A 71,591-nucleotide genomic window follows, 5' to 3' on the forward strand; every position below is an offset into this window, starting at 1 on the left:
CTGTGCTCCGCAACAAGAGGCCGCGATAGGGGGAGGCCCGCGTACCGCGATGAAGAGTGGCCCCCGCTTGCCACAACTAGAGAAAGTCCTTGCACAGAAACGAAGACCCAACACAGCCAAAAATAAATAAATAAATAAATTAAAAAAAAAAAAAAGAGCTATTTTGGGAAAGTTGATGCAAGTAGAAAAATTGATTAAAGTATATTCACTGAAAGTCCTTTCATCAACATTTTTATTTAGTTTAGTAAATGCTAGAATATAAATACATAACAATATGTTCTTTCTTCTCATGGGTAGTCTTTTATATAACTAAAATTCATGGCCAACATTTTACATAACAAAACAACACAAAATAAGAAATCTGTAAATTATCAGAAATGGGACAAGGACATCAGAAAATAATACATTTTATATAAATTATAGAGGACAGTTACAATGAAAACCCATTTCTTTCCTCTCTAACTCAATTTTACAAGATAAAGTCAACACATATTCCTCTGCAGACTGCTAAGAGTGCATAAACACTGTGGCTCTTTCAGAAGACAGTGGTCAAAGACAAATGTTATCTTGATGTCACATATTGTTCTTAGTTCTTAACTGGAGTTGAGCTTCCTTTCATAGTCTTCTTTAGGTGATGGTAGTTTGGCAAGATTTTCATCAGGAAATCCAGCTGTAGTGTCTGGGGCTAAAAAGATAAGAGAATTAAGAACTGACCAGCAGAAAGCAAAGAGTATCAGGTAGAAATGATTATCACTATGTCATGGGATTACAGGTGATTTTCACTGACTTATTTTTTTTTTGGTCCTGTTGTGCAGCATGCAGGATCTTAGTTCCATGACCAGGGATCCAGGGATCGAACCTGTGCCCCCTGAAGTGGATCCCATTCACTGACTTATTTTTGCTTCTGTTTTTTCAATTTACAATGAACATACATTAAGTTTGGTAATAAGAAAAAGCCAAAAAATTTTACATATAAAAATATATGTTAATCAGTTTTCAACCTTGCTTTCGTAGATTTCACCTTGGACTCTAAGAATTGAAAAAGTTCCAATTATAGTAGACAACACAAGTAAAATACCCCGAGTACACTGCTTTCTACACGACCTACAGAGCACACAGCTGTGATACTCACCTGATCTTCACTCTTCATATACCAGCTTTGCTCAAACTTCCCTCACTGTAAATCTCACTTGGAGTACTTGTGAAAATTATGGACTTTTAGGCCCTTGCCCTAAGAACTTTGTTTCCAAAAGTCTGGGTGAATCCTTTGTAATAAGGACCTCTACATGATCCTTACGATCAGCAAGATAATGGAAAACAGTGTTGCATACATACCATTATGTATTAAACTTCAGATATTCTTGCTCATTTAATTCTAATCTCCCTTAACCCAACTCCAGCTTCATTTCTCCCTCGTCAATCGTTTTGCTGTTATGCAGAAAGATAGTGAAAAAATACTGGATTTGTTCTTATTTCCTTTTTGGTCTACAGAGGTAATACTTGCTTATAATAATAGTAATAATAATAAAAGCCAAACATTACAGAATTACAATCACCCAGAAAGAACTGGAATTTTAATTTCTGATAAAATATGGCTAAGAACCAAAAGTGCTAAATGTCTTGCAAAATACTTTCTTTGGGGAAAGGGAAGGAGGCTGGGTAATATACTGAGTGGGCCGAACAGTGAGGCTCCAAACTTCAATCAGAATGTCTTCTGTCCTAAGGAAGTCCCAGATGCCCTACCTTACTTATCTCCTGCTCTAATGTGCAACTCCAAATACATACTTCCCATTATCCTTGGTTATTATTAGGAGGGGACAATTTCTCATAAGACAGGAAAATATCTAAATACACCTGCATATTCACAAGCTGTGTTTATTGTCAAGGCATCTATGTTAGTAAACTAATAGACGAACCCAAGTTGGCTATTCAGTATAAATTTGGTAGGTTCATTCCTTACCCTCCAAGGTTGGTGTTTTTTTTTTTTTTTTTTTTTTTTTTTTTAAAGGATTTTCTTATTTATTTATTTATTTTTGGCTGTGTTGGGTCTTCGGTTCGTGCGAGGGCTTTCTCCAGTTGCGGCAAGCGGGGGCCACTCTTCATCGCGGTGCGGGGACCGCTCTTCATCGCGGTGCGCGGGCCTTTCTCTATCGCGGCCCCTCCCGTCGCGGGGCACAGGCTCCAGACGCGCAGGCTCAGCAATTGTGGCTCACGGGCCCAGCCGCTCCGCGGCATGTGGGATCTTCCCAGACCAGGGCTCGAACCCGTGTCCCCTGCATTAGCAGGCAGATTCTCAACCACTGCGCCACCAGGGAAGCCCCAAGGTTGGTGTTTTTAGGAGCAAATCCATGTAGTTTGTAAGGCTTGGTGATGCACCTCCAGTGAAAATACATAAGACTAGGAATAACATCCCTGGATTTTCTTTTCCCATAATCAATGTGTCATTGTCATCTTTGGACGTATTTCTGATATTAAGGACTCAAAAATTACAAAGAAATTATAGTTTTAGGAATGTTTCTCTCACGTTTTATTTTAATTATTTGCTTTTTAAACAGCTGACTTGCTGCCCCATTAAAACAATTATGTGGTATTTTGGGAAAATCAGCAGCCCTAGAAAAGACTCTCTTTAAAAGAGAGGGTCTAGTACCTGCGGTCGCTCAGTCTGCACCCGACGAAGGCAGCCTGTGCCATAGATCACTGTGTTCTCAGGGATGACTTCACACGTGTTCAGGCTGCAACAGGCCCCGATGATGCAACCACTTGTCAGTATTACGTTTCTGCCTACATACGCTGCAGGAAAGACACAGAGAGAACTACCAGGTAAGACACTCAAGGACTAGAACACTGTTTTTTTTCCTAAGATGATGCAAGTCTAAAAATACAAACTGCCCTTAAAAAAATATTAAGAAATCACTTTAGTCCAGAGTTTGTACAGCGCAGAGGCAGGCACCAGACTAGTATCAAGGGCCTTCAAAACAGAGCTCTGCTGCTATCTGTGCAATCTTGGGCAAGTCACTGTAAATTCTCTGAGCAAGTTCATCTATAAAATGGAGACCATCCCACTTCATAGTTTGCTGTAAGGAATAAATGAGATAGTAAATGTAAAGTGTCAAGCACAGGTGTGACACATAGTAAGTATACAATAAATAGAAAATGACAGTGGGAATCATCATCATCATAATTGGTAATCCAAATTAAATAAAAACCATTAAGCAGATTAACAAAAAGCCTAATTTTATTTTATTTTTTTAAAAAGAAAGCATTTTCTTTCATGCCAATCAAGACCAAGAAAGGAAAGGCACTATTCTAAAAAAGTCTTATCACTCCAGTTCTTTCTGGACAAGCTCTTGGAGCTGCTTCCCAGCAGTGATGGTGACTTACATGGCCCCCGCCTAGCCCCGCCTATGATAAAGTAGCTTACATTTGTTTCTGATGGGCTAGGGGAAAGCAGTCCTGAAATTCAAGAAAGCAAACTGCTAGAGAAACTAATTTTTTTTCTTTAATTCTACAATAACGTTAATCAACTAAATTACCACTGACTCTAGTTTTTTGTTTTTTTTTTTTTAAAGGAAGGAAGGAAGTTTTTTTGGCTTTTAACAATTATTTATGTATTTATTTATTTTTGGTTGCATTGGGTTTTCATTGCTGCGCGTGGGCTTTCTCTAGTTGTGGCGAGCAGGGGCTACTCTTTGCTGTGGTGCATGGGCTTCTCATTGTGGTGGCTTCTCTTGTTGTGGAGCATGGGCTCTAGGCATGCATGCTTTAGTAGTTGTAGCATGTGGGCTCAGTAGCTGTAGCTCGCAGGCTTAGTTGCTCAGCAGCATGTGGGATCTTCCCGGACCAGGGCTCGAACCTGTGTCCCCTGCGCTGGCAGGCGGATTCTTAACCATTGAGCCACCGGGGAAGTCAGACACTAGTTTTTTGGAGAAATCTTTTTCAAATCTTTCACCTGAAGTTTATGGTTTAACTCAATCCTGATTTAAATGTACATAGCTAGAATTTTAATTTAATGTATGAAACACATTACTAGATTAGGTTCCTTAAAGGCAAAGAATTTGTCTCACAGCTTTGTTAGCCCACTTCCAACCATGCCTTCCTTCCAAGCACACCACTTTGCTGTGGTCTGTACTTAGGCTGTTTTCTGGAACACCACAAAGAGAAAGGAGGTAATCAGTTTTCACAATAAAGTTCCAAACATAACTTACCTTTTGATTCAATAACATTATTATCTCCTATTTTCATGGCTTGGGAATCTGTAAGCCAGAGTTAAGTAGACATTGTGAATATGTTCATCTTTCTTCCCTACTAATTCACTCTGTCCTTATCCTGCACTGGGGCAGAGACAGAGGCATGGGACGGGCCACGCAGGCTGGCCTGGCCAGAACTCCTTGCCCAGGGCAGTCTGCAAGTAAAGTTTTAATCTTTATATAGAAATATCTTAAGTATAAATAAATGTCTTCTATATTTTTAAAGAAATGAGCACCTTATACCCCGATTTTATGAGTAACATATTTTCAGTTGTTTTAAGAAAATGAAAACTAATTATGAGTAACATATTTTCACAATTAAGAAAATGAAAACTAACACCCAATCACTTAAGGGTAGCACTGTTAATGGCTTGATATATCTTTATGTAAATATATATAATTCCCTTTATATAACTGGAAATCAAACTGTACAAAATCAAACCATATAAACGTCTGTAGCTCGCTTTATTCGGTTCACTTCCATTTGCAAGCCTTATCCCATACCATCAAAAATCTTTAAAAACATAATTGTAAATGACTGCTTGATGGTTCTAGTGGTCCATTTTATGCTTGCAGCTTAATTTACTTAAATATTTTGCTATTGTTAAACCTTTAGATTTTCTCCTTCAAGTAGTTTCTATTATAAAATAATGTTTCGCTGACATCTTGAAAAGATTTTACTATCTTTTTAGAGTATGAAATCAGCAAAGGCACTGGTGACACTTGGGGGGAAAAATGCAAAGAATGAAATATTTTCATCTCCATCCACCATTTCCTTGTATCAGACAACAACATACTGTCAACCTAAAACTATATAGGAATCAAATGGACAGAGTGTGGTTCTTAAACCAGGATTGAAGCCAAGATTACTCTGTTTCATGTCTACGGCCACTCAGTCACTGTACCTGCCAACAAGATGTAGCAACAGGAGCAAGATGGTTCCAAAAGGTGAGTATGAGTTTGTGTGTGCATGCATGCACACCTGAAAACAGCACACTTCTTTTACTCGGGTTATTCAATGGAACAGAGGGGATATTTTTTTGATATACTGTAAATAAGTCTTTTCAAAGAGCTGGATGGCCTAGTCCTAAAAACACAGTTTATATATATTTATATATACACATAATATAAATTAAATAATATATAACATACATTATATACAATTATATTATGTGTTGAAAATAATTATATATATATAATGTAAGTATTTGATAGATAAATTACAACAATTTCTACAGAGGAGATTTAGGTACCAAAAGACAGCTGGAAATGATTTAGCTTAAATTATGGCAAAGGATACAACAGCCAACTTCAAACACATTATTGGTGCCAATGATCATAGGTTTGGGCTCTGGATCTTCGGCATCAGGAGTGATATTTTCAGGGTGACTATAAAAAGAAGAGACAAAGTATCAACAAGTCAACAATGCAATAAGCTATTCTGCTGTTTTGGAATTTGGGTTCATTCTCTCAATTTTACCTCCGTCAAGCTTAATATATGTAACGATGTAAGTAATTTCTTAATCCAAGTGAATTATTTATCCTCTATGCTGCAGAAGACTTTATTCTGAGTTGAAAAAGAACTACTGAAATGTAAAGAAGTCATAGGTGTGTACAGAAGGTCAGCCTTTCTTTGTTTATTTTTTAAACTCAAAGCCCAGTGTGCCTTTCCCAGGACAAGGTAGAAAAGATGCTGGCTAGGACGTTCGGGTTGTTGAAATGGAATCAAAATCATGCCGAACTTGAAAAATTTCCTTTCTTAATAATAATTCAAGATTGTGAAATGTAAACAGATATTCACATTAAATAATCATTTTATGCTGTTAGGTGGATAGCTGAAACATTTAGAACATAAAATGTTTGTGGTCTAAGAGGAAAAAGCCATTTAAAAACAGTGCTTTATCTCTGACAGCTGAGTTACTGCAGAATCTAACTGTTGTTAATTGACTTACACTAAAGGTGCCAAAATATATTTTAAAAAGAAACTGCTTAATATAGTAAGAAACTCCCAAATCCTAAGTAAGCATTAAGAGAAATCAATCTCTTTATCACAGTTAAGTATTTTCCCAAGGTCTTTATTAAAAATTCCATACACTGTTGCTATAAATTAGGTATAAGCTTGAATTTCCTGCCAAAATTTTACCTAGAAAGCTTTACAAATGCTTATAAAAATTTCATAGGTATTATAGTCTAGTTCACTAAGATCATGTACATGTTCTAATATTTTATAAAGTTTAAAAATTGCCTCTAGGACCCCCAATTTTTCAAATATAATTCTGAGTGTTACCCCCCAAAGCATATGAAAATATACATCAGATTTAAGTTCACATGTCTAGGTATGAATAATAACATTGCAGCCAGAACCAAGACATCCAACCAAAAGACTATTTGAGGCAGTGAGCACAGCACTGGGCCATTGGGGGTGTCCTCAGGAAATGTTTGCTTAAGGAACAGAAGAGGCTGTCATACGTAAGGGGAAGATTATCAGACTGAGACTCGGAGATTCTGGTCATCCACCTACGAGCTATCTCACCTTGGACAAGTCTCTTTACCCCTCTGGTTTTTGGTTTCCTCATTTACTAATTACTTGTGTTGAAAAAGATGCTTAAGATGAATGGATAAAGAAGATGTGGCACATATATACAATGGAATATTACTCAGCCGTAAAGAGAAATGAAATTGAGTTATTTGTATTGAGGTGGATGGACATAGTCTGTCATACAGAGTGAAGTAAGTCAGAAAGAGAAAAACAAATACCGTGTGCTAACACATATATATGGAATCTAAACAAAAAAAAGGTTCTGAAGAACCTAGGGGCAAGACAGGAATAAAGACGCAGACGTAGAGAATGGACTTGAGGACACGGGGAGGGGGAAAGTAAGCTGGGAGAAGTGAGAGAGTAGCATTGACATATATACACTACCAAATGTAAAATAGATAGCTAATGGGAAGCAGCCGCATAGCACAGGGAGATCAGCTCGGTGCTCTGTGACCACCTAAAGGGGTGGGATAGGGAGGGTGGGAGGGAGACGCAAGAGGAAGGAGATATGGGGATATATGTGTATGTATAGCTGATTCACTTTGTTATAAAGCAGAAACTAACACACCACTGTAAAGCAATTATACTCCAATAAAGATGTTAAAAATGAATGAATGAATTAATTAATTAAAAAAAAAGAAAAAGATGCTTAGTGTTTCCCTAGTTCTCAAAGAGTGGGCTTTCCAGATGTCAGTTGTAAAAGGTCCCTAGAGATGGGGCTGAAATGAATGGAAACACTCTCTGTGGCACCTGATTCAGAGCATCTGTAAGAGTCTCACTCACGCATTTATGATGAGCGCCTGTTCTTCTATTAGGTTACCCTCGCCGATCACTATGGGCCCGGCTTCTGCAATGATTCGTGCTTTAGGGTGGATCACTGTCCTGGGTCCTGTTAAAAGTATGGTGAAAAGACATTACTTTCGAAGGCTGCGCTTCCAAGGAGGCTGTTGGGAGGAACGTTTCCTAAAGTAGGTGCCAGGCACCAGACTAGGCACATTACAAATGTTATCACTGCCGTTCGTGCCAAGTCTCAAGCCGAGGTGAGTGGAGACAGCACACGCTTTGGAGCTGGACAGCCCTCGCTCACCCTCTGTTCTGAAGCCTCTGTTATCTCAGCAGTGAAATGGAGGTGGTGATAATACCTGTCTTGCAGGGCTGTTTTAAGAATTAGATGAAATAATGTTTGTACACATAGTATTCTGACACGTAGCCAGCAGTAAAAATTAATTCCCTTCCTTCCTTTCCCTCATAAAGGTAAGACTCTCTTTGCTTACAATGTTGGTGCTTTCTTATGCTAGTGCATTACAGAATTAGTCCTTTTTAAAAAAATTAATTAGCTAATTAATTAATTTATTTTAATTAATTAATTTATATTTGGCTGCGTTGGGTCTTCGTTGCTGTGTGCGGGCTTTCTCTAGTTGCAGCGAGCGGGGGCTACTCTGTTGCGGTGCGCGGGCTTCTCATTGTGGTGGCTTCTCTTGTTGCGGAGCACCGCTCTAGGTGGGTGGGCTTCAGTAGTTGTGGCACGTGGGCTTCAGTAGTTGTGGCTCACAGGCTCTAGAGCACAGGCTCAGTAGTTGTGGCACATGGGCTTCAGTAATTGTGGCTCACAGGCTCTAGAGCACAGGCTCAGTAGTTGTGGCACATGGGCTTAGTTGCTCCGCGGCATGTGGGATCTTCCCGGACCAGGGCTCGAACCCGTGTCCCCTTCGTTGGCAGGCAGATTCTTAACCACTGCGCCACCAGGGAAGCCCAGAATTAGTCCCTTTATTAAGGGATTAAGAGGAAATATGGGCGAGATGAGAGCTAGAAAATATGGAGACTAACCTTAGCTTTGTTACTCCGTCACCATCCCTACTAGGATGTGATTTTAACCAGTTGAAAGGGGCAACAGCAGGCAGAGGAAGGAGCCAAGCATGGTTACTGGAGTCCTGCGACTCTGATAAAGGGAGACCTGAGGCAGTGACTCCAACCTCAAGTCGAGGGACAGGAAGGGCTCTCATCAAGCCCATTGTCGGGGTCGGGGTGGAGGAGGCACTGCACTGCCTAAACCCGGTAACATCCCCTCCCCCTGCTTTATTTACCCAAAGGCCTAGCATTTGGGTGATAATGAAACCACCCATGAGAAAACAGAATCTCTCACTGCAGCCTCTCCCTCCAACACCCGCCCCCCAACCCATACCAAGGCCATTTTTATCTGTAAACACGCAGAAAGGAAGTAACTGACTCTGAAAGTAAGAGAGGGTGGGCAGAAGTGCTGACAGAAAGTAGGAGGGGAGTCAGATAGATGGCACTGTCCATGAAATTCAGTATTCTATTGTTTTAATAAAGTACATTAATAACTTGTTAATTTATTCAGTAATCATTATCTGCTTGTGACAGGCAGGGCTGTATGTTACAGGGAAACAAAAAGGAATGTGTGCTATACTTGCCCTTTTGATCTGTTTATCTTAAAAATTGGGAATACTTAACATGCTTGCTCAAAAATGTATTAAATAAAGAGGCATTCCAGGTGCCCAGAGAATTGGAAGGAATCTCGGTGCAGCTTATTTTTTCCCCTAACAATGAAGAGCTGGGGATTGATAAAGAGGGTGGGGCCCAAGTCAAAGGATGCACAGAGAGTGGCTTTGTTATTTCTGTCACCTCTGGCTCCCCAAATTCTCAGCTGCTAAAGTACAATTTCCCTGGCGAATTCTCCTGTTCAGGATAGGAGATTTCAGAATAGAAGATGGGATCACTGAGAGCCCTGGGAAGCTTCTCAAGGCGACCATGACTGTGACCACGTGTGCCTTTTTCCTTTGTTAAACACACACACACACACACACACACACACACACACACACACACACATTTATGAAAGGAATACATACTCATTAGAAAAACCTCAATCAAAGCCAAAAGTGGGGGCTTCCCTGGTGGCTCAGTGGTTGAGAATCTGTCTGCCAATGCAGGGGACACGGGTTCGAGCCCTGGTCTGGGAAGATCCCACATGCCGCGGAGCAACTGAGCCCGTGAGCCGCAATTACTGAGCCTGCACGTCTGGAGCCTGCGCTCCGCAACAAGAGAGGCCGCGATAGTGAGAGGCCCGCGCACCGCGATGAAGAGTGGCCCCCGCTTGCCACAACTGGAGAAAGCTCTCGCACAGAAACGAAGACCCAACACAGCCATAAATAAATAAAAATAAATAAACAAATAAATTAAAAAAAAAAAAAAAAAAAAAAAAGCCAAAAGTGAAAGATCCTCTCTCCTCTTGCTAATCCCATTCCCTAGAGGTAACTATTCTTAAAAATTTGCAGTATATTATTCCAGACTTAAGTACTACAATATATTTAAAATCTGTAAATATCACTGCATATAAAATATATTTCATTAGAAAGTTAAAAAATAAAGGAGAAAAGATACGAATTACAAATACATACTTTTTCAAAAAAACAAGGAATAGTACTTATTCTGCAATCTGCTTTTTCACCTAATAAGTCACGGTGATTTTTCCATATAAGTACATCTAGCTGGTTATTCTTTTTAATGGCTGAATATTATTTCACATCATATAAATATACCATAATTTATTTAACCAATCCCTTAATAAGGGGCATTTAGAAGTTACCACTTTTGGGGAGAGGTGCTAAAACGTTACTGAAACAAACACTGGATTCCTTTGAAATGAGAAATTTCTTACAGGTCTTCCAGCCATGTGAACCAATTTAAATCTGTAGTTTGCACAATACCAGATTTACATTTTACGTCAAAATATTCTATGATAAAGGGACACGATCTTTCTATTTTAGGTTCTTTATAATTAAAGCCCCAGCTAGCACCCCGCCCCTTGTCTAGAAAGTCCAGGCTCTGGCCTTTATCACTTAAAGGCTATGTGCTTAATCTCTCAAATGCCTCAGTTTTCTCATCTATAAAAAGATGAGTATGATAACCTACCTCACTGGGCTGAAGTGTGGATTATATAAAATAATGTTTGAAAAGGAGATCACAGTTCTTCAAAATGGGAAGTTCATCACTACCTGACACTAAGAGCTAAGAACTTTATCACAGTAAATAAAATAACTCCTTCTGGTCTGAGAAACAGAAGAAAAGGGAGTGCTTTACTTCCCTGATACTCAGGTACTGGGGTAAAACCTCTTTTTAAACAGGGAGGAAAATTCTTGACCATACTGTAAGATAGTGAAAAAGATTAATAATTAATAAAATTAATAATTTTCCATTGCTAGCATTAAAAATCTGACAGGAGGAAGAGATCGCCATGACTGTGACAGAAAGCAGATCCTTTGCCACAGCTAGATAAGTAGCCAGAGGCACTAGATATTCTGCTGGTACTCAGGCTGCAGCTTTTGACAACAAGCAGCCTTGCAAGAAGCTACCTGAGAAAGGGCTAATAAGACAAAAGTACCACTGGGACCTGTGCTTCTTTAAAAGTTCCTCAAAAGTACAGCTTTGAAAACAATTGGTATTTTCATCTTTCCCTTTCAAAAATAATATAATACATGTTAATTATACAAAAGAAACCCAAAGAGATGAGCACAAATTTTTAAAAATTAAATAATCCCAAATCCCATGTCTTCTTACACAATATTTAAAAATAATGCTGGGGCTATTTTAGCCAGGTGTTTATTATTGTTATGTTTTTATCATTATTAATAAGTTTGTTAATAAGTAACTGGAAAACTGGTTATAAATCTAACGGCCTTGCCCTGGGATATAAAGCATTATATGAGACCTGTGAGCAGCTGCTGTGAGACCTGTGTTTAGGACAACACCTCCACCTGGTGGCCGCACTGCCAAACTACAAGTCTTGGAGTTCAGGGCTGAAATGACTTGAAAGGTGAAACTATCTACCTCAAGTTGTGATGTTAACAGCAAGGTCATGGGTGACAATAAACTGAATAGCTTCCCTTAACTTCCTGTAGGTCTTTTTTGGGCAGAGACTAGAGAGGTTAGTATGTGTATATGAACCGCAGGATACGTGACTGCTAAGACTTAAGTTTGGTGAACTCCTTAAAGGAACTTTCTGACTTAGGTGAGTGAGGCTTTGTCTCTGCGCAGCGCTGGGGGTCGGCACCAGACAGCCCGCAACCTGAGCACTAGTCCAAGACACTGGAATGTGAGCACAGTCTGCTCCGTACTTTTCTGCACGCAAGAGGCATTTTTACCTAGAATGGGTCTGAATTCAAACCAAGCTGAAGGGTCTTGAGGTTAAAATGCTTTAACAATAAAAATCTGTCACCATGGAAAGTTTTTTTTTTAAAAGGCTGCTGTGAACTTTCTTGGCGCTCTTTCTGGCAGGGCAGTTTGTATATTTTCTTACCAAATGTGCTGAAACCCTATTTGGCTTATCTCCTTGTTTGGATAAGTGTGTCTAGAGTTGGAGCTGCCTCACTGGCTGATGAATTATTTTTCTAAATGGTTGGCCGGGCTTGACGCAACCCAGCCAGAAAGACATTCCTTGCATCAAATTTCCATTCCCCTCATTTAGTAAAGGGCATTTTTCCTGTCTATCTTTGCCACAGAAAGCAATCTCTGTGGACATTTTCATATGTCAATAAATAGCTCCAAAAGCCACAAGGTCTCTTTTGAAAATGAAAACAATTCCTTTGACCTGTAAGCTGAAGTACCTTTAAGAACTGCTTTATATTTGATGAATTTCTCAAGTCACAGCCACTGTTCTGCTTTATTGAAAAAGATTTCCATATAATGTACATATGAAACTTACGTAATGTTATAAACCAATGTTACCTCAATTAAAAAAAAAGATTTCCACAATAAAAGGGAAGTTTATATTAAAAACTCTAATGGAAAGAACAACAGAATAAGTGGGACAAAGAGCTTCCATCACAAAGCTTTGCCACTGTACTCAGTTCCGCCTTCACATTACGATGTCCCACCAAGCCCTGTCCTAACCCCAGGAGTCTGCCTTCACCCTATAACAGGACTACAGGACTGTGCTCAGAGCTACCTTTCTGAAATGTCTTTCAGCTTTCAAAACAAAATTTTCAGGAAATAATGCATGGCCCATGAATCAAGGCAATCTAATTAAAAACAGGCTTCATACTATGAAACCTTATTTACCCAAAATATAATTAACGAGAGTGCTGTTATTTTTCCCAAGGTCTGTTTCCTAGCTGCCTCTAATGAAAGGGTCAGGCTCCTGCAGAGCCACAGCCATAGGGTTTCTGGTTAAGGACAATACTTCAAAGCTTCGGACTAGTTTCTTTGATAAACCAAATACCTGATTTTCTAGGAAAACAGAAGATCAGGTTTAATGTTCTACTAACTGAAACATAGCAAAGGAAAAAATTACTTTCCTCGGGCTTTCCTGGTGGCGCAGTGGTTGAGAATCTGCCTGATAATGCAGGGGATGCGGGTTTGAGCCCTGGTCTGGGAAGATCCCACATGCCGCGGAGCAACTGGGCCCGTGAGCCACAACTACTGAGCCTGCGCGTCTGGAGCCTGTGCTCCGCAACAAGAGAGGCTGCGATAATGAGAGACCCGTGCACCGCGATGAAGAGTGGCCCCCGCTTGCCACAACTAGAGGAAGCCCTCGCACAGAAACGAAGACCCAACACAGCCAAAATAAATAAATAAATAAATAAATAATAATTAAAAAAAAAAAAAAAGAGTGGCCGCCACTCACCGCAACTAGAGAAAGCCCGCGTGCAGCAACGAAGACCCAATGCAGGCAAAATTAATTAAATAAATTAATTTAAAAAAAAATTACCTCCTCAAATATTTCAGAATGGAATAATTTGGTAAGAGTAAAACTGATGAGGGAATGAAAAGTTATGTAAAACATCCTGAAAAATCTATTAATTAAACTACACTTAAATTTACTGCCACTTAAGCCAGAAAACAGAGCTTATTAAGTGCTCAAATCTCATACTGTAACAGAAGACTTACATTAGCTATTCTGATAGATTAAGCAAAAACAAAAACAGCCATATGTTGAAAAATAGTCCATTGACAGAGGAATGGATAAAGAAGATGTGGTATATATATATATACAATGGAATATTACTCAGCCATGAGAAAGAATAAAATAATCCCATTTGCAGCAACATGGAAGGACCTAGAGATATCATAAGTGAAGTAATTCAGACAAAGACAAATATCATATATTGCTTATACGTGGAATCTAAAAAAATGGTACAGGGCTTCCCTGGTGGCGCAGTGGTTGAGAATCTGCCTGCTAATGCAGGGGACACGGGTTCGAGCCCTGGTCTGGGAAGATCCCACATGCCACGGAGCAGCTGGGCCCGTGAGCCACAACTACTGAGCCTGCGCGTCTGCAGCCTGTGCCCCGCAACGGGAGGGGCCGCGATAGTGAAAGGCCCGCGCACCGCGATGAAGAGCGGTCCCCGCACCGCGATGAAGAGTGGCCCCCACTTGCCGTAACCAGAGAAAGCCCTTGCACGAACCGAAGACCCAACACAGCCAAAAAAATAAATAAATAAATAAAAATGTATTTAAAAAAAAAAAAAAAAAAGGTACAAATGAACTTACTTACAAAGCAGAAATAGAATCACAGATGTAGAAAACAAACTTACAGTTACCAGGGGGAAAAGGGAGGGAGAGGGATAAGCTGGGAGATCAGAACTGACATATACATACCACTATATATAAAATAGACAACTAATAAGGACCTACTGTATAGCACAGGGAGCTCTACTCAGCACTCTGTAATGACCTCTATGGGAAAAGAATCTAAAAAAGAGTGGATAGATGTATATGTATAACTGATTCACTTTGCTGTACAGCAGAAACTAACACAACATTGTAAATCAACTATACTCCAATAAAAATTATTAAAAATAAATAAGAAAATAAAAGTTTCCCTAAGAAGAAAATTCCACACCCTTCCCCCCCAAAAAAAACAAAAACCACAACACTAAAAATAATTTTTAAAAAACATGGTAGGGAGAGTGAGATTAAATCAGATAACTTATCTCTACTCTCAGCTTTGATTTAACTTTATATCTCCCAGGAGCTTTTTTAATCTGATGTATTACATCAGAAAAATGAATTAATAGTATCAAAAGATAAGAGTTAATTTTATACCAAATATAACATGACAGAAATGACTAAATACCAATACTGGAAAATTTCGATATTTATATATAAAATTAGAGATAAGAAACAGGCACAATGAAAATGAGATAAGAATTGTGTAACATAGAACACTGGGTAACTATATCACTTCTGAATCTTTTCCTTAATTTTCTTTCAAAATATTTATTTATTTATATTTTTGGGCTGCATCAGGTCTTAGCTGCGGAACATGGGCTTCTCTATAGTTTGGGCAAGGGCTCAAGAGCTGCGGCACGTGGGCCTAATTGCCCCAAGGCCTGTGGGATCCTAGTTCCCCGACCCGGGATCGAACCCGTGTCCCCAGCTCTGGAAGGCAAACTCCCAACCACTGGACTGCCAGTGAAGCCCCTTTCCTCAATTTTAAAAATTGAGATGTTTCTGTAACGTGAGCAAATTTTCTTGTTCTAAAAAACTGGGTCAAAAATAAACCCAACAAATATTAACTTAGATCCATTCTATGATAAACTTCAAATCACTAGTTTTTAAAAAATTACCATTTCTTATGCTACAGTCTGTCACTGAAAATCTGTGTTGAACAATCATTTTATATTTTAACCATCAAAGTTGTGCATGATCAGATGGTAATCAGCTTACATGGAAAGTAGATTTAAATACTGTATTTCTTTACATAATTTCAACATTTACAGAAGGCAGGAGGATGAAAGGGATAAACAAAGGGGAGAAGCACAAAGAAATGAAAGACAGAGGGAGAACAGAAAAGCGAGCGCTGATTCCTGAAACCCCCAGGCCCCAGTCCTATGTAGTGGTCCAGCTCTCCGTTTCACAGGATAAAGCCTTTACTGCTATTCTAGGGATGCTTTGCAAGGACAGGACCTGTTATTTCAAATCTGAAACACACACACACACAAACATATATGTATACCTGTGTGTACATTTATGCCTGTAGAGACATTCATACCATCTATATATCTACTACACAGTAGATACTGAACACTTATTGTTTAAAGTGAGGAAGAAGTAGAAATGAAAGGGAAAGTAATTATTCTTATTTTCCTTCTAATTATAGAATACCTTGTGGGATACTATTAGATGTTATTCCTCGAATCATGAAGAAAACCATAAAAATACTAGAATAAAAATGCAGAGGAGGGACTTCCCTAGGAATATTTTGATAAACATGTGACTATAATAACTTCTCCTCATAAAAAATTTGCAAGTGGTTTAAGAGTTAACAAAGAGTTAATATAGCACTGAAAAGAAAAAGCCACCATCTAAACTTTGAAATTCTGTCAATTTAAAATATCATAATTAAATAAATCCAACCTGGCAAATTCCTAATGATGTTCCATAATACTGGCACAATCTTTTTTTTTTTTTTTTAGTAATTTAATGCTGTATTTCCTTTATTTATTTATTTATTTGGTTATGCCGGGTCTTAGTTGCAGCAGGCGGGCTCCTTAGTTGCGGCTTGCCGGCTCCTTAGTTGTGGCATGCATGTGGGATCTAATTCCCTGACCAGGGATCGAACCCAGGCCCCCTGCATTGGGAGCGCAGAGTCTTAACCACTGGGCCACCAGGGAAGTCCCCAATACAGGCACAGTCTTAAGACATGGTTTTAATAAGACATGATGCCTGAAGTGGCTGGAGGCTTCGACTTACTAAAATTAAAAAAATTTTTTTTCTTTTACAGATATTGTTAGTATAAGGGAACAAGGCATATCTTCTCTCTGAAAGTGTACTTAGTTCCCTGAAAGCTCTACTCCAGCAACACACAGTGGCTAGTAAGGATGGGCTCATGTTAGTAAAGCTACCAGGGCACCATGTCCAGTGAAAACACATGTAAAAGAACTAGAATGTGCTAAAATGTGCATTTGGGGGAATTTAATCTTGTTCGTATAAGCAAGCTGCCTCGTGTAATTTAAATTGTTCAGTTGACTTAAAAGTTGGACTTCACCTCTAACAAGGCTACACTGATTTTACAGTGTGATTAGCCAACGTTTATTGAGTGCTTACTATCTGTTAGGTATTGGGCAATGACTTTCACAAATATTCTTTTATTTAATCCTTCAAAAACCTATGAGGTAAAAAAAAAAAAAACCCTCTGAGGGAGGCACTAGTATTTTGCCTGTGACAAAAGCCGCTAACTACCAGCGAATATCCATTCTTCCCTTTTGCCTTGTAACAGAACCCAGTAAGGGGGCAGCAATGCGTCCAGTTCAGACTACATCTCCCAGCCTTCTCTGTAGCGAAGTGTGTCCGTGAGACCCAGACCAAGGCAAAAGACTGTGTGGAACTTTCAGGAAGACTATTTTAAGGGGAGCTGATGCACTGGGAGGTACACCCTTTGTCTCCGCTCCTCCCCTTTCTTATCCAAGATCACTCTTCGTGCTCTAGCCATCACATCCCGGCCTGCAAGGCTGCAGCTCCCAGACAATCAACTGACAGGCCCTGAATTGCCTACCCCTGGGCTTTTTACATAATAAGGGAGTAAAGCTTTGAGTGTGTAAGCCACCACTACAAGCAGTTGAACCTAATTCTGATACACACAATTACACAGATGGGGAAAATGAGACAGGTTAAGTGACATGCCAGAGGTAACGCAGCAGGTTAAGAGCGAGGATGCTACCCCAAGTCTGTCAGACTCCGTGGTTTATACTCTTAACAGAATGTAAGCTCTGTGAAGGCAGTACCTGTGTCTGCTGTGTTCACTGCTGGGTCCCTAGTGCTAGCACAGTGCCTGGCACATAGTAGGTACACAATAGCTGTCTCTCAGATAAATAAATGACTTTACTATATTGCCTTGTTAGTTTATCAGACATGAGTTTAAATATAGACTCCATCACACTAAATTCTTTTAGAAATATTAAATACTTAGAGAAATACACTGATTCTCAATAAAATTAGGACATCAGTCAAACACAGAAAATAATACTAATGAATTGTAAAGCACTGAAATAAATCACACCAATTCTTGAGAAACAACACTAATAGGCTATTTTCTTACCTATAGTTACATCACCCCTGATTTCACTCTCTACACATACAACTGCTCCAGGTGCAATCTTCACACTGTAGGAAAGAAAAGGTAACATTCATCATCTGCACAGTTTTAAAATACTGTTACAGAAGCTATCCTGACACTGCAATGAGAAAAAGGTTAAAACAAATAGAAGGAAAAATGAAAAGTAAACTGTAAGATTTAATATATTATAAACTTCTCAGGGGGCACACCATCCACTGAGCTAAAATTATTTATCATGCGTTCCTAAAATGCTTGAGAGGACAAGAGGCTTTGGACTCTTTTAACACCAACATTGTTTCTAAATAGCAAAAAGCTCAAAACAATCTAGATATTCATTAGTAGCGAACTGGTTAATAAATTATGGTATACTATGAACTAATATACAGCATAATAAAGAATGAATAATCCTGTATGTAAAGAGTTGGAATGATCTCCAAGCTACATTGTTAAGTCAACAAAATCAAAGCCAGAAGACGGGGACTTTCCTGGTGGCGCAGTGGTTGAGAATCCACCTGCCAATGCAGGGGACACGGGTTCAAGCCCTGGTCCAGGAAGATCCCACATGCCGCAGAGCAACTAAGCCCGTGTGCCACAACTACTGAAGCCTGTGCTCTAGAGCCCGAGCTCTGCAACAAGAGAAGCCACCACAATGAGAAGCCCGCGCACCACAACAAAGAGTAGCCCCCGCTCTCCGCAACTAGAGAAAGCCTGTGTGCAGCAACGAAGACCCAACAACAAAGACCCAATGCAGCCAAAAATAAATTAATTAATTAATTAAAAAAAAAAAAAGCCAGAAGATGGACAGTAACATGCCAGTAGTTTGGTTAAAAAGAGGAAAAAGAATGTTCATTCAAAATATTTAACAGTGCAGCAATGTAATATTAATATAGAAATCAATGTAGAAATTTAAAATTTACAAATATTCCTATTTATTCTCTATGTATATGATAAAACTGATCAAGTGATATAAATTGTAGTGCAAATTATTCAAAAAATTAATAATTTCCAAATAATTTATTAATGTTTTTGATATTCTGCTGTGATCTTTTGTTGGACACAGCTGAATCTAGCTAAATGCTGCCCTAGCTGAGCCATGAGCTGACATGAAGAACTGTACCAAATGACTTCCCCATTAAACTGATAATCATTAAGTAACTTGTAGTCATTAATAATTTTTCTTAGTAGTAATGATATTATTCATGGTGTTAAATCTGCTCTGTTTCTATGAAATAACAATACTATTTTAGATATTTTTACTTTATGTCTGTGTGGATTTTTCAAAATTTTGATTTCTAGTTGTTCATTGCAAGTTTACAGGATTACAATAATTTTGTATATTGACCTTGTATCTTGCAACCTTGCTAAACCCACTTAGTTCAAGTAGTTTTATAGATTCTCTGGGATTTTCCATGTAAACCAGTTTCATGTAAACAATTTTGTTATCTGTGGATAGGGACAGTTTTATTTCTTCTTTTCCAATTTGTATTCATATTATTTCTTTTTCTTCCCTTATTGCCCTAAGACTTCCAGTATGATATTAAATAGAAGAGTGATGAAACCAGACATCCTTGCCATGTTCTAGCTCTACAAGATAAACAAAACCTATCAAAGTTTCTTCTAAGACGTGAACTTTGCATTTCAAGTAAATTACTAAAACCTGGTATATAAAACAGTTGAAGTTTTCTTGATTTGCATGTTACAGCCTTGATTTATAAATTTTCCAGAAAGTTGTTTTCTCATTTCAGTAAACATCGTATTTATATTTAAATAAGTATTTATATCACCACCAGCAAGGACCAGAAATCTAGAGTGCAATGATTCACTCATATCAATATCATTAAGTTCTATAAATATTCATGTATGAAAATACTTATTTATTTATTTATTTATTTATTTATTTTATTTTTAATTAATTTATTTATTTATCTATCTTTGGCTGCATTGGGTCTTCGTTGCTGAGCACGGGCTTTCTCTAGTTGCCGTGAGCGGGGGCTACTCTTTACTGCGGTGCGCGGGCTTCTCATAGCAGTGGATTCTCTTGTTGCGGAGCACGGGCTCTCTCTAGGCATGCGGGCTTCAGTAGTTGTGGCACTCGGGCTCAGTAGTTGTGGCTTGTGGGCTCTAGAGCGCAGGCTCAGTAGTTGTGGTGCACGGGCTTAGTTGCTCTGTAGCATGTAGGATCTTCCCAGACTGGGGCTCAAACCCGTGTCCCCTGCATTGGCAGGCAGGTTCTTAACCACTGTGCCACCAGGGAAGTCCCTACTTGCTTATTTTTAACATACAGTGGATACTATAAACAAATTTAATGGTACTTTCTATTTGTTTTTCATGTCTTTTTTGGATACTTCTTTGATTTTAAAAAATATTATTGCAAAGTTTTATTTTTTCAAATGTTTTACTGTGAAACAGATTCATATGTTTTTAAAATTTGTCCTCCTTGATGACTGAAAATTTTCATTATATGCAACATGAACTTAAGCAAGACAACCTTACCATTCTAATAAAATACTTAAGTGTTTAGCACATTCAGCTTTTCTGAAATGACTTTTGAGCATCATTTACAACTGGTGCAACCTGTACAGCAGTACTAGTGTGTAACTGCTTAATATTTGTATTTTCTTGAATATTTCCAAACTATCTCTGGAAGAACAGGTAAGAAACAATCAATACTCACTGCCTTCAGAGAGAGGAGCTAGATAGCAGGGACACAACGGTAGATGGAAGATTTTTTTCATTATATATCATTTTTTAAATTGCTTGCATTCTGAATCACACAAATGCATTACCTATCCAATCAATCAATCAATAATTGATCAAATTTTCTTAAGGCCAGGTACTAAAGAGGTCCTGGATATGTTTCCATAATCAGGGTGAAACTTTATCCACTTTCCTGAAAAAGTCCCCCTCAAATCATAATCCCTAAAAGTGTCTCTCCCTTTATTTTATCTAAAAATACTTTCATGTAACTCGTAAGTATCATTTAATGAACTTTAGACTCCTTAGTTTCCCTTTAAGACCAGTTTTTCTGTTCTTCAAATCATTTCTCCCACTGCTTCAGCAACAATCCTCTTTAACCAAGGAAAAAATTATTATTTTTCATTAGCATTACTTCTCATTACTTTCAGTCTCCAATAAACTGCTATCACAAATATAACCTGATTACACCATACTCACAATGGCATGGGTTAGAATATTTCTAGATCACTGTTCATAACTGTTCTGTGTCATATTACACCCAGGATGCTTGATATCGTACTAGCAGAAACATGACACAAGTCAATGGAGGGAAGAAATGAAAGGCTGTGTTATGAGATAAATGTGAATACTTGGAATATTCAATATGGTTATATTCTGGTCCATTTCTTATCTCGTATTAGTTTGTTCAGGGCGATGGTGTTTTCTTTTTCCTTTAATGACAGCTATCCAATGATGATGCAGCTGTAATTTAACTGAGACACTAGGACATTTCTGGTGGCACTATCAGGACACCTCTTTGAAATTACTGTACCAATATGCACCAGGAATCATAAAAATATTCATAATGTGTGATCTAGGAAATCTATTTCTGGAGTTGTATCATCAAGAATTCAGTAGGAGGAAAACAGATGCACAAATTGGTCATTATAATATTATTCAGAACAGTGAAACATTGTTAATAACCTTGATAGCCATAAAAAGGGAGAGGTAATGAAATAAAATATTGCCACCAGCTTACTGGAACACTATGTACTCCTTAACAATAAAAACAAGGTAATACTAGCTTTTTACAGAAAAAGTTTGCCCACCCCTGGTCTACATGGACAACTTATCTCTCCTTTCAAAATACCACTAAAACAACAGTAAAGGAATAAAAGAAGTATTATTCCCAAAGAGCAAGGGAGAGGAGGTAACAGCAGATGAAAGATGTCAAGACCTTCAGAAGACTGTAAGCAGCAGGAAAAGAGTCACTGCGAGGCTTAGCCTGGAGGCACTAGGTACTAGGGAAGGGGAGAAAATGTGAGGCAACCAAGCAGTCGGATGTCTGCCCCCGGTCCCCATCCTCAGGGGCACAGCCGGGTGATGACTGGCCCCTCCATGAGGCGCTGCACTTAAGATATCAGGCCAAAGCCAGGTGACAGTGACGGACACAGCAACAGTGAGACCACCAGCACCCCTTCCCCATGTGCCTTCCTGGCCTCATACACAATTTCAGGCAGCAAGGAGATAAGAAGATGATTCTTTTCTACAGAAACTACCAGACATCCTGAGTTCTTCAATGAAGAGCTCAGCTTCCGGCCTGACTTGCTCTACCCTGAAACACATGAGAGGACAAGCCTAATGCATATACCTGGAGCTCCCAGCTGTGCTGTTCTCATGCTTAACAATGGACAGAATGGACAGAAGGCCATTATCAGATACATCTGGAAAGCCTCCAACTAAGAAGGAAAAAACCAAAACAAACAGGAAAAAAAAAATAGTTTGAGGAAACACAGTTAATTCAGATAGTAGAAGAAAACATTAAAAACACACAACCCTCACAATTGAGAGAAATGAGACACTACTGCATAAATCAAGACAGAAACTTATGAAAAAGGAACAGAGTCTAAGAAAGAGGTCCTAGAAATAAAACACATGACTAATATTTAAAATTCACTAGAAGGATGGAGGTTAAAAAAGGAGCTCTCCCAGAAAGTAGAACAAAATGTAAAAAAAAAAAAGAGAAAAGGCAGGACGGTTAGAGGACCAATACATGAAGTATGAAAGTAGTCCCAATAAAAGTAATCTTGAAAGGAGAAAATAGAGATATTGGTGGAGAATAAACTATGAAAGAATAATACAAGAAAATTCCCCAGGACATAAGGCTATCAATCTCCACTCCGGAAGGACTCAGTGAATGCAAAACACCCATGCCAAGTACCATTATCATAAAATTTTTGAACACTATAGAGAAGATCCTCAAAAGTTTCCAGGGGTGGGGGGTGCAATTGTCACACACGGAGGGGAAGAAATAATCAGAATGGCATCAGATTTCTTAAGAACAATACTGGATACTACAAGACCAGCAAACAATTGCTACAGAAATCTGAGTGAAAACTACGTTTAACCTAGAGCTGTTTATCCAGACAAACTAGCAAACAACTATGGAAGGAAAATAAAGACATTTTTAGACTTGCAAGGACTAAAAAAAAAAGTATCTCCTATGCACTCTTTATTAGGAAGCTAATGAAGGATGTACTTAGCTAAATAAAAGTAAACCAACAGACAAGACAGATTCTAGAAACAGAGGCTCCAGTGTGCAAGGACAGAGGGAAACATCAGGATAACAGCTGTGCATCAGTCTTAGCGAGCAAAGTTGACAGAGGACTTCAGAGGGAAGATTTCTAGGAAAAAAGAAAAAAAACAAAGATTATGTGATGAGCATTTGGAAAAAAATTTTACGAGGCATTTGATGTATCTGTGGGAAGATATGAAAAACATCAGTACATAGAAAAGAAAGAAAATGAAAAATGAAGTTATTTGGTTAAATTTTAGATGAACTCAGCTTGAGGTATCCATGGAGAAAGACCCAGTATATCCAGATCTGGAGCCATGAGAGTTCTAGACCAGAAATACAGCTCTGAAGAGTCAGCAGGGTACAAAGTCTTTAATATGTTTCTCCCTCATTCATATTCCAGAATCCTCCCAAATATTCCCTAATATAAATGAAAAGTAACACCAAAAATAAATATTTTTAAAAATCACCACTTCCTTACTGATGTGAAAAACTAAAAAAAGACGTGCAAGAATTTTTCTTCTATAAATTTCGGTGAACAAACCTTCCTACCACAAAGTATTTTTAAAGCTCTAAGTAAAAAGAATATCAAACCAAAAACTAATAATCCCTGGGTCTATCTTCAAGAAATGTTGTTGAGATTAGACACAGCTATGTCTGCTCCCATCATTTTGACAGGCACTGACTTTCTACAAGGAACAAGTTAATAAAATTTTAAAATGATCCATCTGGGTTACTACATGTCACTTGTCTGAAATCACAGAAAATATAAAACCTTTCTACTGAATAGAAGAAAAAACTTCAGTGACATGAAGTAGAAAACAGAAAACGGTCCAAATCTCTCATTTTCTAGATGAGGAAACTGAAGCCCAGAGACTTTAAATGTCTTGAAGCAAAGTTCATTTCTGGGACATCATTACCCTAACGCCAGTCATCTCTTTTCTGTTAGCTGAAAGTTTCCTGGAAACATCCTGTCATTTTGGATATTCTTTCTGTGACAGCTGAATGATGCTGCCCTTGAATGTATCAACATTTGTAAATGTTTTTTCAAGTTGGTTTGTGTGTTTAAAAAAGCAATTTTATTAAGCCCTGGACAAATAAACTAACCTCTATAAAACATCTCATTTTAGACATGATTTCCCATCCCAGTTTTCCATTCCCTCAGCCTCCCTCTCACTATGATTTTTTTATGAAAAAAGTATTATCTAACGTTTAACTTATCCTGGGCAAGCGAGAACAGGTGAGACTCAAAAATGCCCTGTCTTCAGTTTTATGCAGAAGAAAGAGGCTCCAGGTAGTGTGTGTTACAATCAGCACACTTCGTGAGGCAGGAATAATTAAACTCACCGCTAGATCAATTAAAACGTGGTCCGAACATCTCCACGTAGACCTCACTGTACCTGGGAGTGATGGGGCGGACGGGGAAAACAGGCAGCTGGGAGAAGGCTTAGCCAAAGACCTACCTATTAAAACAACAATCAACACCACCTTCATCTCCACTGCACACTACTATACACCGTGCATAATATTCCTAGCAGATCTTTCCTCTTTATCTTATGAAAAAGATTACAGTTACCTGCCTAAAGAGAAGAAAAACCTAAATGTTAATCTATGGCACCCAAAACAAGGTTTGTCGGTTTTCTTTTTCAGAGGGAGTCAGCAGAGGGTGCTCGACACTGCTGCTGTGGGAAACAGTTTAACTCAAGCGTGTCCCCATCCCAGCCGCTCCTTTCCACCCAGAGTGCCCAGCCAGTAAGACCACTGGAGAAGCAGCCCCAGGGCCTGTCCCCACGCGTCTACAAAGCAGCTAGTTCTGGTCCAGGCGCGGCCCCCCTGGAGCCCGTCTACACAAACACACAGCGCCCACGACAGGCAGGAAGGGACTGGGGAGCGGCCGGCACTCCCGTGTGTGTCGGGGACACAGGGTAGCTACAGGCGCCCCGAGGGCAGCGGAAAAGAAAGGGACGGTTCCTCCGTATCCCGGGCGGGGGGCAACACCCTCCTCCCCTCGCAGCCCCGCCCGAGACCGCTTCCGCGCAGGCGCGTGGCGGAGGAGAGCCGGGGAGGTCGCGGAGGGACCGAGAACCAGAAGCTTCCCCGCCCCATTCCGTATACCTTCCCGGGCCGCTCTACCGCTACTCCGTCGCCCCCTCCCTCCGGGGACGCCCAGGTCTGGGCCTTAGGAACCGTCTAAGCCGGGCGCCCGGGATAAGACACCATCTAAGTCCCCACCACAGGCGACCAGGAACAGGTTCCACCCCTGCGGAGAGGACAGAACAGGCTTTTCTCAGACAGCGACCCACCTTTTTTGAGTCTTTTCCGCCATGGTTTGGGCCTGACCTCCAGTTGGATCTACACAACCGCCTGGGCAAAGCGACGATCTCTACGAGCGATTGCAGAGCCTGGCAGGATCGGGAAGGGGCGGAGCCTGGGGCTGCTCGCGGGGGCGGGGCGGGGCCGGCTCTGGTTTAAGGTTCCACTTCGCAGGTGTAAGCGGGCTTGTGCCAGGGGGCGGTGCGTGGCCACCATCTGGTTTTAGCGCAATCCGGGGATCGATGGACTCGGATTTAAAACAGCCGTTTAGTTTGATCCAACGCACGTCATTGTGACCTCATTATGCCCCACTGTTCATTCTCAGTCTCCTTTCCTTAAGCATCCTACTGCTAAACCCTGGGCCCTTTTGCCTTTCAGTGTGAGCTCGTTATTCCCATAAATTAAGTACCCTCTACCTGCTGTCGGTCTCAGGTTAATATCTCTAATTCTGTCCTCCTTGTTGAGCTGATTATTCGATTGCCTACTTGACGTGTCCACTTGGGTGCCTCAAGGTCTTATGAAACCTAAAATGTCCAGAACAGAGCTTTTGATTTACGCCCTTGCCCTCTCTCCAGAGGATCCAAGTTGGTCATTTGATCCCTGTCTCAGTAAAGGAGTCCGCCATTCACCCAGTTGCTCAAGCAAGAAACTCAACAGTCATCCTTGGCAGTCCTCACCTCTCCATACATAATTCACCGGCAAGTTCTGCTGCTCCTACATCTCATTCTTACACTTTGCATCATTTACTCTGCCACCTCTCTAATCTCCCCCTGTAGTCTGCCCCTTCCACCCTTGACCTCTGAAATCACACCCCCATCCAAGCCCCTCTCCTGTAGCTAAAATCATCCTTTAAAAACCAGATTCAGGGCTTCCCTTGTGGCGCAGTAGTTGAGAATCTGCCTGCCAATGCAGGGGACACGGGTTCGACACCTGGTCTGGGAAGATCCCACATGCCGCGGAGCAACTGGGCCCGTGAGCCACAGTTACTGAGCCTGCGCGTCTGGAGCCTGTGCTCCGCAACAAGAGAGGCCGCGATAATGAGAGGCCCGTGCACCGCGATGAAGAGTGGCCCCCACTTGCTGCAACTAGAGAAAGCCCTCTCACAGAAACGAAGACCCAACACAGCCATAAATAAATAAATAAAAATAAAATAAATAAAAATAAAAAATGTCTGAAAATCTGAAAAAAAAACCAGATTCAGTTATTTTACTTCCCATTCCTTTTAAAATCCAGCCCCTGCCCAGTTCTCTCTTTAATTTCATGTTCTCTTCCTCTTTCTCTAATCACACTTTCATTCTCCAGGAAGCCAGGCTGAATCTCAGACCCAAACAGCTTCCACCTGCCCTCGGCCCCCACCCCCCTTTCTGACTCTAGTCTCAGATAGATGTCATATACTGGGCGTATCAGCCAGGGTTCGACCACAGAAACAGAACCACTAGGAGGTAATATATTAAGAGATTTATTGCAGGGAATTGGTCAGCGTGATTGTGGGGCTGGCTAGGCAGGTGAGAAATCTTCAGGGCAGGCTGGAACTCCGACACATGGAGTGAAGCCCTGTCTACAGGTGGAATTTCTTCAGGAAGCTCCAGCTCTGCCCCAAGGCCTTTTAACTGATTGAATCAAGCCCACCCAGATTATCTAAGATAATCTCCATTCCTTAAAATCAGCTGGTTATGGCATTTAATCACATCTACAAAATACTTTCACTACATCACCTAGACTGGCATTTGATTGAATAACTGAGAACTGTAGCCCAGCTCAGTTGATACAAGAAACTGACCTTCATTCTCAGAGAAGCCCTCTCTGACCACTGAGTCAGAAATAGGTCACTCTTATATGTATATGTATAACTGAATCACTTTGCTGTACACCTGAAACTAGCAAAACGTAAATCAACTATAGTCCAATATAAAATAAAAAATTTTTAAAAATAGGTCACTCTTGCTATACTGTTGGTTATCTCCAAGGGATAAGGATAGCATCCATCACCAGCTGTACTTCTTTATTTTACTACCTCCCCCAAAGACTAAGTTCCATGAAAGTAAGGCCATATGAGTTTGTCCCTACTCTTTACTCACTGACCACAGTACCTGACACATAGGTGATACTCAAAAAAAAATTGTTGAATAAATATATGGATGAATTTAGAACATCCTGTTGTCTCCAAGCATGTAAACACCTATTCGTTTTTAAGCAATGTCTGTCTAAATTAATTTGAAAGACTTCCATGGCCCAGTCAGAATGGCCATCATCAAGAAATCTACAAACAATAAATGCTGGAGAGGGTGTGGAGAAAAGGGAACCCTCTTGCACTGTTGGTGGGAATGTAAATTGATACAGCCACTATACAGAACAGTATGGCGGTTCCTTAAAAAACTAAAAATAGAAGTTTCATACGACACAGCAATCCCACTACTGGGCATATACCCAGAGAAAACAATAATTCAAAAAGAGTCACGTACCACAATGTTCATTTCAACTCTATTTACAATAGCCAGGACACGGAAGCAACCTAAGTGTCCATCAACAGATGAATGGATAAAGAAGATGTGGCACATATATACAGTGGAATATTACTCAGCCATAAAAAGAAACGAAATTGAGTTATTTGTAGTGAGGTGGATGGACCTAGAGTCTGTCATACAGAGTGAAGTAAGTCAGAAAGAGAAAAACAAATACCATATGCTAACACATATATACAGAATCTAAAAAAAAAAAAAAGGTTCTGAAGAACCTAGGGGCAGGACAGGAATAAGGACACAGACGTAGAGAATGGACTTGAGGACACGGGGAGGGGGAAGGGTAAGCTGGGACGAAGTGAGAGAGTGGCACGGACTTATATACACTACCAAATGTAAAATAGATAGCTAGTGGGAAGCAGCCGCATAGCACAGGGAGATCAGCTCAGTGCTTTTCGACCACCTAGAGGGGTGGGATAGGGAGGGTGGGAGGGAGACGTAAGAGGGAGGAGATATGGGGATGTATGTATATGTATAGCTGATTCACTTTGTTATAAAGCAGAAACTAACACACCATTGTAAAGCAATTATACTCCAATAAAGATGTTAAAGAAAAAAAAAAGACCTCCATGGCATGGGTGCTAGGGTTCTCCAGAGAAACAGAAGCCGTGGGAGACACACATTTATTTTAAGGAACTGGTTCACGTGGTTATGTAGAAGTGGACCCCCTGGCTGGAAGAAGTTGATCTTGCAGTCTCAAATACATCTACAAGTGGGAAATTCAGGCAGGGTTTCTATGAGGCAGAATTGCTTTCTGCGGGGGGAAACCTCAGTCTTTGCTCTTAAGGCCTTCAGCTGACTGGATGAGGCCCACCCACACTTTGTTTATTTTATTTATTTATTTTTGGCTGTGTTGGGTCTTCGTTGTTGCGCGCAGGCTTTCTCTAGTTGCGGCGAGTGGGGGCTACTCTTTGTTGCGGTGTGCGGGCTTCTCATTGCGGTGGCTTCTCTTGTTGCAGAGCACGGGCCCTAGGTGTGCGGGCTTCAGTAGTGGCAGCACGTGGGCTCAGTAGTTGTGGCTCACGGGCTCCAGAAGTTGTGGCTCGTGGGCTCTAGAGCGCAGGCTCAGTAGTTATGGCGCATGGGCTTAGTTGCTCCTCGGCACGTGGGATCTTCCTGGACCAGGGCTCGAACCTGTGTCCCTTGCATTGACAGGCGGATTCTTAACCACTGCGCCACCAGGGAAGTCCACCCCTCACATTTTGGATGGTAATGTGTTTTACTAAAAGTCTACTGATTTAAATGTTAATCTCATCTTAAAAATACCTGCGCTGCAATATATAGACTGGTGATGACCAAACAGCTGGGCAGCATAGCCTGAGTTGACAGAAAATTAACCATCATGGTATGCTTGTAAAAAGGGCCATTTTATCAATATGAGCTACAGTGTCTAGGGCCTATAAGCCTTTCGGGGAACCTATAAAATGTTTGAGACCTGCACATAAAATGTGTTGATTCCAAAATGCAAAAAGTACAAGTAAGAATTAATAAATATTTAATTCAATGACAAAAAGCATAACTTTTTCCCTAACAAATTAAGTGCAACTCAGTTCTTCTGAACCTAGCAAGTATATTTAATGGGGGTTGTGGTTGCATTTTAATATGTTTACTATGATGTGAGCTTATTCATTGCTTAGGGAGCACTTTTCTCCCATTAATTGCTCTACTGTTTGTCTAGGTCTTTGTGCCATCTGTGGCCTGGAATAAACTATCCATCTGTTTGGAAACATCCTTCCAGAGCCAATTTAAGCATTCCCCCTTCTCCACTTCCCCTGCATTTAAAAAATTCCTTATCTCTGCAGATGATTGCTTCTTTATTTGTCTACTACAGTGTGCCAGTGGTATACTGCACCTATAGTTCTTTAATGCAAGTATTTGTTGCCATTTCCTTCTCCCTAGTAGATTCAGAGCTACTTGAGGGCAGGAACCGTATCTTATTCATCCTTCTATTCCAAGTGCTTAGCACAGGTCTGTCATAAAATGGTAGCCCAGGGACTTCCCTGCTGGTGCAGTGGTTAAGAATCTGCCTGCCAATGCAGGGGACACGGGTTCGGGACGATCCCACGTGCCGCGGAGCAACTAAGCCCATGCACCACAACTACTGAGCCTGTCCTCTAGAGCCCGCGAGCCACAACTACTGAAGCCCACGCACCTAGAGCACGTGCTCTGCAACAAGAGAAGCCACTGCAATGAGAAGCCTGTGCACGGCAACGAAGAGTAGCCGCCGCTCGCTGCAACTAGAGAAAGCCCACGTACAGCAACGAAGACCCAACACAGCCAAAAATAAATAAATAAATTTATTTATTTAAAAAAATAATAAATAAATGGTAGCCCAATAATTCTCATCATTTTTATTATTCAACTGTGTTACCTTCAACTACATTCAACCAACCAGCTTTATCCTCCATGCTTTTACATATGTTATCTAATCTTCATAACAGTTCTTTTGAAGACAACACAACAATTCTGCTGAATAACTGGCATTATTATATCGAATTTTAAGATGAAGTTGTTCAGTCTCAGAGAGGTGACTGATTTGCTCAGAGTTCCCTAGCTAATTGGAGGCTTTCTTTCATGTTTTCTCTTCTGTGCAGAGCTGTCTCCCACTAACAGGGGGTCCTTGCCCTTAAGATGCTTTTGAATCAGGCTATACTCTCCCGTCCCTTACTTAAGGCTGCTTGCTCTTGCATGTGCCTTCAGAGATGAAAAGTGGCTGGTCTGGGGTGGCGCTGTAATGCTCTGGGCTCAGTAGATGGACCTCTACCCACCAAGAAATGGCCTCTTGTTCTTGTCTTGCTTGTAGGCAGTGTCTCTTGGATTTCTTGTCCACACCCTAAAGAAGAGCTTCTCTTTAAATGTTCCTCTCCACACTTTAGCTTCCTTAAAACCTTTCAAATTTTAACAAGTACTTACTGAGTACATCATACGCACCCAGCACTGTTCTATGTGTAGGGGGGTACAGCAATAAAAAAAACAAAGTTCCTCCCTTGCAGAGCTGACATTGTAGCAGGGAGACGGGCAATAAACTAATCGAGAAATAGGTATATAAAGGGTGGTGACTAGGTACTATAAAAAAAAAAAAAGAAATAGCATAAGGAAATAGTATAAAGAGCCTAAGGAGGAAATGGTTGGGAGGGGAACCCGCCTCCCCTCCCCACAGTTCGTGTTCTTGCACCCCCTCCCCAATCGGGTGAGTTGACTGTCCACAATTGGAAAATGAGACTTTCCATTTACTTAGTGAGAAGAATATGAAGGTCAGATGACTGGAAAGGCAAATACTGCAGTATATAAACAAAACCAGAACTCCTGAAAGCAATGCTTTTCATACATATCCTTACTAGGTAATCTAACACCAGATGTGTTTTGGTTTCTATAGTGAGTTCCCTTTATCAGAAAGCCAACTTTTATACTGCTTATCTCCAGTGCTTTTGTTTGCCTTTTGCTCAGCCAGGCCTTCCTAAACGGTATAAAAAGATCAAAGAGAACCTGGTTGAGACTTCCAGGAAAGCATCAGTTAAGGATTCTGGAAAGGACAGTATCTTTTGTTCCAGTTCATGATGGATGGGCTTCAGCTGTTCTTCCTCCATCCTGTATCACTTTATCAAGGGGCTGCTTTTCCTTTTGCGCTTCTGTTTAATTATCTCTGCATTATGGATTCATTTTCCACTCATGCCAGGTAGGTTTGAAGGCTAATTTTGCTCTTACATCTATGAATACTATAGTAGATCAAAAAGCCCAGGTTGGAGTGCAGATGTGAGTATTAAATACTAATTACACTGGTTGTTTTTAAGTTATCATCACTGCCACCGATTATTGATTGCTTGATCATGATTATGTCTAAATAGAGTGAATCGGAACTGGAAATTGACATCATGTCTGCGTTGACTCAGCCAAAGTTTGATAGGGTCACATTAAGTGGGAAAAGGATGAAAATAAATGGGGGAGAGATGGATGTTGGGGTGATATAGGAATTCCCCAAATAGATGCATCTATAAATCAACCATATGCCCCAGATGTTCTTGAACAGTCTTAATTTCATGGAATTCTATCATTTTCAATAAAATTAAATTTTGTTAAATATACAACTATGTGATTTTTTAAATGCCTTTGTATGATTTCTCAGAGAAATGAAAAAAGTCAAAATAAATTTTGTTCAATTAGTTTTATCTCTACCTGGGATCCGAAATTACTGTCACTAGAGATTTGATAACTTGATTGAAAAGATTTTTTTTATACCTAATAAATTCAATACATTAGAGACAGTCCCTATTTTTAAAAAAAGGTTTTATGGAATATCCTTTTGTAAAGTGAAAATCCATTGCCAAAGTTTTACCTCTTAATAATTCACTTATTTTGGAAACTAGGATTTTTATATATTGGGGATTCGTAAGTAAAATCTAGCTGTTTCTAGCAACCAGGATGGCTGAGTTCGATTAAACTATGGTAGGTTATTACATCTTCACAACTGGTTGATGGCGCTTTACCTTTGTTTAGGAGACGAGGGAAGCGGTTGTTAAAAAAAAGTTTCCTATTGAGAAAGAATCACAAACAATAAAGCAAAACAAGTGCAAAAATAAGGGCTAATTCCCATAGGTTAAGATTGCTGGCTTTGGGAGTTAGCCTGGTGAGTCCTGGTCCCTCACTTCCTGAGTGTCCTTGTGTATGTGAATAAACTCTCTGAGTTCATCTGTAAAATGGAAATAATAATGCCTACCTCATGGGATTGCTTTAAGGATTAAGTGAAGATATTTCATATAAAGGAATTATTAGCCCAATGCCCAGAATAAAATAAGCACTCCAAAAAATCATGCATCCTGCATTGTACATGTGTAGACATAATAATGTTTACAAATCCTCAGGGCAGTTGCTTTGGGGAAGAGCACTGTTTCATGTTTCACCTCTGCTGTGTAAGGAATAAGTGTTCTCCCCTATTTTCCGATGGCAGGGAGGTGAAGACTTGGGCGGGTAGAGGAGGGGACATCCCAAGCATAGGCTGCAGCTCAGGAATGGCCAGGGCCTGTGGAATAGAGCCTCGCACACTGAAGCACCTGCCGACTCCCTCAAGAAAGAAAGAAATTCTTGCAAAGGCGTGTGCGTCACAGGCCAAGGAGCCATGATCTACGCCCTGTGACACAGAGATTCATTCACTTTTCCTGTCCCTGACCACCCAGTCCCTGTTTCAGATTCTTTTTCTAGCCTCTTTGTTCAGATTTATTAACTAGGCACCAGTTAAAAGGAAAAAACAAACGAATCTCCATATACTGTGGAAAGAAGAGCCGAGTCCTCATAATATGGAAACTCTGGTGCCTCTGCAGATCCAGAGGGCATCCTCTGGCTTCCAAAGGAGGCATGCTCCACAAACCACTTCACTGATGTAGGTATTTACAGCATTACAAAAAGCACCAAGTCATGAGAACTTAAAGTGCAGTAGAGAGGATTAAGGGCAGATATAAAGACAAATATCATGGTATCACTTATATGTAGAATCTAAAAAATGATACAAATGAACTTATTTACAAAACAGGAATAGACAATAGACTCACAGACATAGAAAACAAACTTACGGTTACCAAAGGGATAGCTGGGGAGGGGGTAGAGATAAATTAGGAGTTTGGGATTAACATATACACACTACTATATATAAAACAGACAACAAGAACCTACTGTATAGCACAGGGAACTACACTCAATATCTTATAATAACCTATGATAGAAAAAGAAAAAAATCTGAAAAAGAATATACATATGTATAACTGAATCACTTTGCTGTACACCTGAAACATTGTAAATCAACTATACCTCAATAAATTAAAAAAACAAAATATTATACTAATGATAGAACCTTTACTCAAATAAGCAAATACTGTATGATTTTATTTGTATGAATTTGGAGAATAGGCTAAACTATGTATGCAGATGACAAAAATTATTAAACGATACACTTAAAGACTTTGTAATTGAGTTTTCAAACACTTATCAAAGGGAGGCATTGAGGGCCAGGGAGTGCAGCTCTGTGGAAAGGGGAGGAGACTCATCTGTATGAGATGTCTAGAGTCCTCCTAGATCCTGGATCCTAGATTCCCATCACTTTGGTCGGGCAGCAAGCACAGGGCTGGGTGTGGCCCTACTGGGAAACATTCCAGACCGGTCCCCACAGGATTGTTGGGGGCAGGTGTCTCTCCACTGGCCTGGCAGACATCAAAGAGGGGTGCCCAGGGTCCCAGAGGCAGAAATCAAGATTTGTCTCCTGCAGAAGTGGTTTACAAATGGACTCTGCCTCTACCCTCCATGTTTCTCTACTTCAGAAGAACAGGAGGAATACTTCAGAGTGACAGCAGTGTGACTTCTGTAGGGGTGAGGGGGCGCCCACCTCCACTGGGTTCCACAGATGGGCTGCCACAGGAAGTGACTCATCTGTCGCACTGCTCCAAGGCGTTCTGTGTTCCAGGTACCTGTTCCTCCTGGCGGGAGGAGGAGCCCTGGCAGTAGCCGCCATGGGTTCCTTCGCTGTGCTGGTCTTCATCCCCGCTCTGTGCACCGTGGTCCTGATCCACTCGCTGGGCCCCCAGGACGTCCACAGGCTGACTTTCCTCTTTCAGATGAGCTGTCAGACTCTGTGCCACCTGGGTCTGCACTATACGGAGTATTATCTGCAAGAAGCTCCTTCCACGAGGTAAAGCAGCCCGTTCCTGTGTTCCTACGGAGCCCACCGGGCTTTGCTTGCACCGGGGTGCTGGTGGGGAGGACCTGGGCATTGGGTTTGAATCCAAATTCTTCCACATCTCGGCAGTGCGATCTTGAGTGAGTCAGTCAACCTCTCTCAGCCTCAATGTCTTTTTCTGAGATAAAGGGTGTGTGTAAGTGTGTGTTGGGGGGATAGCAATACCTATCTTGCAAGCCTCTTAGGTTAGAGTTAATGAACGAATATAAGTGTAACTGTCTGACGAATCTCCTAATAACTACCATGTGCTGCCTGCACGGCACAGTGCCTGGCACTAGCTGTAATTCACATTGTGCCCGAGAAAGGGGGTGAACCAGGAGTCCCAGGGCCCACAGATGAGGCCGGCCTGCAGGTGAGTGCCCTGTGTGTAAGCAGAGGACACACACCTCAGTGTAAGTAGTTTAGACACATAGCCGGCAGCCTCCCCGCTGTTTCAGTAGGACAGGAAAGGTATAAATCTACCGTAAACCTTTGCTGCCTTCCCGCACACCTGCTCTGCAAGAGTTCTACTTTCACTGACACTCAGCTCTTCCATCCCCCAGAAAAAGGGAAGTCACTCAATCCAGGAAAAAAAAAATAGGGCGCTAATTACAGTCTAGGGACGTGTTTTCCTGAGTCAGTGAGATCATCAGGATTAGAGGGAAACAGGCATCTCTGCCATCCTGAGGCCTGTTGTTCCTGGCTCTCGCTGTGATCACCATTAGCCCGGTTTCATGGTCACTCGGTGAACTGGAGCGGTGACCTGTCGAGGGGGTCACCTCTCTGATTCTAGCTGCCATTGGTTGCCTTACTCTGCCATCCCTCCCACACCCAGAATCCTATTCTTTATTCTGACTGTTTTCACCAAAGGCTCCAGGGCTTGCTTCTCTGAAGAAGAGGCGAGATGGTGGGTGCATAGGGAGTGGGGAGTACTGACTGGGACGTGGCGACTTAGGATTTCAGGAAGAAGCCCGGACCCGACAGGGGCTGGAGGAGCAAGTTGAACAGAATCTGGCTGGACGGGAGGGAGGGAGGCTGAACCTGAGCTGAAGCGGGAAGATGTGTTAGTTTGCTCTGGCTCTCGTACAAAGTACTGCAGACAGGGTGGCTTCAACAGCGAACATTTATTTCCTCTGGAGGCTGGAAGTCCAAGGTCAAAGTGTTGGCAGGTTCAGCTTCTCCCGAGGCCTCTCTCCTTGGCTTGTAGATACCGTCTTCTCCCTCTGCTTTCACATGGTCTTCCCTCTGTGTGTGTCTGTGTCCTTATCTCTTCTTATATGGAAACCAGTCATCTTGGGTTAGGGCCCACCCTCATGACCTCGTTTTACCTTAATTACCTCTTAAAGACCCATCCCCAAATACACACATTCTGAGGTACTGGAGGTTAGGACCCCAACATATGAATTTGGGGTGGGGGAGGACACATTCAGCCCTTAACAGAAGAGGACTGAACAGGGGTTAGTGGCATTTGGTGGCTACTTTGCTTACTGTTTGATAGGTCAAGTAAGGAGGTCAGTTGTCCTTAAGTTTTCAGACACAGAAGCAGCAACGGTTGGGAAACAGAGCCATTTTCTCCCCACAGGACAGTGTTCCTGATTGTAGAGTGTGTCACTGTAATTTTCATAAATTTTCTCCATGGTCAGCGGGATCTTCTCTACTGTGTGATGGTGAAGCAGGAACAGGTCAGGTGATTGGTTAAGAACACACCTCAAATTGCTAATGACTCAGCATACACCCTGAACCTCTAGCTTGACTCACTCTTCCTCAGCCCGAATCCCAAAGCCTTCAGAATCTTGCAGTCAGGGACTGGTTCATAGTCCAAATCTCCAACTTCCTATAGTCTCTATAGGAAGAACTAAGACCAAACAGAACTAAGGTCTTGTTTCTTCTGTGACAAATTTCTCCCTGATCCTCCATCCTAATCTTTATAAGGTATTCTTAGAAATACTATAATCAACGTTTCACCGTAATATTCCTCGTCATTCTTTTATTTGCCTCTCTACTGATTCATTTCTCCATTTACCTTTCCATCCTGCTCAGAGGAGCCTGTGGTTCTGGATTAATCCAAGAGTCTTTGTGGGGGAACTGCAGGCCATGAGATTGGTCTTAATTGTTTAGAGCCACCCATTTGCCACTGGGTCTTTTTTTTTTTTTCTTTAATATTTATTTATTTGGCTGGGCTAGGTCTTAGTTGTGGAACGTGGGATCTTTAGTTGCGGCATGCAGACTCTTAGTTGCAGCATGCGTGCGGGATCTAGTTCCCTGACCAGGGATCAAACCCGGGCCCCCTGAATTGGGAGCGTGGAGTCTTAGCCACTGGACCACTAGGTAAGTCCCTGCCATTGGGTCTTGTGTGAGGCACTGGAAGGGGATAAAGTAAATGCGGCGTGTTTTTACATTAAAAAAAATCTCTTTCAGGTTCTACGTCACTCTTTCTTCCCTCATGCTCTTGACCCAGAGGGTCACATCCCTGTCTCTGGACATTCGTGAGGGCAAAGTGGCAGCAGCAGCAGCAGCAGCAGGAGACGTCAGGAACAAGAGCTCTTTGTCTGAGCGTCTGTGGAAGGCTCTGCCCTATTTCAGCTACTTGCTCTTTTTCCCTGCTCTCCTAGGAGGCCCCCTGTGTTCCTTCCAGAGATTTCAGGCTCGTGTTCAAGGGCCCAGCAGTTTGTATCCCAGGCACTCTTTCTGGGCTCTGACCCGGAGGGGTCTGCAGATTCTGGGACTCGAGTGTCTGAAGGTCGTGGTGAGGCGGGAGGTGAGCGCAGGCACAGGACTGACGGACTGCCGGCAACTGCAGTGCGTCTATGTCATGTGGTCCACAGCCGGGCTCTTCAAACTCACCTACTACTCCCACTGGCTCCTGGATGACTCCCTCCTCTACGCAGCGGGCTTTGCATCTGAGTTTGGTCAGAGCCCCGGTGAGGAGGGATACATCCCTGATGCGGACATTTGGACGCTGGAAACAACCCACAGGATAGCCCTGTTCACCAGAAAGTGGAACCAGAGCACAGCTCGGTGGCTCCGACGCCTCGTTTTCCAGCAGGGCAGGACCTGGCCCTTGTTGCAGACGTTCGTCTTCTCGGCTTGGTGGCACGGACTCCACCCGGGACAGGTGTTTGGTTTCCTCTGCTGGGCTGTGATGGTGGAAGCCGACTACCTGATTCACACCTTTGCCAATGTGTTCATCAGATCCTGGCCGATGCGGGTGCTCTACAGAATTCTCACCTGGGCCCACACCCAGCTCATCATTGCCTACATAATGCTGGCCGTGGAGGTCCGGAGCCTCTCCTCTCTCTGGCTGCTGTGGAATTCTTACAACAGCGTCTTTCCCACGGTGTATTGTATTTTGCTCTTTTTTTTAGCGAAGAGAAAGCATAAATTTAACTGACATCTTTCCCCAACTTTCATCTTATACACCCATGAAACAGACTTTAGAAAGTACCAGATGGCGCCTTGAAGATGCAGGTGTTTGCACTTTTCCGTGATAAAAGGTTTTTTTTTTTTTTAAAGTATTGGCTGTATGTACCTGAAGTATTGTTGACTTACAATGTTGTATTAGTTTCAGGTATACAGCAAGGTGATTCAGTTATACATATATATATTCTTTTTCAGATTCTTTTCCCATATAGGTTATTACAAAATATTGAGTAGAGTTCCCAGTGCTAGGCAGTAGGTCCTTGTTGTTTATTTTACATGTAGTAGTGTGTATATATTACTCCCAAACTCCTATTCACCTTCCTTTTCAATTACTTTGTAGTCTTGGTGTCTGGTTCCACAAGTCTGTGGAATGAATAAATGCTGATGGTGGGCCATGTAACGTTTCAGGTGGGAATGCAAAACATCACATGAGATGTAGAGTATTCGGTATACTTTTCCCTTTCTTCCCATCCGTGCAGATAGCAGGTTCTAGGTTCACTGTCTCAGGACAGTATGCCACAGGGAGAGGACACATTGTGGAAAAAGGTTTATCAGTAATAAGATTATTCTACGTGTCTTTGAATCAAATCTATTGTTACAGGAAGAAGAGCCTTGAGGAAAAATAAAGTAGTGTTTTCTCCAAGGTTCGGTCCTGGGGAATCGTAATTGGGTCTGGGTGCAAAAAAAGTAAAATGTTCTGTGACTTGACTTCATCAGCCGGATTCTGTACAGCACTGGGTGTGACCTTCTGGGCCAGCGGATAGCTCCAGTACTCAAAACTGTAAGCATGGAGCATCTGTTTTTCTGTCAACTGTCTCCTTGGTGGTAAATTCTGTGAACTTGTTTTCTTCCACTGGGCTCTCCTGAACTGCTCGGTTGTTCCTGCCTGGGAGCCCCCTTTGCTACTGAGATCCCCTGGGTAGACCACCTGCCGCTCCTGCATGTGCAGCCCGCCCGAAGGGAGAGGCAGTGTTTTCACTGCCAAAAAAGCTGTGCCACCGAGCAGGGTACCGTGATGGCTGGTCTTCTGGACTTGGGTATTCTCATTCTTGCTACCGGAGGATACGGGTTTTTCCCGCCCTAGAGGGCGTGGGACGGGGATGGGTGTGTATGTGATGCAGGTGGACCTGCTGGTTTGGCTGCTCCCACTACAGCACCCCATGTAATCCCCCCGTGAGTCGCCCACGCCCGTCCTGGCCCCAGGTTCCACCACTCGCAGTGGTACGGGGCCTCCCCGGCACGGCTCCCACCTTTTAGGGTAGTGTTCGCTCATGCACCTGCCACCGGTGTTTCAGGCTGCAGCTGCTCTCTTCAGTTTGATCCCTGATGTTTTCATTTTCTCAAGGATTTCTTAGTTTCAGATCCACCATGACTTCCCCTTCTTGTTTTAAGTTTGGCAATATATTGATATTTCTCTGTCCTAAAAAAAAAAAAAATGTGTACCGCATCTCAGTTCTGAGGCAGGAGTAGGGGGCGGGAGGATCATGTGTCCTTAGTGCATTGGAAGCACGTGTCACAGCTCCAGGCAGTGTCTATTAGTCAACAGACCCTCTTGATTACCCTGAAGTACTGCAACAGACAGGGAACGAGGTGGTTACAGCATTCCCAAGAGATACTATGAGGCTGACGGTGACTGGTGTCTGTAATATATTCTCTAAAGAGACTGGATTGGTAAAACGTATTTTTAAAAAGAGTTTGTCTACTTGTGTGAGAAGAGGGAACTGCTTAGCAGTATGGAGAACTGGCAAGAGAAACAGTAATAACGGCTAACACTGAACAAGCACTATCGCTGTGAGCTCTCTGTACGCCACACCTGAACCCCACCACCACCCTGTGAGGTAGGTACCACTATCATCCTCATTTTACAGATGTGGAAATGAGACCCAGTGAGGAGAAAGGACTCGCTTGAGGTGACACATCTAGTGTAAGGAAGAGCCTGGAGACCAGGCAGTCTGACTCCAGAGCCCACAGTGCAACTGTGAGGACGAGATGGTGTGCTACCACGTCGCCCCTCAAGGAGTTTATAAAGCAGATACAGGTCAACGTGTCAACAGTATTCTCTCGTCTGGTAAAGGTTTTATACGTGGCGAATGATGGTATTTCTAGGGAACAAATACATGTGACGAACCAGTAGTTTGGAAGTGGTGTCCACCTCAGTTGTCTTTTTCCAACTCTCCCTCATTACATCTTCTTCCCCCCACGCCCCTGACAGGGACAACTGAAAGCTTGCTCGTCACACTTGACTTCTCCCTTCCTCCCACACAATTCATCAGCGAATCTGCTTGATCAGTTCCTTTGAAATATACCCTAAGTCTCACCACCTCTCCCATCTCCGTTGCGTCTGGGACCCAGAGATGAGGGTGTCAGAATCAAGAAGCTCCCACGCCCGCTGCTGCTGCGCTCACCACCTCCCGAACCCCAGGGAGCTGAAGAACGGCCACCAGGACGCTGCTCTGACACGCCCTCGTGTCCATGACCCTGCCTGCCAGCAGAAGACCAGCCAGAGCAGAACAGGAAACTCCCTCCACCTCACTTCTGCTTCCCAAAGCGTTTCCTCCTGTGAACCCCCATACTTCTCCTTTGGCATGTACAGGAATCAGCTTCCTTTGGTCCGTTCTTGTGTCTCATCTTAGCTCACTAGATTGACAGCTCAGAGAGGGACCATGTGTCCCCATCTTTTTCTGTTCCCCAACAGTACCTAGAATCGGTCCTGTAGTGTATAACTGCCGCTTGGAACAAAGGACTTTTCTAGGTACGGAGTATGGCTCAAACCCAGCTTTTCTTTTGTTTTAGCTGCGCCATGTGGCTGTGGGATCTTAGCTCCCCGACCAGGGACTGAACTTGAACCTGAGCCCTCGGCAGTGAAACTGTGGAGTCCTAACCACTGGACAGCCCGGGAATTCCCAAACCCAGCTTTTCTTAATCCTTAGGAGACTAACACCCTCTTCTTCACTACTATACCCATAACTAGGTTTTAGAGCTGATTCTTACTTATGTTTTGGAGCATGACGAAAATAAATAAAAATCCATCCATCTTAGTCCAATCCTAAGAAATTGTTCAATTGTGAACACTTTTAGAAACAATTTTCAAATGTTCTATGTTAAGTATACCTAGCTTTCAGGAAAACATCTGTCCTATTTTGGAGAGGTTCACAAATCTACACAAGTTCACTGACACTTATTTCACACTATATTTACATAATATTAAACAATAACTGATCTGATATGAGAAAAAGACATTTCTGATACGAAACGCCAAACTATGAATCAGGATAACTAAGTTATAAAGTAGTAATGCTCTTAATGCTCTTATTAAAACACATATGGAAATACTCATGTTTGTTCTATAATATTTTATTCTATTTGATGGTTCCTATGGTTGTAAACTGCAACCAAGTTTCTCTTTCATAGTATTAGCCATTCTACTGGCTCCTGAAATAAAAAATTCCTGACTTCCCCTTTTAGTGCTGCCTCTAAATACACAAAAGAAAACAGAACTATAATTGAAAAAGGAATGTTTTATGGTCTTAATTTCTCAGCTGTGGAAACATTTTTTGACTTTCTCTGTTTTATTCTTTCCAGCTGGAATTTACAAGATTAAGAGTTAATATTTGCATTGCTGTGACTACAGCGTATAGTCCTATAGTCCTAAACCCAGGGATGAATTCAAATTATCTTCAAGAGATTGGAAGCAAAATATACAGTACGAAGTTCCTATAAAAATAAACAGCAGGGGCTTCCCTGGTGGTGCAGTGGTTGGGAGTCTGCCTGCCGATGCAGGGGACGCGGGTTCGAGCCCTGGTCTGGGAAGATCCCACATGCCGCGGAGCAACTGGGCCCGTGAGCCACAACTACTGAGCCTGTGCGTCTGGAGCCTGTGCTCCGCAACAAGAGAGGCCGCGACAGTAAGAGGCCCGCGCACCGCGATGAAGAGCGGCCCCCGCTTGCCGCAACTAGAGGAAGCCCTCGCACAGAAACGGAGACCCAACACAGCCAAAAATAAAAATAAATTAATTAATTAAAAATAAATAAATAAATAAACAGCAAAACTGTCTCTATCTCTAGACTTTCTGCAACCGAAAAGAGACGGTGAAGAGAGATGTAAGATCTCAGAAGTCAGACAAAGGTCTGTGAGGACCTTAAGCTCGGAATAACTCCTACATGAAAGCGTGGAAAACTGAACTCTAACGCCTCTGCTTAGCACTGTGCCATCTCCCTATCTGGTGCTCCTCCCACCCCCCTTATCTGTATACAGTTAACAATGACAGTTTTTTAAAGAGCCATTTCCGTCGCAAAGCATTTCATCTGTGTAAGAGGTGGGAGACACCCTAGTTAACTCCAACGATGTTGTATTGTGTACAGAAATGTTATATACTTGATTCAGTCAGCTTGGTTACCTCATTTTTTTCCCCTGACCACATTCCATTCTTACTAACATATTATTGCCTAGAAGATTAGAAATAAAAGAAGTTAAGGAGTGTTAGGAACACTCAGTTGTAAGAAAAGCTGGCAAAGACACAATTCCAGAAAAATACAGGTCAGGGGCCATTTAAAATAGGGGAAAAGAGCACAGGGAATTCTGCTCAATATTATATAACAACCTAAATGGGAAAAGAACTTGAAAAAGAATAGATACATGTATATGTATAACTAAAATCACTTTGCTGTACACCTAAAACTATCACAACACTGTTAATCAAGTATACTCCAATATAAAATGAAAAGTTAAAAAAAAAAGCTACAAGGATATACTGTACAAACAGGGAGTACAGCCGATATTTTATAATAACTATAAATGTATAACCTTTAAAAATTGTGAATCACTATATTGTACGCCTGAAACTTAAATGATATTGTACATCAACTATCAATAAACAATTATAAAAATAAAAAAATAGGGGAAAAATAATTTATGATAACCCTAAATTACCAAGGAAAAATCAAAATGTTTTAATATAGTCTAAGAAAGTATAAAAGTATATGATCCATTTAATACTTAGGTCAAAATAGTTAAAGTAAAACAAACATAGTTCTTTTTGAGTTAAGCTTTAGTTGTCTGGAATATTTATTTTACAGGATATGTTCTCTTCCCTGGGACTGCAAGAAAATTAGGAGTCCTGCAATAAAACAAGAGCTCCCTAATCTTTTCTGACAGAAAAGGTAATACAGGCTTATACAGAAGAAATATGAATTTGAAATTCCCACCAATTTATGCATCAAAAAGCCTCCTGAGATCTAAAATGTACATACCACTTAATAGTAATGTTGCATGGCTGCTTGTTACATTTGATGTGATTTAAAGTTACCTGAAACTTATAAATCTAGTCACATTCAATATAAACATTCTAGAGTTTACTTTAAAAGTCTGGATTATTTTCACAATGCCCCCCAAATCATATTAAAGCAGACACTAAGAACCTATGATTTGAATTTTTTTTAAAGTATACAATGAGATTATAATTAGGACAACTTGGGACAAGATTCATGTTTGATAAGAGAACAGTACTTTTCTCTGTTTACAATGTACCACACAGATGAATTTTTTTTACCTTTAACTGTTTGAAATGTCTGCAAAAAGCAAAATGCTCTAATGATGAATAATAATAAATATATAATAAAACGTGCAGTCATTAAAAAAAGTTCTTAAAATTTAAGAACAAGAACAACCTTGACTTTTAACGGTCAGTAGTCTTTTTATGTCAACAAAACCTTCTATGGCTATTTTTCTAAAAGGTCAGGTAAAAATTCTACTCCCCCAGATTACCAATCCTTTTACTACAGCTCAAAATCATACAGCTTCACTGTAGTATTTATTACTATGGTTTCACTTTTATTTTGGAAGTGAAACTTCTGCAATACTAACCTTATAACTAACGTCATCCTTGCTTTATATCCCACTGTTAAAATGGATAACGCACACTTCAGCAACTGAAGTGTGTTGTATATTTTCATTTCAAAAACACCCACAAACTAAAATAGATATTTAAAATCTTTATTGTTTCTTCATCAAAAGTTCTCTTTCCATAGAAGAATGGCAATGCAGGATCAGTGCACATTCTATGGAAAATTCAGACCTCAAGTAACTAGCCTAGAAATCAGAGCCAGCACTACGTCAAGCTAGTGCGCAAGGTCAAAGACACAATGCTGCCAGTGCGATTAGTATACAGAAGAAATATGCAGCTCTCAGAAAAAGAGTCTATGGCCAAGTAAATGAAAGAGCAGCAGTGCACTGCACTGACATTCTAGAACAGAAAATGGATGGGGGAAGACCAGAGAATGTACTTTTGGCAAAAAAAAAAAAAAAAAAAAAAAAAGAAAAGAAACTGAGTAGATCACAGGCACTGAGTTCCCAACTGTATCACCAGCTGCCTAATCCACGAGTGGCTGCCCTTTCATCTTTACACCCACTACATCCTAACACTGCACGCTGCTTTCAGCCTGTGTGCAGATGCGACAGCCGCATGCACGCACGTTTATTCTGCTTCCCATCTCACGGCTCAAAGCAACAACTTGAGTTGGGCGATAAAGCCCGTGGCCTTGAGGCATCTTTAGTAAAAAGCTGAACAAACCCACAGTTTGTTCCCATTTTTTGGAGAAATCAACTTTATAGAACAAGATAGTTGTCATGATTGCTCCATTTCGTCTGAAGGCAGAACAGATTTTATGAAAGTATACTGAATAAACATATAAACAAATGTCCTCAACAAAATACTGTCAGACCAACTTGAACATTTTCATAACTAGCTCCTGAAAAAAAGCACTGATAATTGTGATATGGAATGACCACTACAATTTGATCATGCCTGGTTACTGGGAATTTTTTGATCAGCTTTGTGTCTGAAGCTGCTATACAACTGGATTTGGCTACTTTGCATTAATTCACACAATCGGCCATTTATAAAAGGAAACAGCAAATCTATGACAGTGAAATAAAAATCAAAACAGTTGAGAGGTATACAGGAAACTTGCCTTAAATATTTTAAAATTACATATGATATAACCTTAGGGGATAAGAACTACAATTACCGTGGTCTAAATCTTGAGTTGTTAATACATGAATTAATGGCATAACTAACAAGTCACTTGTTGATCACGTCAAGGCCTTGCGGGGCTGGGGCACTCTGAATGTATGGCGGAGCAATCACTCTCCAGGTGCGTTAAAACCTCTAACTTAACGTGTTATTAAACCATATTGGAAAAGTTATTTTACTTAATATATACAATGTATAAAATAAGTTATAAGGAGGCAGGAAAAGGTTTTCTAGTATGTGGGATGCAAACATACACTTTCCCGTATCAGTAGTAGTTCTGTGTGTGTCCCTTTACCCACGTAAAACATGAAAGACTGAAAGAAGATTAAAAATTTCACTTATAAATAGAAACAGGATTCAAAAAAATGGAATTTCAACATCGTTTCTTCCCATAATGCAACTCACTCTAATTATAACAAACATAAATAAAAACCGTATATCAAAAATCTGTTTTTACACTCTTACCTGTAACAATAAGTTCTTCTAACAATTGAGAATAAAAGCACTCCTTTGTAGCAATTCCATAAAATAATTTTCAATTCACAAAACACCTGCTTTCCAGCAAAACCAGCAACCCTTATGGAGGGCGTGGCATTAATACTTGGCCCCTCTGAGGTATAAATGCAGCTATATTTGCACTGAGTATATAGTCTATAAGGTATGCTAATAGTCTGCATGTTTGCATAAAATTGGGAGTGATGTCATCCTGACTGATTGAAAAACTTATCTTTATAACTTTGTGTAGTAATGGAGGTTAAATAATTTTAAGAAAAAAAAAAGTGCTTGAGCCCAGTAATAGCCAGCAGAACTCTAGTTCCTAACCAATGCAAATGGTTATTAGATTTAAAAAATATTTAACATTGCATACTGGTTAAAAAAAAAAAACTGAACAGGGAAAACACATCAATATTTAAATTCAGCAGGACACCACAAAAAGCATACTAGAGATAAGTGTGAAATCAGTCAAGCTTTTCCAAAAGAGAAAATCCTTTTAATCCTCCAGCAAGTCTCTGTGAAAAGAGTACGCTTACAAGACAAGTGAGAAGGAGCACCTAGAACACCCCCAAGAGGCTTGCTCCGCTGCTCAGCGTCACTGCCCCGTCTCCTGTGTGCACGGACGGCTGAGAAAGGACAAGAAGTCCATCTGACAAGAGTTCAGTAATTCCTTTCACCACTGCTGCCAGCTGAAGTCATCATTGCTGCCAAAGACCAAGAAAAAGCCCAGGATAGTTGCAAAGATGACAGTGTTTCCGGTGAGGACAAGTGCACAAGCTCCCCACTCGATCTACAGACGAAGACAGAAACGCCCAGTTAACAGACATGAAAAACAACAAGGAAACGAAAAGTGAATCAAGGCTCTAGTTGTAGCCCATCACGATCCAAAACAAATACAACTTGTAATAATAACTTTGACGCTGCTGAACATGTAATGCTGTTCTTATGTATTGCTGGTTCCTTTAAAGAGACAGAAAGTCATGGAAGATGATAATTATTCAAAAGCAAGCCTAACTGCCAGGCTATGAGGAGGCAGCACAGAATTCTACAATTTTCTGATTACAAAGAAGTTTGCTCCAACTCTTCATTAGTGAACCTAAAAATTTTATCTAGAGAGCAGATTAAATTTAAAGTATCAGAGATGCAAACACACTCATGCACATTCTCTTCAAGAGGCGGGGAGTCATTGCCCTCTCCATGTGGAAGGGCGGCCAGTCCGTCTTCTCTGCCACCTCCACCCGCCCAGAGGTGGAGGAGCGAATCTGACTGGTGAGTCTGGGAGGCCTCTTCTACTCTTTGGTACTCTCCCACCTGCAGAGAACATGGATCTCCTGGGTCTTCCATGTTTAAGCCGTACAGGGCAGGCCTGTGGTTGTTCAGCACTGGCCATGTCCATGTGCCCAATTCTGACAGTGAAGTACTGGCAAGCCAACTGTCGCTGCCAACGCTCGCCAGTATTTCCACCAGTTAACAACAACAAAAGTAAGATTTTTTTTATCTCTTATCCTCTAGGCTCCTATGTCTCTCATCTCTTTTTCATGTCATTTAACAAAAACTTTTTTCCTGAGAAAAACTGAACACAATCTAATGTAAAACCATTAGTAGAAGAATGCTTTCACTTACCAGGTGTGCTCTGGCAAATACAATAGGGAGTCCAAAAGCTGAGACCACAATGCCTGTTGTAAGAAATATGGCCAGTTCCTTACAGGCATTACTCATAGCATCCGTATCATCCACTAATCTTCTTGCTATGCAGTATGGAATAGGTGAAAGGATGTAAAAAAACAGAACAAAGAGAGGCCAGTATTGGCTAGAAAAAGAAAAATAAGTTAATGTAGTTTTTGCTATCTTTGTCATTTTCCTCACACAAAATCCACTCTTTTTAAAAATAAGGACCGAAGCATGTTGCAAGGTACAAAATATAACACAGTTTAAAAATAAGCTATAACCTGAACACTGAAAAGAGAGACATTTAGAGTCACAGTATTCCTAAAGTTATGATACGATGATTAAATATTTCTCAAATTAAAAGAAAACACTTTATGAATTTTAACAGTTGGAATCAAAGCCCAAAATTAAAAATATTTTTTTTTCATTTTAGGTTATAAATAAAAAGGGATTATTGAAAAATGGAATTATTAACAGTAATTTTTAAAATTCAAGATTCATGCCCTTGACTTCTAATATCCTGCCTTAGCACGAAGCTGGAACACTCCCAAACTTTCCATAGGTCACTAGGAACTCCCAAAATACTGAAATCAAAATACAGAAAATGAACTGACACTAATATTGAAGACTTTCAGTCAGAATATCAACTTTATCACAATAAAAACAGACGGCTTTTAGTCTACAGTCTAGCTATTGTATTATGCCAATGTCAGTTCCTGTTTGTGATCATATAAAACAGTTGTGTAAGATATTAACACTGGGAGAAGATGTGTGAAGGGTATAAGGGACTTCTCTGTACTACTTTTGCAACTTCTTGAGAGCCCATCGTCATTTCAAAATAAAAAGTTAAAAAGAAATAGACGGCTTTTAAAACTGCCATAAAATAAAACACACATCATAATGGAGATTTGCTTGTACTTAGACACTCATGATAAGCAAAGATTTATCTATATGTTTTTCCTAAAAGATCTTTTCCTAAATATTTCAAGAAAAAAAAATTACAAATGGACGTAAGTTTAAGGGAAAAAACGTGCAAAAAATATAAAAGCACAAAAAGTGAAAAACCAAGGTTGCCTGTGTCTTCCCCACTCCTGCTGATCTGGGTCCTTCCATATTCCCATATAGATAAACTTTAAAGATATGAATGAATCACTGCACTTTTAAATTTAACAATATATCTTATTTTACATATTAGCAATCCAGCTCTTCTTCTTTTTAAGACTGCCTAGTACTTTCATTGATGGATGTACTATAATTTATCATTTTTCTTTTGACAGACCTTTAGGATGCTTCCAGTTTGTTGTTGTTGTTGTTGTTGTTATTATAAACAAGGCTGCCATGAACATCCGTACTCTCCCCCATATCTACACACATCTTTGCAAACATCTGTAAGTGGATTTCTATGAGTAATTCTAAGAAGTGGAAAGGCTAGTTCAAAGAATATATAAATTTTGAGAGCTACAGGCAAGCTGGCCTCCCAGAGGACTTGCACCTATTTAAACTTCCACCCAGAGTACATGACAATGCTTGTTTGCCATATCTTTTATCTTTGCCAATGGATTTCATTTAATTTTGAGTGAGGTTGAGTGTATTTTCATGTTCTTAGTAGCAATCTGCAGTTCTTTTTTCATATCTGTAGTTCATTTTTCTATTGCATTGTCTGTATTTTTTTTTTTTGATTTAAAAAGAAATTTATTTATTTTATTTATTTTTGGCTGTGTTGGGTCTTCGTTGCTGCGCGCGGGCTTTCTCTAGTTATGGTGAGCGGGGGCTACTCTTTGTTGAGGTGCGCAGGCTTCTCACTGCGGTGCCTTCTCTTGTTGAGGAGCACGGGCTCTAGGTGTGCAGGCTTCAGTAGTTGTGGTACGCAGGTTCAGCAGTTGTGGCTCGCAGGCTGTAGAGCGCAGGCTCAGTAGTTGCGGTGCATGGGCTTAGTTGCCCCGTGGCATGTGGGATCTTCCCGGACCAGGGCTCGAATCTGTGTCCCCGGCATTGGCAGGCGGATTCTTAACCACTGCACCACCAGGGAAGCTCTGTATTTTTCTTACTAATTTATCCTATTAATTTAAAAAAATTCTCTCTGTCCTAAGGAAAGTAATTGTTTACATGACCTTTTTTGTCAGTTGCTCTTGACTCTGCTTACAGGTTTTTGTTTGTTTGTTTTTGCTCCAAAGACATTTTACATTTTCTTGTATTTAATTTAATCAGTTGGTTCTCAAAATTAAGCAGTAGTGCTGGGCTACTGTGTTGCTATCCTGCCATTAAAGACTTAGCAGTAGTCAAGGACAGCCAAAGTCTTTTTTGCACGCTGCTGTCCTAAAATCTTTTCAAACACATTTTAAGTGAAGACTTAAAGTTCGTCCTTGGTAAATGATCATTTCTCAGGATTACTTCTATTGTAGTAAAAAACAATTTTTTTAATTTTACAAGTAGAAAAATTTTACACTTAAACACTCAAGAAGACAGCAATTTCACATACTTGTATATGGGAAGAGCGCATCCAAGCATCAAAAACATCAGCCCAACTGCTCCTCCGAAGGACAAGCTAATCAAAGCTGCAAAGTAAATAATGAAAAGACAAATTGAAATAGTAATTAAATTAAATTAACTCTATTTTTATTAATATTAACAGTCTGAACATTACCTGTGATCCCAGAGGCAAAAAGCAAACAAAACACACCAAAAAAGCAAATGTATTAGTGAATCATCTTCGAAAGCTGAAGTTATCTGGTTTCAGAATAAGTCTTTTGTGGCATCTTCAAAGCAAAATACAGTGATACTGATACTCAAAGGCCTGACCTATCGCCAGCACATCACCACATTCCCAAATTACCGGTTCCATGTCGAATGAGCATCCCAGTCTGCGAGACCAATGCTCCTCCAGGCATTAGTATGATACTCACTCCTCAGATCATTACCGTTTTGAAAAGTGGTATGTGGAGAAACTCCGCAGTCAACTTTCCTGGACTTCAGAAGCCTCATCTGTGGGAAACCCTCTCCTGAGCAGTTCCTACTTCCTGCACACACACCCCCAACAGGCACAGGTGAAAAGTGTCCGAGGATATTTGTAGTCAGTAAACTCAGTCAATTAATTCTGCTACAGATATTTAAATAGTTTGCAAAACAATAGCTGGGTTTCTTTCCCTAAGCTCCTACACATTAGAAAATCTGCAGGATAACAGGTACAATCCTTCGGTGGTATCACTGTTTTAAGGCATTATCACAAGCAACAGATGCATTCTATAGCTGAAATATAGTTTCTGAAGTCACACACACACACTTATACAAAGCATTATGTTTTATAAAGTGTTTTCACATAGATAAGTAAGTAGAAACAACTTCCTTGAATATACATAGTTAATCAATGGCTTAGAATTAAGCAAAGAAACAAATGATCAATTTATTTTGAATTCTATATAACCTATATTTCTGCAACTACAGTGGCTAAGAGAATAACTTACTTTTTTTTTTTTTTTAAATGATGCAGTCTACTAACCTTAACAGAAACATTAAAATTCAAAAGACCTGTCGAAGGTCTACAAATTACCAAGACAAAATCCAACATATACCAAAATTAACACTTAAGGGGTTAAATCCTGCTAAGAACTACTGATATACTTCTCTGAATTAAGATGGTCATAATCAAGGACACCCACTGACATGGGAGCGGGGCAGATTTCGTTTTCATTCAGATCAGTGATGTAGGTCATGTCAACCGTGAACACATTTACTTAGTCCTTAATGCCATTAGATTTTCAGTTGCACAAAGAAAAAGACACATTTGCACTTTAATCTGCAGCAAAAGAGGAACTTCATGTTTACAAGGGAATGCCATGTAAGCAGTGAGGAAAATACCAAGTTTACCATTTGTTTTGTTCAGTTCAAGACAGGTCCTCATAAGCTGACGCCACTTCCTTGCTTGGACACACATCACCACAGGCTAGCACCCCTTGGTCTCTGCACTGCAGCTGTACCGGCCCCCTTTCCTCTCCTGGAAATCAGCCAGCTCCCTCACCCACAGGGCCTTTGCACATGCTATCCCTTCTACCTCAGACGCTTTTTCATTCACTTATTTCATTCAAGAAATGTCTACACAGAACCAAATACCTAACAGGTGCTGGGGACATGTTAATGAACAGGCAAGGCCATGTCACACTCATGGAGCTTGAATTCTTGTCCCAGTCCTTGCCTCTTTCTGCCAAGTGAACTCCTACTTTTCCTTCAGGTCACAGCCCAGTTATCTCTTCCTCAGTGAAGTTTTTGCAAAGCCCCTGACTAGACCGATTCCCATTATGTTTATTTATTCACTTATTCCACAAATATCTACTGAGTGCCTACTGTGTGTCACACACTGTTCTTGACACTGGAGACAGTGCAATGAAAAGAAATCGAAGCTCTTGCTCTCATGCTTACATTCTGGTGGGAGAATAAAGCGATTTTTTTAAAAAAGTAAGCAAATAAATGTCAAATGTTATGGAAAAAAAAATCAAGTAAGTGGGTGGGAGTGCTTTTCTAGATGCATCAGCCGGGAAGGCGTCTCTGATGAGGAGACACATCTAAGCAGAGATCTATATGAAATGAAGAAGTGAATCAATCTCATGGCTATCTGGGGGGAACATTCCAGGCTGAGGGACGTGCACGTGCAGAGGTCCTCTTTGCTCTGGATGCCTCCCCTGTGCTCATTTATCACAGCTGCAATGTTACATTGATTTGTATTTGTCTTCCCTTGTAAGCTGTTCACGCCACAAGAGCAGGGAAAGAGTTCTTCTGTTTCTGATGTTCAGGCCTCAGCTCTTAACACTCAATAATAAATATGTGTAGAATGAACAAAAGGAAGCAAAGGGAAAAGAGAGAGAGAGGGAGATGAAAAAAGAGAAGAGAGCCCAATGCAGCAGAGCAGAAACAGCCGTAACGGAGAGTCAGGAGGCACTGGGTCCCAGCTCCTACCAGCCACTTACCAGCCGACTAAATAAGTCATCTAAGTGTCAGTTCTTTCTTCTATAAAATAAGGGTTGGACTAGATCTAAAATGCAAATAATTCTCTGAACACTAAAGATACTTGTTATAAGACATGCTGAAGAAGTAAAACACCATCTCTGCTTTTTGAAATGTAACTGCCAAACAGCTAAGTTCATCACTGTAATAACACCTTATTTATTCAAAAGCCATTTATGCAGCATGTGGTTTACACTCCTGAAGGAAACAGAGAGACAACATAGATACCACAAAGCCCATACACTAAAGCTAACATTCTTTATAAGCAGACACTTAGGCTCTTATTCAGAAGTTATTTATTCATTTTTTGTGACAACTGTGTGTGAATTCCAGCGGAATAAAACCTTTTAATTTTAAAGGATCATCTATGCTCACTTATACATATATATTTCAATAGGCGACTCAGGTAGCCAGAACAAAGTTAAGTGAAAAGTAACTTTCCTTTCCTGGATTACTGTTATCTGTATCTTGTGAAGACAAAATTTTGTAAGCTTATTTTGCTTCCTATATTTAAAGAGATGAGAAATAGGAGGGAGAGCTGCATACAAGCAAGAATTGCCCTCTGATTGGGGGGAAGAGACTGAAAACAAAAAAAGGTTAAATCAGGCATAAAAATCTCAAAGAGCATACCAGATTTGCGATAGATAATCTTGGCCAAGAGATAAGTAGCCTTAGGACTTGGTTGCTGAAGTTCACTCTGTTCTATGACAGAGAAAAATTACTTATGTTCCTTTTTTTAAAAAAATTTTATTTATTTTTTGCTGCGTTGGGTCTTCGTTGCTGTGCAGGCTTTCTCTAGTTGCGGCGAGCGGGGGCTACTCTTCATTGCAGTGTGCAGGCTTCTCACTGCGGTGGCTTCTCTTGTTGCGGAGCACGGGCTCTAGGCGTGCAGGCTTCAGCAGTTGTGGCACGTGGACTCAGTAGTTGTGGCTCGCGGGCTCTAGAGCACAGGCTCAGTAGTTGTGGCGCACGGGCTTAGTTGCTCTGCGGCATGTGGGATCTTCCCAGACCAGGGCTCGAACCCGCGTCCCTTGCATTGGCAGGCAGATTCTTAACCTCTGCACCACCAGGGAAGTCCCTACTTATGTTCTTATCCTCAAAAAAGAGTCTAAATTCTTTGAGTACACTCTTAAAAAGTTAATGAAGATGATTTCTTAAAAAAAAAACAACAAAAAAACCCCCCAAGGAACTGAAATAAGATTCAGGTATCAAAAAATAATTTTATGTGACATCTCACCTCCCAGTCACAATGGATAAGATAAATGCCAATGGGGTTAAATAAACTGCTCAAAAGTGTTCTCAAAAGTTGTAAAGTTTCTCCTCTTATGAAATAAGCAATTAGGCTGATTTATATACAAAACTCATCATTTGTGTATAAATGGTTGTCTTAGATGACACATCAATGAGGCAAAACTTTATGCTGTAATTGAGTGATTTGACATCCAGAAGGCAAAACTTAGATGAGTCTGGTTTCTACTCCCAAAGCCTCCAGGCTGGGGATGTAACAGCCCAATTTATCTAAACTCTCAAAAGACTGGGTGCTAGTTCGTGATTACGAAGAGACTACAGTAGGAGAAGGGACCAGTTCCCTAACCTGGGAGTTACCAGAAAAATCCAATATATAACAAAGTAATAGGCAAATGGCTTAAGAAATAAGTCGTGGATTAAATCATAGCAACACTCCCGCCTAACATAAAGATAGGCCAACAGGAAGAAAACATCCTGATAAGCAATCATCACAATCAGAAAATCTTACTGAAACCAAAAGTGTAAGTACAATCCCATCTGAGACACTTTCTGCTGATTAATATTCACCTAAGTCCACAAACACAATTTTCTTGAGAAAGAGACTCCTGCATTTATTGACAGTAAAGAAATGGGGAAGAACTGAGAAACTGGCGAAGAACTGAGAAACCGGCAACATCCTAAAAAACACAGCATTCTACCATAACTGCCTTTTACACAGGGATTTTAAAAGGTCTGTTAGAGTTCAAAAGGAGACTGGAAAGTATCTCAGCTGGTCAATTGACAAAGTTTTCTATAGGAAATGAAATGTCTTCAGATGTTACAAACAAACAAGAAACAGTAAAAATGTGACTCTGGGGAAGCAGCTCAGCAAAAGCTGTCCTTAAAGCAAATAAAAAACACAGAAAAAACACTGTTATTGAAGTTTTTCACTTCCTGCTTGCCTGCCCCTTCTACAAAGCCTCAGGTCAGGAAATCAACGTAATTCGTTGTCAAGAATTAAGTTGAAAACGTTGTTAATGGTATTTGCTGCTAACCACGCTAACAAAAATACCAAACAGTTGGAAAGCATGCGACATTCCTTATTTCTAAAGGAAACTGACTAATAAACGAGTATTTGCCACTGAGTTTTAATGAAAAACTCTTTTACCTTAAAAAAAAAAACCCAACTAAATAAAAACTTTGAAATGTGAAAAAGCCTCCACGTGCAACTGTGAAGAGGGCAGGGAGAAGGAGCCCTTTGGGGTCGCTCACAGGGTCTACCCTATCAGCCCAACACCGCAAATCAAAATGCATCCGTTTTAGGAGCGTAAAGCTCTGAGTACGGGTCCTGACCGTGGATGTGACCGCCGAGATTTGGGAAAGAACCATCCCTAAGGCCTTCCAGGGCGTTCCTGGAGAACTCGGTTGGGCTCAGCGCCCGAAGACCGCACTTGTGCCTTTAAATGGGAAATGACACTGATTTTCCGTAACTGGCATCTCTAGCGACCCCCTCAAAACCACCCTCTGCCCGCCTCGCTCTCGGAGGCAAACTCCTGCAAAACATGTGTGATGGCCCGAGCGGCTGCGGGACTCCGAACACCCCGCGGTCCACTTCATTCTCCGTACGGGGCGCGACGAGTGGGAGCGAGGCTGCCGAGCTCAGCAGAAAGTGGGGGTTGGCGCACAAGCCGCCGACCCCGCCGTCCTTTCCCCGAGGCCGCCGCGCCCACCTCGGCTCCGAGGGCGCAGGCCGGGGGTCGGGGTCGGGGGTCAGGGTTCTGCCGCCAGCGCAGCGGCCCCGCGGCGCGCGCCCGGGCCCGGGAGGCGGCGTGCGGGGCCTGCGTGGGCCCCCTCTCCCTCTCTGGGGGCGGCCGCGCAGTCCTCCGGCCGCCCAGAGCCCCAAGCCCACCTTTGATGCCGGCCATGGCGGTGACGTCGCTCCTGCCTCCGAGACCCGAGGCGACGGCGTCGGCGGCGGCAGCGGCGGCGGCCGGGAGACCGGAGACGCGCGGCGGCGGCCAGACAACACCCGGAAGTGCGCGATGCAGCACTTCCGCCGGCGGCTCGCGCTCGCGCTGGGGCGCGGGGGGCGCGTCGGGCTGGGGGCCTTCGGGCTGACCCCCTTCCTCCCCGGCTCTGCTCCCGTGGCATCGCCGCCCTGCGAGGCTTCCCGCGCCCGCCCCGGTTCCCGGGCCGTGGAGACTCCAGCTCCCGTGTTCCCTGCAGTGTCGGGGAAGCTCCATCCCGCAGCCCCCAACGCGCATCCCGCAACCTCCCCATCCTTCGGGAAGGGAGCGCGAGTCGACGCGGTCCTTTGGGAGGCCTGGTGTGATGCCTTTGGGGGATCCTTTTGCGTCCTTCAAAGCGCACCCATTTCTTTCTCCTCCCTATCTTGTGATAAAGGAGCAGTAAGGCCAGTTGGGTGGTCTGCACTAGGCTTCTCGCTTTCCGACACATTACTACGGTCTGGTGAGACCCACCTCCAGAGGGAGGAGCGGCGGGACCCAGTAACAGGTGGATTTAATACAAATCCGAGCTCTTGGGAGTCTGTGAGATTTTTTTTTTTTTTTTTGTAGTAACAGTGCTAGGAAAAAAGTAAGCAGAGGTACAAATACATTTAGTTAAGTAATCCTACAAATTGAACATTTATTGATTATGTGTGGGGAACACTGAGGTGAGCAAAACTAGGTACGGTTTCTGTCCTCAGGGAACTTGCTGTTTAGTGAGAGAGATAGACACGAAAAAGCGTATCATTGCAACAATGATAATTCCAAAGAAAGTGGGTAGACAGTCCTGTGACAGTCTTTGATTTAGCTCAGTCAGGTGAGATTTCCCCGAGGGAGGGACAACAGCAGGATGAACAGGTGTGTAACTAGGAGAGAAAAGGGAAAAGCCATCATGGGGAAGGGATAGTGTTTACAGGGGTGGGGAAGGTGAAGATCACATTTAGGAAGCCTTTTGGGGCACAAGCCCTGGTGGCTGAGGGAAGTGCTAGTCCCCTAATTTCCTTTCTTTTTTTAAATTAATTTATTTTTGGCTGTGTTGCATCTTCGTTGAAGGCACTTATTATTTATCTGAACTATATTATTTGTTGGCTGTCTCTCCCACTAGAGTGTAAATTTGTACAACATTTTATATTTGTTCACCACTGTCTAGAACTGTACATGGCAATTGATGGGATCTCAAATAACAGAAATTCTCTTTTTAAGGTAATTAGTGACCTCTACATTTCAAAATCCAAAGGTCACTTTTTGATCCAAACTTTCAATAACAGTGGACACTGGTGACCATTCTTTCTCTCAACTACCATACCACTGTTCTCCTCTTTGTTTCTTATACCTCACCAGAGATTTCTTTTCAGACTCTTTCTAGGAACTTCTGCTCAAGGTTCAAATGTTAGTGTTCTCTTAATTTGGTCCTGGGCCTCCGTCTTTGCTATATCTAAATTCTCTCCCTATGAATTGTATCTCTTCCTGTGGCATTAAACACTGTCTTCTTTTTGATAGCATAACTACCAGGTTTACCTTGGCTTTAAAATTCAGACTTGTATATCCAAGTGTCCGTTTGACATGTCTACCTGGATTCCTAAAAGTCACCTCAAACCTAACATGTAGAGACCAGAGTTCTCTATTATCTTTATTCCAGTCCCACTTGGTCCCACTCCAAGCCACCACTGTTATGCCTTCTCTTGTTCCACTCTTCCCCAAACTTACTTTCCTTCAGTTACCCTGGCTTTGTTTGCCTCCCCCAACACCTAAGTTTTGTTTTATTCATTGCTGTATCCCCAGTGCCTAGAACAGTGCCTGGCAGGTACTGTTAGGTACTGTTAGGTGCTAAATAGATAAAGGTGTTAATCAAATTAGTGAATGATGTTCCTCAAAACAGAAACTTAGGGCTTTTGCATCCACTGTTCCCCAGGCGGTGAAGGCTCTCCCCCGATCTTTGTATTTTCTCATCATTCAGGTCTCAAAGCTTCAAAATCACTTCCTCAGCAAGGTCCTCCCTGAAGTTGGCTCCTAGTCTCTACTGTATCACCCTGTTTTATTTTCATCAATGCACTTATCACTATTATCTTTGTTTATTAATTTATTATTTAATTTTGTTTGTCTTAGTTCTCATCAGTGTAAGCTCCATGAGTACAGGGACCTTGTCTGCATACTCCAAGCTGAAAACAGCGCCAGACACATACTAGGCGTTCAACCTATATTTGTTGAATGAATGAATGAAGGAGAGAAATTGAGGACTGTCAGACCTCAAAGATAATGCCTATGCACTCTTAACTGTTTTCCCTGGCTGGTTCTTTATTTAGGTGGTAGTTTCTCCTCCGGATATCTTGTAAATTCCCGCTGTCTCCACGTGGAAGGAAATACGTAAAGGTTCTGAGCGTCTCCGTGCTGCCTCTCTCAAATCCACTCTGTATTTAGCAAACTAATGGAATACAAATCATGCGCCAGACGCTATGCTAGTTGCTGAAGACGTGAAGTTGAGTAAGGCACAGTAGCGTCCCTCGGGAAGGTTATTAAGGTTTTGTAAATAACGTGACTACACTTAGATTTTGCGTTGTGATGCTTTCAGTCTTCGCGCTGAACCATCAGGAGGGCGGCCCTAGGCCCCGCCCACAGCCTCTGCGTCCCGCCCTTAGCTCCGCCCTCAACGGCGGCACCCCGCCCCCGACTCCGCCCGCAGCCGCGCTGGGCTCCAGGGGCGGGGACAGCAGCGACCACTCCAGTTCCCCCAAGCGCTGCTGCTGTAGTAACGTCAGACTGGCGCACGGACCTTCCCTGCGGTAGGGGCTCTGCGTTAGACCTTCCTTTCTCCGCGGCGGAAGCTGCCAGCGTCGGTGCTTAGCGGTGCGCGGCCTTCCGCAGCCAGGGTTCCGGCCCGCGAGCTCCCGGCAGCCGCGCTCCATCTTCACCGAGCGCCATGGTGGCGGCCGGCGGGCCGGAAGCGGCTGGACGCTGCGCTCTGTTCAGCCTCCTTTTGCTTCTGCTGATCGCGGGCTCTGCCCGGGGCTGGCACGACCCTGGTGAGTGCTGCCTTCACTCCCCCCTTCCTGCTGCCTTCAGGCAGCGCTAAGAGGCTCCACCATTTCTGTTCGCCGCCCCTTGAGCCCTTCTACCCTAATTCCTCATTTCCATCCTCTTCGCTGTTCATCTGTGCCCTTGCCTGACCTCTTTGCTCTTCGCAGACGTCCTCCTGGACGAGTGTGGACTGTTGGGGAGTGGGCGGGGCGGGACTACTCTAGTGTTGTTAACGTTCCCTTCTCCCTTGCTTGGACTCCCAGAATTTGCCCACCTTCTTCTTTCTCGGGCTACAGCCCTCATTCCCTGGGTCTGGCTGGAAAGCTCGACCCTCACCTGCGCATCTTGCTTTGTTGTCAAAACTGTCTGATGTCATCGTCGCTGACTGTTGTCATGGCTGCCTGTTGCTGTACCTGGCAGTTACCATGGCACCGGCAGTCCTTGAGTCACAGTGGACAGGGCTGCAAACCTTGGAGGTAGGTTAGCAGAATCATAAACTGTACTATTTATGTGAGCACAACTCACGCTGCTTATTCTGACCATTACAGTGACGTACATTGCGTTACACCGGCTTCTCCTGTTGAATTAAAAAAAATTTTTTTTTGTGATGGTACACGATAAGTGATTTCTAGGAAAAAAAGTTCTTTTATATGACTATGTTATTAGAATTGTCTAACGAATTTTTATGGGATCGAGAATATTCCATGTAATTAATACATATGTGTGTGTATATATATGTATACATACATACATACAGTTTTCCATTTAATAAATGATGCATGCTGTTAAGTTGGAGTGATGTAAAAAATGACTTTCAAACAATGAAAACATCATTTTTGTTTTGGGGAGTAAAGATGTTAAAGCATGGAAAGTGTACCCATATTGCAGTCGTGATTTGGTGATAGGAAATGCCTGTGATTTTGAACTTAAGCAACAGATTTATTTCTGTTGCTTCTTATTTTTATTCTTAAATGCTAAAATGAGAGAGAAGGTGCTATTTGTAAGTACTTGATTTTGCGTACTCCTTTGATGTGGATGTTTTATTACTAATTAATAAAAAGCCAAGTTGGATTTAAATGTCTGTACATTTTCCTTATGTATTTCTAGAAAGTTTTATATAGAGAGGAGACTTTGATCAGAATTACAATTTAAAAACTGGATTAAAACATTAGTTGAACCCTCAATCAATTCTTGAATAAAAAAAGGAGGTTTACAGATGAAGAGTCAGGGGAATAAAAAAACAGAGCCAAATTTAAATTAATGATGAACCTTTTCCTGGTAGCTCTTTGTGTACCTACTCTATAAAACTATTGTTCTGGAACAAAAGGCACCAAAATATTTTGCAGAGTAAACACAATCAAACTACATGGCCTTAAATTTCTTTTGAGGAACTATTTTATGAAGGCATTTTATTTAGTTTTTATCAAGTAGTTTTATCAAGCAGTAGTCAGTCCCTCATTTGTCTTTTGTTTGACTTTGGTTGTACTCACTTTGTCTTTAGCTAACATAAAGCAAAAATTTGTCCAGAAAAAAAAAAAATTGTGCCAGTTCTAAAGAGATTACCTAAAAATTTTCACAATTCTTTATTGAGCTACTTTGTATTTGTCACTCTTCTGGGTGTTGGGAATATTGCAGTGAACGAAACAGTGTTTCGCCCTGGAGTTTACACCTATTGAGGAGAAATAGAAAATAAACAAATCAGGTAAATAGCATGTCATATTGTGAATAGTGGTTTGGACATTGATAAAACAGGGAAAGGAGGGCAGGGTGTGCAGGCAGAAGCAGGGATTTTCAAAATATACATTAGTCAGGGAAGAAGTCACTGTTAAGGTGACATTTGATGAGAACCCTGAAGGGACGGGTCTGCTATGACCTGTATTCTATCCCATTCTATTCTATTCTATATTTTTTAAAATATGATCTGTATTTTAAAGGCACATTCTGTCTGCTCTGTGGAAAACAGACTGTGGGAGCGAGAGTGGGTGGGGGGAAGCTGGGAGGCCAGTGAAGGGACTGCTTGTGCAGTAAGTGTCGAGAGTGGTGATGGTTGGTGGCGGGGGGGGAAAGCAGTGCAGTTGGTGAGAGTGGTGGGCTTCTCAGCTGTTCTGAAGGTGGAGCTGACATGATACTCTGAGGGATTAGATACAGGGGTTAGAGGAGGAGAGAAGACAAAGATAACTCCAAGGTTTTGGGTCTGAGTGACTAGAAGGATGGAATTACCGTTTCCTGAGATGTGGGATTGTGGGAGAATCAGGCTTGGGGGAGTTTGGTTTTGTTCATCTTAAGTTTGAGACCTGCAAGTGGATTTCGATTTGTGAGTCTGGACTTCAGGGAACTCTGTGTCACCCTTGACTGATGTACTAGTGGAGTAAGGTTGTGAGCATTTTGTTCTTAGACCTTGTCTTAGTTCGAGCTGCTATCACAAAATACCACAGACTGGGTGGTAAGCAGCATTTATTCCTCGCATTCTGAGGCTGGGAAGTTTTAAGATCAAGGTGCGAGCATGTTTGGTGTCTGGAGAGGGCCCTCTTCCTGCTTTGCAGATGACTGTCTTCTTGTTATGTTCTCACATAACAAGAGTGGGGGTGGGGCGGGGTGGGGGTAGGTGGGGTGAGTGGGTGGATGGGGGCCCTGGTCTCTTCCTCTTCCTACACGGGCACTAATCCCATCACTGGGGCTCCATCCTCAGAAGCTCATCTAAAACTAATCACCTCCCAAAGGCCCTGCCTCCAAATGCCATCACACTGGGGATTAAGGCTTCAACATATGTATTCTGGGTGACACAAAACATAGCAACCTTTAGGATCTCTAGGGAGGAAAGATGCTGTAGAGGCATGGTAATGATAACACATAGGTATATGGCTCCTTAAACATTCTCAGTAATATTTATCATACTTGATCACCTATTATGTGTCAAGTACTCTGCCACATAATTTTAGTAAATCATATCTAAACTTCACAACCAGTTTTAAGGTTGATATCGTTTTAACTTTACAGGTAATTTCTATACAGATAAATTGACTTGGCTAAAGTCATACAGCAAGTTGGTGGTGGGAATTTAGTTCAGTGTTCTTTGCATTATCTCAGCCCTGCTACAACAAATTCAAGTTGTTATTTTTCCCATTATTTAGTTTAATAATATTCTGATTTTTTAAACCATTGAACATTTTCATTGTTACAATTTTTTATTTATTAGGAGGTAGTTTGAGTTTAATATAGCATATTTTATTTTAGTATAGTTCTTGGAAATTTAGATATTTGGATCATGTGGAATTAAATTTTTATATAGCTTTAGGTGGATTTTATTCTAGCTGTGTAGTCAGTTATGACAAAACCATTTATTAAAGAAGACATCCTTTTTCCACTAAATTGAAAAGCCCGCTTTTGCTGGTTGGAGAAGAGTTTCCTTTCATTTAAGGAGTAGTCTCTCAGAATCACTATTCTGTACAGTATTACTGAGATCCCACTTGAGGCTACTGCAACTCGTTGTAACTCAGACCCAGTTTACTCTACTTTTTAAATTACTTGTGGGTTTGAGATGCATCATTTGTCTTTCCTCACACAGGCTAAGCAGGGCAGAAAGAGTTGTGCAGAATATTGAGTTTTGTCAATGGTAAAGGATGCTATTGTGCTTCGTTTTATAAATAAAATATGGTGATGCTTGATAAAAAAAAAAAACACCTAGAAAACAAAAACCCACTTTATCTTGTATTGAATTTCCACATATATCTGGATTTATTTCTAGACTTTCTTTTGTTTCACAGTTCACTTGTCTGTTTCTGTTACTATTCCATACTATTTTGATTATTTTAATTTTATAGTAAGCTTTATTATTTGGTAAAACAATGCATTCTTTTTTTTTAAATTGATGTATTGTTGACTTGCAATATTAGTGTCATGTTTACAACATAGCAATTTAATATTTTTATAGATTATACTCCATTTAAACTTATTACAAAATAATGGCTCTATTTCCTTGTGCTGTACAATATATCCTTTTTGCTTATTAAAGCAATGTATTCTTTTTCAAAATTTTTTTTGGCTGTTTATAGACATTAATTTTTCCATAAGCCTTTAACATAATTTCTTTCTAGTTCCAAAAAAGCCCAGTTGGGACTTCCCTGGTGGCACAGTGGTTAAGAATCTGCCCACCAATGCAGGGGACACGGGTTCGAGCCCTGGTCCAGGAAGATCCCACATGCCGCGGAGCAACTAAGCCCGTGCGCCACAACTACTGAGCCTGTGCTCTAGAGCCCGTGAGCCACAACTACTGAGCCCACATGCCACAACTACTGAAGCCCATGCGCCTAGAGCCCATGCTCTGCAGCAAGAGAAACCACGGCAATGAGAAGCCCGCGCACCGCAACGAAGAGTAGCCCCCGCTCGCCGCAACTAGAGAAAGCCCGCGCGCAGCCACGAAGACCCAACAGAGCCAAAAATAAATTTAAAAAAAAAAGCAAAAAACAAAAAAGCCCAGTTGGGCTTCTGGTTGGAAGTGCATTAAACTTATTTAGGTTCTGTTATATATATATATTTCTTATATAGATCACATATTGACCCTAAGTTTATTTCTAGATATTTTATGGATGTATGTAGTTTGTCACTAATTTGAGATAGACTTTACATTTTCTTTTGTAATCGGACATTACAATTATAGAAAAAGCTTTTGCCTTTGGGCAATTGATAAAATATCCAGCCGTTTTGTCAAATTCTCTTAATATAGCAGGGTTGTCTTTTGGGAAGTTCTCTTGGATTTTGTAGGTCCAACAACTCTAAATAAAATGTTTATTTCTACTACTCTTTGTACCAAGCGTGACAGACATTGTTGGATGATTACTCAGAAGCTGTTCTCTACTTTCTTCTCCTTGTCTTCCTCCACATAGCTACTGGAAAAGCCAAATACTCATTTTATTAGAATCCCTTGACACTAAGTCATTCTCGTCAGTCTACTGGAGGAATTCTGGGGAAAATATTTTAAGTTTTGATGGAAAGTCATTAATCTTATATTCTCTGTTTTCTTTCAACTCTCTCTTTTTTAAAATGTTGAGGGCTTCCCTGGTGGCGCAGTGGTTGGGAGTCTGCCTGCTAATGCAGGGGACGCGGGTTCGAGCCCTGGTCTGGGAAGATCCCACATGCCGCAGAGCGGCTGGGCCCGTGAGCCACAATTACTGAGCCTGCGCGTCTGGAGCCTGTGCTCCGCAACAGGAGGGGCCGCGATGGTGAGAGGCCCGCGCACCGTGATGAGGAGTGGCCCCCGCTTGCCACAACTAGAGAAGGCCCTAGCACAGAAACGAAGACCCAACATAGCAATCAATCAATCAATCAATTAATCAATAAAAAAATAAATCTTTAAAAAAAAAAAAAGACTTTAAAAAAAATAAAATAAAATAAAATAAAATGTTGATATATTTTAATGTAAGTTACAGGCATCATGATAGGCCATAACTAAATCCTTCAGTATAAGCCTTTTTTTAATGACCTTTTCCCCACCTAGTAAAAATAACATTACATCGAACAAAATTGACCCTAATTTCTTAATATCAACTAATTACTCATTCCATAGCCAGATATCACAGTTGTCCCTAAAATGTCTAAACTAGTTTGTTCAAACCAGGGCCCACTCCAGGACCAGGCATTGCATCTGACTGAATTATCCCTTAAGTCTTTTGAAAATGTAGAATGGTCTTTTTTGTTAATGCTACTGCTTTGCTGAAGGGATTGGGCCAGTTGTCCTTTAGAATATCCTACGTTCCGGATTCTGTTTTCTCATGACATTGTTTTAGCTTTTTTTTTCCTTCCCTGTATTTCTAGTAAACTGAATGCTAGGTCCAAAGGATTGATTAGATTCATATTAAATACTTCTGGGGATTACATCATAGGAGATGGTGTAATATCGATCTTTATACCATTAGCAGTGCTAAGTTTGACTAGTGGATTACAGTGGCTTATTTCTCCCCCGTGAAGTTACACTTTTCCCCTTTTATGACTAGAAAGCACTCCGTGTAATGTTACTTGGCACCATACCAATATCCATTCACTTAATGATTTTAAAACTAATTAATCCTTTTCTGAATCTGTTTCTTTAGGGGTTGTAAGATGATGATTTTTCTAATTCTGTCACTTCTTCTGCATTTATTGATTGATATTCTTCAGTAAAGTTGAGATTTTCCTTATCAACTGAGGCTATTTCAGATTATGGTTCTGGCTGGAAAGTCAGGATAAACATTTAATTTAAAATCATTAATTGCTAGTTTTCAAACTAAGGAGGTAATTGGTAACCACTTTAAGTATAGACAAGTGAGTTTTTGGCTTTCCCTTTGAGTATTATTATGGATTCTTGGGTTTTCATAGGTTGAACATGATTTGCCAAGTATAGTCACTATCTTGTTGGTCAGTCTTGCTTTTGGTATCTTAAGATCTTTCCCATCCCAGGACCATAAACATATTCTTTCTTTTTGTGCTTTCTTCTAGTATTTTTAATTTGTTGTTTGTTTTATGGTAAGTGTTTAACCATCAGGGATTAATTTTTATACATTGTGCACATGATCAATTTTCCTAATCCTGTGTTACTGTTTACATTATTATAGATTTAATTACAGATATGTTTTGATTGCTGTAACCCAATTTTCCTTTCTTTGTTATTGGTTTTCAGCTGTCTTTTTACTATTTTATATGTTATTATATTACTTTATATTATTATATTTCTAGTTTTATTGTATTTTGGTGAGAGAAGGGTGACCAGTAAGTCTCAGCTTAGTCAAATTTATTAAGCTCTTTTTTTTGGTAAATAAATATAATTAAGATCTGTATTTGCTGACGTGAGGGAATATCCTTGATGTCTGATTAAGTGCAAAAGCATGTGAAGAGTAATATGCACTGTATGATTCGATTTTATAAAAATACACTAACAAAAATCAAAACAACTCTTGTATATGTATCTGTTTGTGTGAGCAAGAAGAAGGTACTGACCAGGCTGCTAATTTTGGTTATCACAGAAATGGGAAATTGGAGGAAGAATGGATTTCTCTTTTTAAAAGGAAAAAGTGTTACTTTCACATTTAAAAAAATTGTGAAATATGTATATGTATGTATATGTGTATGTATATATGTGTGTGTGTATATATATATATATATATATTATATATATATATATATGAATGAAAAGAGCTGGGGAGACCATCTAGGGATGTAGCTTCTTCTCAAGCAGCTTTCACCTTGTAGTGCTTGCTTTAGTCAGCTCCAATTCAAGAGCTGCCATTTCCTGTTGCTTTTAGGGATTCCATTATGTGTGTCAGGTTGGTTCTCAGTTTTCCCACCTGCTGGTCTGGCACTTGACTTACATTTAGGACTAGCCACCTAACTATTGGTCCATCTGCTTTCATCTTCCAAAATTCTGTTACCATCTCCTTTTCTGTTTTGCCTGACCTTGTTTGTTCACATCAGCAAAACAATTCATTTATTGTACTTTCAGTGGAATTTGAGAGGCAGCAAATTTTGCTAATTTGACAGGTTGAATATAGGGAATTGGGTGCTGACAAAATGGTGGAAAGTCATGTCTGCTCATCTGCAGCAGTGAACACTGGATGGCTCACATCAAGCCTCTCGGCATCCACGACGCTAATTACGGAGCACTGGCCAGTGTCAGGAAAACCCCGAGCCCCCATGACTGCCTGCTAGCCTGAGCACAGTCTGAATCTAAGCTCTGATCTCCAGATCTCGCTTAAGTCCCTCCGGTTGACAGAACCGAAATCACGTTTGGGATTTGTAGCTGCAAGAGGTTTTAGGAGTCTTTTAGCTTTGCAAGAAGTCATACCAGTTTGAGGGCAAAATGGATGTTGAGTGAACCAATCCACGGTATCTTCCATCATAATCTGAGAACGATAAGTAGGAAGACTATTCATTTTCCAATAACACTTCAAAATTCATTTATGTATTGATACATCAATGCCGGCAGTAATTTCCTTGTTTTGACTTCTTTTTAAATATGCTTTGTCAATATGATTTTTTTTTGTTTGTTTGTTTATTTATTTATTTATGGCTCTGTTGGGTCTTCGTTTCTGTGCGAGGGCTTTCTCCAGTTGCGGCAAGTGGGGGCCACTCTTCATCGCGGTGCGCGGGCCTCTCACTATCGCGGCCTCTCTTGTCGCGGAGTACCGGCTCCAGACGCGCAGGCTCAGTAATTGTGGCTCACGGGCCTAGTTGCTCCGCGGCATGTGGGATCTTCCCAGACCGGGGCTCGAACCCGTGTCCTCTGCATTGGCAGGCAGATTCTCAACCACTGCGCCACCAGGGAACCCCAATATGATTTTTAATTTGTGAAATAGTTTAACTTTTTAATTTTTAAAATTGTGAAATATTTAAAATATTTAAACCCACAGAAGTACACAATGAAAACCCATGTACTCACCACCCAGTTTTATTGAATCTTTACCTTGTACTATATTTGCAAGCAAACCTCCCCCTGCAAAGTAATAAAACATTAGGGATAGAGAGCAAAAGTCTCTGCTCTCCCTCTCACCTCAGAGGTGCTCTGAACTTGGTGTTTAGTCATTCCTATGCATGTTTTCATACCACTGGTATATACACGTATAGACCTTAACAATACGTAGTGCTGTTTTGCCAGTTTTTGAGGTTTATGTAAAGCTAACCTACTAAACATTCTACAACTTGCATTTTGCTTAAAATGTTTTTACTATTTCTATTCTGATACATGAATTCTAGTTCACTCATTTTAACTGCTGTAGAATATTCCACTTTGTGAATAGGCCAAAATTTTATTAAACCGTTCATCTGTTGACAGACATTTAAGTCATTAAATGTGCTTCAGGAACATTCATGTATAGGTTTTGCTATTTTAATTAACCATTGATATTATTGTCAATTGTCATACAGTAGTACAACGTTTCAGGTTAATGAACTTTTGGTTCTGATTTTGCAAAAATTATGTAGAACTTATGATATAGAAGCAGTTTAGGGGACATCAATCCTGAAATGAAGGGAGACCTTAAAGGAGTGACTTTCTGACTTTTGTGCAAAGGGCCTGAAGGTTGTTGCGATGGCTTTGGGATTTGGGAAACTGTTCCATTTTCTCTTCCTTAGTCATCCTCAAAAGGCAAGCAAGACCCTTACTTTTGAAAGTATTTTCGATGACGAGTTTTACTAGAATGAATCTTTCTATATGACAAGATATTTACCATCTGTTTATCTGTGTTCTTACCGTTTCAGACAGAATATTGTTGCGGGATATAAAAGCTCTTACCCTCCACTATGACCGCTATACTACTTCCCGTAGGTTGGATCCGATCCCGCAGTTGAAATGTGTCGGAGGCACAGCTGGATGTGATTCTTACACCCCCAAAGTCATACAGTGTCAGAACAAAGGCTGGGATGGTTATGATGTACAGGTAATACTCTTTATGTTGATGGCAGTCTAAATGGAATCCTCTTCAGTGAAGTGTTTATTGAGACATTATTCAGTATTTTGTGGAAGTACATATAGAAAATCTCAGGTTACCTAAAATATATAAATATAAATCAATGATTCGGTCTCTGGAAGAAACATCCTCTGAAAGAAATGAACTGATTTTAAAGCCTGGAAATATTCATTGTAATCTTTATACCAAAACTTTCTTATAAGACATTAGTAAATTTTCAAAACTTTTCATATACTTGGGGGTGGGGGGTAGGGGATTTCTTTTGGTTGTCATTTCTCTGTCATTCCTCAAAGAATACCAACCTATCCTTAAAAAATAAAGTTAAGATGATAAGGAATTGTGGATTGTAAGTGGGGGTGGGGTTCATGTGTCCCTATTGTGCTTCAAATGCCTAATTTTTTTAAATTAATTAATTAATTAATTTATATATTTTTTGGCTGTGTTGGGTCTTCGTTTCTGTGTGAGGGCTTTCTCTAGTTGCGGCAAGCGGGGGCCACTCTTCATCGCGGTGCGCGGGCCTCTCACTATCGCGGCCTCTCTTGTTGCAGAGCACAGGCTCCAGACGCGCAGGCTCAGTAGTTGTGGCTCACGGGCCTAGTCGCTCCGCGGCATGTGGGATCTTCCCAGACCAGGGCTCGAACCCATGTCCCCTGCATTGGCAGGCAGATTCTCAACCACTGCGCCACCAGGGAAGCCCCAAATGCCTGATTTTAAAGTTGTTTTAGAACTGAGGGTGGTTACTTATGAATGAAAGCATTTCAGTGGGCTTTATTGTCTTCAGGTCTTTGGCATTTTGTACTTAGGATAGACCACCTCCTTGAAGCTCCAAAATTTATTATCCTTTAGAAGTGGAATAGATTTTAAGTGAATTCAGTTTAAATCAATACTAATAGATTTCTACTTTGTATTCTGCCTGCTTTCAGAAAGGATTTAAGATGGTTGGTCATTCGGCCAGAAACTTGCTTTGACAGTTTTCCCTTCCGTCAGAGTGAGATGCTTGTTTGATACAACCTTTGTGCCTAGTGTATGCAGTTCCGGGAGAGAGTTCATATTTGCTTGGTGATATGTATTTCACAACCTTTTTTCCTAGTCTTGCTAACCGAATCACAGAATCTTCAGGTTAAAGCTGAAATTACTTTTAATTTTATATTACTTTTCAGTCTTGATGGAAAAAAGATACTAACGGCAAAGTCATTCATTAAACATATATTAAACAGTATTATACAAAAATGAATGATAGAGTCACAACCCTCAAGAAACTCTCTTCCTAGGAGAAAAGATAAGACAAGCACTCACATTACATCTAAGTGCCAACAAAGTATTGTAAAGTCACGTCCAGTTGGAGGGATTGGAAAGACTTAAAGAAGAAAGTATCATATGTACTGTGTTAGTAAGGAAGGATAACATTTTTAGAGCTGAAGAGATAGAGAAGGGAATGAATGGCATGAGCAAGGAAGTATAGAGGACGTCATACATTGACTTATGTTTAGTAGCAGGAGAGAGCTTCTTCTAATTCCAAGAGTATAAATATAATAATTAGAAGCCACTTTTAGTATATGCTATTAAGGAAATGACAATTGACATGAAATACCGATAGAGATTGAGGTTGTTTTATTTACCTGAATCAACAAGCTTATAAATCTTCCTCCAAATAAAATTATTTAAAAAATGCAATAGTGTAGAACAACAACAACAAAATAGAAAAATTGTATATTATCCAAATTAAAAACTTCTGGGCTTCAACAGACACCATCAAGAAACCGAAAAGGACACACACAATAGGAGAAAGCTTTTGCAGTCATATATCTGATTGGGGACTTGTGTCCAGGGTATATGAAGAACTGTTACAACTCAGTAAGAAGACATATAACCAAATTTAACAGTGGGTAAGGCATCTGACTAGACATTTCTCCAAAGAAGATATGCAGTTGGCCAATAAACATGTGAAAAAATGTTCAACATCATTAGCTGAAAAAGTGTGCAGCATCAGGGAAATACAAGTCAAAACCACAGGAAGATACCAGTTCCTAGCCAACAGGATGCCTGTAGTCAGAAAGGCGTAGTAGCAGGTGTTGGTGAGGATGTGGAGAGACCCTCATACACTGCTGTTAGGGATGTGAAATGGCGCAGCCACCTTGGAAAACGGGCAGTTTCTCAAAGGTTTAAACATAGAGTTACTGAATGCCTAGTCATTCCACTCGTAGGTATGTACCCAAGAGACTTGAAAATGTGTGTCTGCACAGAAACATACTAAACGTTGTAACAGCGTTATTCATAAAAGGCAAAAAGTAGAAACAACCCAAGCGTCCATCATTGATGAATGAAGAAACAAAATGTGGTATATCTATACGATGGAATATTATTTAGCCATAAAAAGGAATGAAGCACTGATTTATGCTACAACGTGTGTGAACCTTGAAAACGTTCTGCCAAGTGAAAGAAGCCAGTCACGTAGGACCACGTATTGTATGATTCTGTTTACATGAAATGTCCAGAGTAGGGGAATCCTTGCAGACAGATTGGTGGTTGCTTAGAGCTAGGAGACTTGGGGGGAAACAGGGAGTGACTGCTAAGGGAGATGAGATTTCTTTTGGGGGCGATGAAAATATTCTGAAATTGATTGTGATGATGGTTGCACAGCTCTGTGAATATACTAAAAACCATTGAAATGGGTGAATGTCTAGTATGTGAATTATATCTGAATAAAGCTGATACAGTGTACCTGAAGTTTGAAAGAGGAAGATAATTTGTCCAAAAAAGAGAAAAGCAATGGAACCAATCAGATCTATCTTGGCTTATATCTTTTTTAATGTTGTTAGAGAAGCATATTACCTACTCAGCTCAAAATAGTTATAGAATTCAAACTAGACCTGGGCTTTTTTTTTAAGCTGGAAAATTTTGAGGCTAGCATAGATTCTTTTTGCAGTTTTTCTAAATGTCTTTTTAAAAAAACTTAAGAAAATTACTTATTGGATTGGACCTTGGGAAAGGTAGTCCATGGTTTTTATAGAATTTGTATAGGAAGTTTTTCTCAGAAGGTTATATCAATAGCTACCAGATATTCATTATTTAAAAAATGGAATAGTGTAGAACAACAACAACAAAATATGCTGATATTTGAGCCTTAATGTTGAAAAAACCCCTATTTTTAAAGAAAGCATCTTCAACAGTAGTTAAAAAATTGACATTTAAAAAATTTGCTTAAAATTAATAAATTAGGGAATGCTTAATATGTACAAAAGAATTCTTTACATCTATATGTAAGGAATAAAAATAGTAATAAAATGAGCACTCATGTACCCACCACCTAGCTTAAGTAGAACATTAATATCACCAGTATCTTGGAAGCCCCTGGTTTGCCCTCCCCCAACACAGAAATACTCGTCCTGAATTTTGATTATCATTCCCTTGCTTCATTTTGCTGTTTTATGACAGCTATTTAGCGCAAATAATGTATATTAAATGAAAAAAATATCTTTTGGTTCTAATAACCTGTTTCTACTTTTCTTCACAGTGGGAATGTAAGACCGATTTAGATATCGCGTACAAATTTGGAAAAACTGTGGTGAGCTGTGAAGGCTATGAATCCTCTGAAGACCAGTATGTACTGAGAGGTTCCTGTGGCTTGGAGTATCACTTAGATTACACAGAACT

General features: G+C 40.9%; 4 protein-coding genes across 5 annotated transcripts in view; 2 read left to right on the plus strand and 2 right to left on the minus strand.

Moving 5' to 3' along the window:
• Positions 1-215: 215 nt before the first annotated feature.
• Positions 216-25,514, minus strand: DCTN6 (dynactin subunit 6). Of its 2 annotated transcripts, XM_007174055.2 has the most exons (8): positions 25,418-25,513; positions 23,107-23,223; positions 17,846-17,910; positions 7,570-7,675; positions 5,548-5,636; positions 4,206-4,253; positions 2,648-2,790; positions 216-685 (listed from the first exon to the last, which is right to left on the minus strand). In XM_007174055.2, exons 1-8 carry the CDS (start codon positions 25,438-25,440, stop codon positions 587-589), a joined length of 690 nt encoding a protein of 229 aa, XP_007174117.1. In that variant the 5' UTR covers positions 25,441-25,513; the 3' UTR covers positions 216-586. The 2 variants fall into 2 exon arrangements, with proteins under 2 accessions (XP_007174117.1, XP_007174118.1); XM_007174056.2 differs by lacking the exon at positions 23,107-23,223 and having other exon boundaries at positions 25,418-25,514.
• Positions 25,515-31,503: 5,989 nt separating this feature from the next.
• MBOAT4 (membrane bound O-acyltransferase domain containing 4) lies at positions 31,504-38,037 on the plus strand. Its single transcript, XM_007174054.2, has 3 exons — positions 31,504-31,622; positions 34,395-34,619; positions 37,065-38,037. Exons 1-3 carry the CDS (start codon positions 31,504-31,506, stop codon positions 38,035-38,037), a joined length of 1,317 nt encoding a protein of 438 aa, XP_007174116.2.
• Positions 38,038-45,011: 6,974 nt separating this feature from the next.
• Positions 45,012-55,550, minus strand: LEPROTL1 (leptin receptor overlapping transcript like 1). Its single transcript, XM_057537415.1, has 4 exons — positions 55,392-55,550; positions 49,740-49,815; positions 47,216-47,402; positions 45,012-46,382 (listed from the first exon to the last, which is right to left on the minus strand). The coding sequence occupies exons 1-4, from the start codon at positions 55,405-55,407 to the stop codon at positions 46,266-46,268; spliced, it is 396 nt and encodes a 131-aa protein (XP_057393398.1). The 5' UTR covers positions 55,408-55,550; the 3' UTR covers positions 45,012-46,265.
• A 2,623-nt stretch (positions 55,551-58,173) lies between these two features.
• SARAF (store-operated calcium entry associated regulatory factor) overlaps positions 58,174-71,591 on the plus strand; it is a 19,567-nt gene continuing 6,149 nt past the window's right edge. Inside the window, exons 1-3 of the mRNA XM_007174053.3 lie at positions 58,174-58,508; positions 67,729-67,907; positions 71,452-71,591. The exon at positions 71,452-71,591 is cut by the window's right edge and continues 278 nt beyond it. Of these exons, the coding sequence (XP_007174115.2) occupies positions 58,406-58,508; positions 67,729-67,907; positions 71,452-71,591 (422 nt within the window). The 5' untranslated portion in view covers positions 58,174-58,405. The remainder of the gene's footprint in view (positions 58,509-67,728; positions 67,908-71,451) is intronic.

This window comes from Balaenoptera acutorostrata, chromosome 21 (genome assembly GCF_949987535.1).
Source record: "Balaenoptera acutorostrata chromosome 21, mBalAcu1.1, whole genome shotgun sequence".
In the NCBI taxonomy this organism is placed as follows: domain Eukaryota; kingdom Metazoa; phylum Chordata; class Mammalia; order Artiodactyla; family Balaenopteridae; genus Balaenoptera; species Balaenoptera acutorostrata.

Coding starts and splice junctions, on each gene's coding strand:
- MBOAT4 (XM_007174054.2), top strand. CDS start 31,504: ATGGATGGGCTTCAGCTGTTCTTCCTCCATCCTGTATCACTTTATCAA. Junction 31,623..34,394: donor TCATTTTCCACTCATGCCAG/GTAGGTTTGAAG, acceptor TCTGTGTTCCAG/GTACCTGTTCCTCCTGGCGG. Junction 34,620..37,064: donor CAAGAAGCTCCTTCCACGAG/GTAAAGCAGCCC, acceptor AATCTCTTTCAG/GTTCTACGTCACTCTTTCTT.
- LEPROTL1 (XM_057537415.1), bottom strand. Junction 47,403..49,739: donor TGCGCTCTTCCCATATACAA/GTATGTGAAATT, acceptor TTCTTTTTCTAG/CCAATACTGGCCTCTCTTTG. Junction 46,383..47,215: donor TATTTGCCAGAGCACACCTG/GTAAGTGAAAGC, acceptor CTTCGTCTGTAG/ATCGAGTGGGGAGCTTGTGC.
- DCTN6 (XM_007174055.2), bottom strand. CDS start 25,440: ATGGCGGAAAAGACTCAAAAAAG. Junction 7,676..17,845: donor CAGGGGTGATGTAACTATAG/GTAAGAAAATAG, acceptor TACTTTTAACAG/GACCCAGGACAGTGATCCAC. Junction 5,637..7,569: donor CAGGCGCTCATCATAAATGC/GTGAGTGAGACT, acceptor TTCTTTTTATAG/TCACCCTGAAAATATCACTC.